This window comes from Gossypium hirsutum, chromosome A03, assembly GCF_007990345.1.
Source record: "Gossypium hirsutum isolate 1008001.06 chromosome A03, Gossypium_hirsutum_v2.1, whole genome shotgun sequence".
Classification (NCBI taxonomy): Eukaryota; Viridiplantae; Streptophyta; class Magnoliopsida; order Malvales; family Malvaceae; genus Gossypium; species Gossypium hirsutum.
In genome coordinates, this window is record NC_053426.1 from 68985935 (window position 1) to 69058023 (window position 72089).

Consider the following 72089-nt stretch of genomic DNA (forward strand, 5'->3'; position numbering starts at 1 on the left):
ATATCGTATATTTCTAATATTATTACGTTATTACTACTATTATATTATTATTATATTTTTACCCATTACTCTTTAAATACACTTATTTTACCTTTTACTCTTCACTCACTATATATATTGTTTACTTATCTATATATTCACATAAATATATATAATTTCACACATCATTCCAAAATTTTTACTTGTAATATTACTATTAATATTATTATTATCTTCACTATACTATCGTTCTTTAGTCTTACATAATGATTGTTTATTTATTACTAGTTTTTTTTTAATCTCAGATATTTCCTACCTTATTCGTTATTGTCTTTTTATTCATTTTATTCATTTATTTGTTACCTCGAAATAAGATTTTTTGCAAATAAGGCAATGCTTGGTGTTTGGAAATTTCGAGAAAGCAGTGCCCTAACTTATTGGGTTGCCACTTTTCTCGTTGAATTCGAATAATTAAGTACCCTTCTAAGTTTTTTTTAGAGGTTTTCTAAATGCAAGCCACTATCTTGGAATTTCAAAGCAATATGTCCTAACTTATTGGATATAGCGTTTTGCTATTTCGAGATAGGAATTTCAAAAAAGGGATAACTTAATGTCAATACTTTGACGCTAGTGAATCCCAATTTTTAAAGTTAAAATATTTTAAAGAGGACTACATCTTAAATTTTTTTCTTTCGACATTAAAGACATTTGATAATCAATTAGGTACCAATTTTTGGGCGTTACGAGGGTGCTAATCCTTCCTCGTACGTAATTGACTCCCGAACCCGTTCTTTTATTTTGTGGACCAAAACTAATGATTTTAAAACAAAATGTTTTAAAGGTGATCCAATCACACCTAAAAAGATTGGTGACGACTCCCGTTTTCATTTTTAAAATCGATTCTCATTTTCCAAAACTCGATTTGAAAATGGTTTCGACACATGTTTAGTTTTTCTAAGAAATTAAAAATTTCATGGCTTAACTTATACATTTTATTAAGATCAACGTTTAGTCATAATTTAGTTGACAAAAAATTATTGAGATAATATAATTTTATTCATACTAAAGCTAACATAATTAAACAAAAATTTAAAATTTTGAGAAAACTTTACTTAATTATAATTTGATAGGAAAAATAATTTTTGAAGAAAAAGAAAAATTCAATTTCTAGTCCCCCTTCTTAAAGTTAAAGAAGTTAAACAATGTCCTCATTGTTTGAAATCAAAGAAGTGAATGTGAATACACCAAGTAGGATCCCAAGAAATGGAGGTGAGTCAAATTTGACTGCTCAAGTACCAAGCCTTTCCTTGATAGATCCAATCCCAGACATGTATATTCCTATTACCACACTTCTTATTTTTCAAAACTTTAAGAATTAATGAAAAACTTCCTTAATTTTATTAATCCTTTCAATTTAATGTTTTATTATGCAAAAGATGAAAATAAAGTACTAAAAAGAAAAATCCTAAAATTTAAAGCATCTTAAAAAAAAGAAAAGAAAAGTAACCCCCCCTTTTTTTATTTGCAGACTCGTCAGTATTTGACCTATCTTTTGCTTCATCATTCTTGTTCTTGCCTGAGTCATCTTGTTCCTTCCTTGATATTGAAGTCCATGGCTAAAATATAAACTCTAGAAATTCAAACGGAAAACAAACGGGTTGTGAACTATTTTCTTAAATGCATTTCTGAATGAATCATCTTGCATTTTTGAGTATCTCCAAAAAGCCTGTTGTTGCCATTGCATGTTTTGCAAAATGTCCATTATATTTGATTGTTCACTCCGTGGAATGGTGCTAGCTGAAGGGACTCTAAGTGTCGGAGTTAGAAAATATGTTAAGCGTGATTTCGGTTTTGGTAGGTGGGTGAGTAGCCGACAATAAGGTTTGGAGATGGAGGGGCAGTGGTTTTAAGGATGGTTTAGGTGTGGTGGTTGGAATCTTCAAATGAAGGTGTTCGGGGCGGTGATTTAGGGAGTTAAGGGCTGCAACATTAAAGGGTTAAGGGAGATGTATTATGCGACTACTTGAAAGTGGCGGTGGAGCAAGGTAAGGGCTACAGGTTTGTGTGACGGTGATGGTGTGTGTGGCTACAAATGTGTGCGGAAACAAGGTTTGTAACACCTCTTACCCGTATTCGATGCTAGAACAGGGTACGAGGCATTACCAGACAGAAACACAAGCAAACATACATTCCAAGTTGTAAATTTGGCACCAAATTAAAACTTTTTAACAATCAATCACATCGTCCCAAAAACGAGCCTACGAGACCCAAAATGTAACACCCCTTATCCGTATCCAAGGCTGGAACAGAGTACGAGGCATTACCAGACTTAACAATACACATAGACGAAAACTGGGCCATAAAATTTCATTTAATTCAAAACTTTTCGAACACATGCATAACAAACAAAGCTAACTATATCATCACATCAAAACATAGGACATGGCACGATTAATTAAACTTATAAACCATAATGGATAAGGACCACATCTCATGATTTTATATGATAACTCAAAGCAGACTGATACGTATGGTCAAAATCATAATAAAAATACATATCAGAAACCAACTTCCTATACATGCCACTCACTTGATATTTCTAATATTTGAATTAATTTTCCCAAAAATGATAGTTTGATAGTGTGATTTTGCCTCTGACGATCTCCAACACCGAGCTAACCTGCCAATACTAAAGAAATGGAGAGGATGGGTAAGCTTTACGCTTAGTAAGTTCATACGAAAATAATAAGCAATTATTACCATGCTTTTCAAGATAAAACACTATAATTGTACAATTACACATATTCAGGACAGGCAGTTTTCTGGAGTCCCAGTGTTAAAAAAAATCATATCTCAAGTTAAAAAACTCTAAATCCAATTCCGTAAATTTTATATGAAACTAGACTCATATTTCTACTTACTAATTTTTTTCTAGAATTTTTGGTCTGGCCATTTAGTACAGTTTATTAGTTAAAGTCTCCCCTATTTCAGGGTATGACTACTCTGACCCCTGTGCACTACGAACCGAATTTCTCTATGTACAGAATTCCAACGACCATGCCGTTTCATTCTCTTAAAATTATATTCAATAAGGAATCCATGCATGTAAGGTATGACTCTCAATAATTTTTGTACAATTTATGGTGAATTTCTAAAGTCAGAACAGGGGATCTTGAATTCATTCAGACCCTATTTCACAAGAATTCAAATATCACACAATATAGAATTCTTTTGCTTCCTCTGTTTCTTTCATGTGAAAATAGACTCATTAAGATTTATTTTCATAATTTTTTTAAATTTAATTCAACTTACACAATTTTTGTGAATTTTCAAAGTCATGCACTGCTGTTGTCTAATACTGTTTTACTACTAAAGTTCACTTTTACACAATTTCACTTATAAATCCATTCCATTTTACTGAGGTTCGCTCAAATATTGAACATATTACTCATAAATTCAAATAAACATATACTTGCACTTGTTCATCACATAATCATGCATTTTCATTTAATCGATTTTCCATTGAACTCATCGGAATAATAACAGATACACAATTGCCTGCACATTTTCCCATTTCCACACTTGTAGCCGAAGCTATCTGGTACGCATAGTAGCCTGCACTTAGTACTACACATGCGACCAACAGTCTGGTACACGTAGTAGCCTGCACTTAGTACTACACACGTGATCACAGTTTTCGGGTACACATAGTAGCCTGCACTTAGTACTACACATGTGACCTCACAATAGATCATTCGTATCGTTTTTATTCCGAAGGTTCAATCGGGAAATTCCTCACTTTTCAACATTTTACTAAATTGTCCGTAATCAATTTAAATTCATAATTTACATAAAATAACCATTTGATAGGCAGCCACATTTCATATGATATCAAAATATAATAACATAAAAAGAATCGATAGATTATTTATGTACGGATTTACTCGAAGTGTCGATCTGACTATCCATGGTACCAATTGTCCATTCATAGTATAATGAGACACAACTCAAATATCAAATTAGCTTTTAAGAATTTACATAACATATATCACATATTTCATATATCACTTGTCATGTATCTTCATTTTCTTGCATTTCATGTAACATTCTTTCATGTCATATTTCCGCATCATAAACACCATTCCATCAACTTTTCCAATATATTAAATCATAAAATATATGCAATAATAGTAAGAAATATAATGCAAACATAACATTGCATTATTATTATCATACGAACTTACCTCGATCCAGAAACAACAATTTACCATTTTAGTCTATAACCTTGTATTTTCCCGATTTAAGCCCGAATCTCGATTTCCTTCATAATCGAGCTTGGAAGCTTGGAAGCCCTAGCCATGGACTCTCCCTTGGTATACACGTCCATGGTGAAGAAGATGAGCAAAATTGGCTTTTAATTTTGTATTTTAATTCATTTTACCCCTAAATGACCAAAATGCCCTTACTACTAAACTTTCCAAAAATTCCATTCATGTCCAATATTTGTCCATAAAATTTGAAATTGGTCAAATTGCTATTTAAGACCTTCTAATTAATATTTCAAAGCAATTTCATACTAGAAACTTCTAGAATGCAAGTTTTGCAACTTATTCAATTTAGTCCCTAACTTCAAATTAAGCACTTTATGCATAGAATTTCTTCACGAAATTTTCACACAATCATGCAATCATATCATAGACCTCAAAATAATCATAAAATAATTATTTCTATCTAGGATTTGTGGTCACGAAACCACTATTCCGATTAGGCCCTAATTCGGGATATTACACAAAACATGCTTTGGAAGCGATTCAGGACTAAACCGAGAACTTTAGAAAATTTTACGACACTTAGAGAATTTTTGCTAAAACAAGGGTCATACGCCTGTGTGGTTTGGGACACGCCCGTGTGGCCAGGCCATGTGGTCACATACGCCCGTGCCCCTAACCCGTGTAACTTTCTGTTTGTCACCCAAGAACAAATTGAAGTCACACAGCCAAGACACAAGCCAGTGTCTCGAGGCCGTGTCCTTCACGCGACTGAGACACACAACCGGATCACACGCCCATGGGGCTGACTGTGTGTCACACACGGCCTAGATACACGCCCGTGTGTCTACCTGTGTGGACAATAATAACGCTATTTACCAAGCCATTTGCCATCCTTATTCACACATACACTTACCCCAATTCAAAGGCACAAAACAATACATACTTAGGCAACCAGAACATCCACATTCATGGTTAAAAGATATCAACTTTATATCTTTATCTAACATATTCACTACATTTATTAAGCCCTAAATCAAACATACAAATCTCACATTCATTTGGCTTCATTCAATTACTATCTAGTTACCAAATTATACTCAAATTCCTCATCTCATCAATAGGTCACAATTCCAAACATTACACAATCATGCCATAAATCACATTTCCAAATATTTCACATTCACCAAGCATACCATGATCATATCACTATAGACATTGACACATATATGAATATACTTAGGCTTACAACCATGTTGCCACTATAAGCCAACTTACATGGCCAAATAGCAAAATAAGCCTTTGACGATTACAAGCCATTACATTGGCTAAAATCATATGACGCATATAACAAAATGACCAAGTCCTTATACATGCCATGACTCAAAATACTTAAATTCATCAATACCCAAAATGATAGCTTGATAGTGTGATAGGATCTCCGGCGATCTCCAACTCGAGCTAGCTTCAGGGCACTATAAAACATTGGAAAGAAAGGGGAAAAAGCTATATAGCTTAGAAAGTCCATATGAAAATAATAAGCAACTCTTACCAATCATTTACCAAGTCTAACAATATAAACACAAAAAAATAGTATAAATTGCTATAAACCTCATAGTTATAAATTATTCAGTCACATTGTTTGCTATATCAATTTGCAAGCATAATTTAACATGTCTTGACTTTAGCCTAACAACCGTAATCTCTCTATTATAATAGATTACCATAATCAACCCAACATTTCAAACCTCATAATAAGCATACACATTAATTATGAGTATTCACTTTTCAAGCATATATTTTAACATCTTTCAATTGTTAAAACTTATATCTTCCCATACTTCCATAGTTATTTTAATAGGCAATTATGCCGATCATTTCTTTTCTCATATCCGATAAATTACAATTTGTGTGAATAAAACATGCTATACCATAACTCAATTTTTCCCTAAAGCCAATCACATGATCTTCAACCAAATTTATCATGAATTTCATACGTCACAAGTATAGACCAAAAATCACAAGGTTTTCACAAAAATCATTCTTGTGGAAATCATGAACTCACAATTTCATGAAGTCAATGCATATAGACTTTACGTACATACCTGTGCCAATTCGTAATACTTACATACTTTTTCTCTTCTTTGACATACCTATTGAATTTCACGTTGAACCACTTAGAATACTAAAGGATACTCAGGAATCTCGTATACACAGTAGCATACCAATGCCATATCCCAAATATGGTCTTACATGAAATCTCATATCAATGCCAATAGCCCAGCTATGGTCTTACACGAAGTCTCGTATCGATGCCATATCCCATATATGGTCTTACACATAATCGTAGTACCCCTAATGTCATGACATTTGTATCCTATCTATTCCTAAGATTCAACCAGGGCTTTCTCTATATTGAATCTATGTCAGTCATTTCCGTAGTATCCTACTCAATAGCATTCACATTTCATTTCAATAATATAGCGTTTACCACAATTATATCAATTAAGCATTTATACATATATAATTTAATGCTTATTAAACATACAAACTTACCTCGGCATAAAAATGGCGAAAAGGGCCTAACTATCAAATACTTGTTTTTCCCCCGTTTTATTTTTGAACCTCATTTTTCTTGATCTATATTATCAAATTTAACTTATTTAATCATTATACTATTCAAATCAGCCCAAAATCACATTATAAAAAAATTTCATTTTTGCCCTTAAAGTTTCATATTTTTACATTTTAGTCCCTAGGCTCGTAAAATGAAATGTACTCAATTTCTTCAATACCGATGCCTAGCCAAACCTTATACATGCTTATAGAAGCCCATATTTTTCTTTTATTCACATTTTAACACCCATTTTTCAACTTTTTACAAATAAGTACTTTTTAGGCATTTTCATCGAAAATCACTTAGCAAAAGTCATTTATCAAACAACTAACATGCATTTTCTACCATTAAACATCAAAATACACAAATATCCATCATGGGTAAAATTTTAGACTTTGATTATGTCTTTAGTTAGTGGTAGAAATAGATAGATCATGTTACAAGGATTTCAAAAACATAAAAATCATTAAAAACGAGGTTAGAACGAACTTACAATTGAGCTTGGAAACCCTAGCCATGATTTCCCCTTGTGGCGACCATGGAAGGAAGATGGAAAAAAATTGGATTTTAATTTGGCTTTTTAATTCATTTTAATTACTAAATTACTAAAATGCCCTTAATGAAAAACTTTAGAAACATACCTAACCATGTCCATTTTTGTCCACCAACTTAACCAATGATCTAATTGCCATTTAAAGACCTCCAATTTAAAATTCCATAACAATTAGACACCTTTAGCTTATAGAACTCAAGGGGAAACCATGTGGCCTCTAACCACCGAAACTTGATTTTTCCTGGATCAAATATCCAAGATTGAGTCAATCCCCTTCATCCTTCATTTAATTCCAATTCATGTGGCTTTTCAACAGACCCTTTTGGTGCCTTGAATCATTGTGATGACAACTCTAATGAATTAAACCGATCTTTAAAAATAACTTTCCTTGAATCTGCCTCTAACAAAACTGAACATTCATCCTCTTCATCGTCATTTGTCGGATCACTTAATAACATGCATTCCAATTCTAGGGGGACTAGAGATTCCATCTTGGAAACAACATATCATTCTTTAATCTCATAAGGGGATTTAATAGCATTAAAGACATTGAAAGTTACCATGTCATCATAAACCTTCATGCTAAATTTACCGTTTTGCACATCAATCAATGTTCTTCTGGTTGCCAAGAATAGTCTCCTCAGAATGATAGGATCTTCTTTATTTGTATCAAAGTCCAACAAAATAAAGTTAATAGGAAAGATAAATTTATCGACATGTACTAGTATGTCATGAATTTTTTCTTTAAGATGTGCTAATGACTTATCCACTAGTTGAAGTGTGACCGTTGTTGGTTTGACTTCACCTGTCCTTAGTTGCTTAAGCACAAACATTGGCATCAACTTGATGCTTGATCCCAAATCACATAAATCCCTTCCATAATAAGAATTTCCTATGTTTCATGGTATGGTAAAACTCCTTGGATCATTCAAATTTAAGGGCAGCTTATCTTGTAGGAATGCATTACACTCTTTCGTTAATGCCACAGTTTCAAACTCTCTAAGTCTTATCCTTTTGGACAGGATGTCCTTCATGAATTTCACATAATTTTGCATTTGCTCAAGGGCTTCCACCAATGGAATATTGATATGAAGCTGTTTGAGTATGTCTAACAACTTCTTGAATTGAACTTCTTGCTTTTATTTATGAAGTTTTTGAGGTTAAGGTGGTGGAGGATTCTTAACTTGTACTGGGCAATTTTTCTACTACATTTTCCCTGCAATTGACAAAGATGTTAGTTTATCAGAATTCACCGGTTTTAGGGTTATCTTATCAGAATTCACAAAATCTGATTCCTATGAAGCTGGAGTTTCAAAAAATGCTTTGAACTTCCAGTTTATCTCGAGTTTCAGTGGTTCTTTTTTGACTCGATAGTATTGGTATCTAACTTCCTTTTTCTTCTTAGAGTCACTACTTTGCAATGCCCCTTGCTCGAGATTCTTGGATTTTCGGTGTCGTTTAGTAAAGTACCTTGAGGTCTACTTCGAAGTTCGTTGGCTAGCTGCCCTATTTGGTTACCTAAATTCCTTAAAATTGCATCATTTTTTGCCATGTATTCTTTCTATAGGTTCTCAAGATTATTAGAAGACTCGACTGGTGGAAGATTTTCTATGCCGCTTGGTACAACACCTTGGGCTTTGTTTCCAAGCTCATTAGCTAACTATCTTATTTAATTTTCCAGATTCTTCAATGTTGCTGCTTAGCCTTAGATTAGTTCTACTTGGAATTGAATCAAGACATTATTTCTTTTCATGTTACCTTTCAACAAATTCTCAAGATTATTCAAAGGTTCAGTTGGTGGCGGGTTTTGAACTTGCTGAGAGGACCCTGGTGGTTTAAGATTATTCAGTCTGGGATGTATGTAAGTGTTGCTAAGACTAGCTCCTTGGTTACTCCATGAGAAATTTGGGTAATTCTACCATGAGGGGTTATAGAAGTTGGACTATGGTCCTAGCCCACTTCTATTTTGATTCAGATTTCCCACATAATAGATGGACTTTGGGTTTGATGGACAATTTTCAAACGAGTGGCTATATCCATAATATACATAAGAAATGTTTTCAACTTGAATGATTTGCAACATTATTATTGAAATTGTTAGCAATAAAATTCTTAAGTATTGAGGACATAGAAGATACTTGAACTGCAAGCGAAGTAAGGGCATCAACTTCACGTACTCTTGTTACTCGTCTTCCTAGGGCTACCTAGTTGGTTGGCCACTGATAGGTATTGCTTGCAATTCTTTCAATAATTTCGTAAGGCTCATTATAAGACTTAGAAATGAGATCTCCATTTGCATAAGCATCCACCACCATTCTTGTGTGTGCATTAAGACCATTATAGAAAGTTTCCAATCGGATGCAATGTAGAATCTCGTGGTGTGACATTTTTAAAATAATTCTTTGAATCTCTTCCATGCCTCATATATGGATTCATCATCCAATTGTTGAAATGTGGTGATCTCTTTTTGCAGTTTAGCATTTTTGCTTGGTGAAATATACTTTATCAGGAAGCGTTCTTCTAACTCTTTCCATATAGAAATTAAACTAGGTGGCAATGAATTTATCCATGCTCATGCTCTATCCTTCAATGAGTATGGGAACAACTTCAACCTTAGTGCATCTTTGGCCACTCCAACCAATTTGAAAAAATCATTGACCTCCATGAATAATCCAAGGTGAATGTGTGAATCCTTAGTTGCCATCCCACTAAAATGACCTACATTTTGAAACATTTGGAACATCACAGGTTCCAACTCGAATTGCAGTGCCTCGATCTCAGGTTTAACGATATTGTCTTATGGAGAAGTGGCATAGCATATTGTCTTATGGCTCGATCCTTGTCATCAGCAACAAGGACTGGATTGCAAGTATAAGCGGCTCCATTTCCTTAATCTTGATTTTGATTTTTAAAAGTCATTTCTTCAGCTTGTATTTAGGCTTGTCTTTCATTTCTTCTTTGTTTGAATGTTCACTCGATCTCAAGGTCAACTGGGAGTAAGTCGACAATTTGATTAGCGCTCATAAACTCCTGAAAGGAAAATCACAAAATTAACTAAGTTAAAATTTAACAGAAAAATGAACCAAAATGAAAAAATAATAATTTCACAAATTATGTCTTTAATAGTTCCCGATAATGATGCCAAAAACTTAGAACGGCAAAAATGTGTAAGTGTACACAATCATTGATAAGTAATAAAGTGATAAGTATATCTCCACAGGGGCTGTTAAGCAATTCTTTGTGAAAAATTATAACTTAAACAAATTGGTGATGACAAAATAATATGGTTTAAAATATGGTGCAACTAAATACGAGTGGATTAGTAATTTAATTAACTACCAGTTACCTAAGTATATAAATTAAAATAAACATAGAAAAATTATGCAAGTCTTAAGAGTTATCACAATAGCATGCTTGTGTTAAAGTAATCATTCTTCCTAGCTTAGAATTATCCACACTATTAAAAGATGTTACGAAGATTTTGTGGCAAATTTGATCATTTACTAACCTTATCAATTTGAGCAAAAATATTAAACTTATTTAATTTCTAAACCTATCTCAGACGTTTCAATGTTTAATAAACTAGAAATTTCATAAGCAAAATATATTACAAGGTTATGTAAGGTAATAATAATTTTGGTATTATTACAAATTTTGTAACACCCTAAACCCGACCTAGACGTTATAGCCGATCTGTGATGTCACATAGGAGTGTGTTTTGAAAAGCGTAGTTTTAATAGAAAAGTCCGTCCTGTGTTAAAACCTCGTTTGTGATATTTATAAAAAGCTAACTTATTATTCGTTAGTTAAGTTATACGTTTGTCTAGCAAAACATGTTTCAAACTAAATCGTTATTACACCTTAAAAACCTTGTTTGTTGCAGTAGCTTTTAAAACAAGTTACGTGGTATGGTAGTTGAAAATCATTTACCTTTTGAAAACTCGCGTCCTATTGCTAACAAATTTAAGTCAATTTAAATAAATCCCCAAATAAAAATAAAAACTTGAAACGGCCTTATTACATAAAATTTACCCAATAAAACTGCTTTAACTAGAAATCAAATATGAAAATCATTAATAATGGTATGGCCATCTCCGATCCCTCGCGCACCGATCTGCCTAAGGATTACCTGTGCAGATAAGCAGAAGAGTGAGTTTATGGAAACTCAGTGTGTAATCCCTAGTTATGAAGCAGTAAATCATGCAGTGCAACCAGTCTGGGCCTAAACCCTTAACCGTAGCAATATCAGTGTGGGCCTTAGCCCAATTCAGTATAGTATCAGAAATGCATACAGAGATCCTACCCATCCATCCTCTACACTCCACTCTGTCCAGCCCTACACTCCATGTGGGGATAAAATCAACCCACCCATCCCTACACTCCAGAATATGGTACCGATCTCGGCACTAACAGTATTTGCAGCAGAGTTGCTAGTATAGGCTTATAGCTTTTTAGTACACTGCCTCCAATATCATATATCCCACGCCATGTAATGCAGCATAATATAAATGTTCATACAACAAAGATGGCATGCTCAACAGTCATACAACATACAGGGGTATATCCGTCATTTACCTCATAGGGGTATAATAGTCATGACATAAATTAGGGTCTAGGTGTAATTACTTACCCAACAGTAGGTCCACAGTCGTCTTGTGTGACTCATGCAACCTTAACAGTCAAACAGTAATATTGGGCCCAAAGCCCATAATACAGCCCATGTTGGCCCACTTGGTCATGTAGCCCATTAAGCTCAATAATGGCCTTGGCCGTGTGAACTACACAGCCTGGCCCATTATACTCCACTCTTCCGTGTGATCTACCCGTGTGGGGCCTACGAGCCTGTGGGGCCTACATGGCCTATTCTGGCCTAACGTGGCCCAAAACGACCTAAGTCCACGAAATCGCTCGTGGTGGTCTATACAGTCACATGCTTTCACTTATGCGTTTAGATGACCACACGGGCAAACTCATGCCAGCGTGGCATTAATGGTAACAGTTTTTCGGCTTTTGCCGTTTAACGATTTAGGTAGTGTGATTACACACCTTATTTACGAGAAGTACCAATAATCCACGAGCACCACAACCTACAATCATTTAAGGATTTCCATTAGTCAATAATGTTAATCCCCCTCTTTTAACTCTATACCCAAAATAATAGTTGCTACTTGCCTTGGTTGAAAGAGCGTGATTATTTAATCCGTTGACAAACGTTGACTACACCCTCCTTGCCGAGCAACTGCATTACCAACGAAATCCATTACTGATGATTACATACACACACGGTTTGAATCATAAACAGACTTATAGCAAATACAAAACCAGATATGGGAAAAATAAGACAATCGACCAACACCTTATAACATCAGTCACGCACCAAAACCACCACGTGATATCTAAGGGTTAGATTACCTTTAATGAGTGATAAGAGAAAGGTTATGAATGCTTCCGCAGCCCTTGTAGATTTTTTCACTCCCTGAGAAGTTCTAAATCCTGAAAGAGCACCACAAATGTGGAAAAGAAGAGAAAGCTGAAAGTAGATAAGCAAAATCGAAACTTACCAATCATAAAACCGAGAGAGATTGGAAAGAAAAGAGAGAAAAGAAAGAGAAGGGAAGAAGGGACAAGATATTCGGCCAAAGAACAAATAGGAGGGAGAAGGTGGTATAATCGGTTAAGAAGGTCACAAAAAGAGCCAAGAAGCCAAGAGAGTTCTTGCCAGAATCGAAAGTGTGGAGGGGAAAAAGGAGTTAAGGGAAATCGGCCAAGAGAGGAAGACCAAAAAGAAAGAAAAAAGAAGTCAATTGCAAGAAGGGAGATGGTCGAAAAGAGAGCACCAAAACAATCATAGAAAAAGATACCCAAATGAATAAGCAATATTCAGCCCCGAAACAGGAAATGCAAAGAAGCAAAAGGGAATTCTTTGGTAGAAACTGAAGAGAACGAGTGCATCCACCCCAAAGTCGAATAATTTTTCCTCAAAAATCAATTCCCATGAGTGATCAATGCCCCATTCATCCACAACTCTACCATACCTCAAACTCTACTTTTCTCTCTCCCAATCCCTCTCCTAAAATCTTTCCACCTTATTCTACTCAACCACCCATTCAAACTCCCACCAACACCACAGTTTCGGTCAACCTAGGATACCTCCCTAGCACATGTAGCAAAAATGAAACACTTCTTCCCCTTGCCAATGCTCGAACCTTAGACCCCAAGGAACACTCCACACACCTTCAACCACTAGATCAATAGGATTTTTTTGACAAGATTTACCCATAACAATTTAAAAGACTACTAACCAAAGGTAAGGGTTATTCTTAAAAAAAACAAAGTTTTAGCAATTATCCCGGCTTGAACTCAGGACCTCTCCCACACTCCTCAGGACACTCGACCACTGACACAAGCATACATTTATGCAACACAACATACAAAATAAACACTTTAATTTTTTTGGGGGCGTTACAAATTTAATCCCTACATGCCTTTGGCTTGACTAATTCTCCCATTACTTCTCACTTCCTTTCTTCCTATCTTTCTTTTCCTTATCCATATACATCCCTAGGGTGCAGTTCCCTCACTATCTCAATGTTAAAATCTCTAAAACAAATCCTCTATTTTTTAGCCTTCCTTGCTAGTCCACTGATTAAATCCCTAATAGAAGGTACATGCAAGACAATAGTTCCTGACTTATAGGGATACTGACCGCCTCCGGACGTACTAACATCTAGAGTGTGAATACTACAACTAAAGATGTGGAATTGAGGCGGTGTCTAGAGTATGAATACTGCAAGTGTAAATTACTAGTGAATTCATGTGGATGTTCGACTATATTAGTACTCCACTGGTCCGTTGAGACTTTGTTTCCGTGTTGGCTCAGCTCTATCATGAATAACTTTTTATTTTCCATGATTTCCCATTCTTCATATACTCCTGCCTCATATATTTTGTCATCAAAGATCATTTCATCGTTAAACCACATGTAACCAGTTTCATCCATAATCAAGAGATCTTTACTGCCTCAATCTCTATGAATCAATAATCGATTGAACAAGTGTTCCTCTCCTCTGAGGCATATACTAAAAAAAAGAAAGAAAGATGTAACAGCCCAGTTTTAGCTAAATCAGAATAGTGGTTTCGGAACCACAAATTCGAGGTCATAAAAGTATTTTTAATATTATTTTTAGTGTTTATAGCATGTGATTATATATGTGTGAAAATTTCGTGAGTTAATTTTATCGTTTAATAGCTCAATTTGAGAAAAAGGACTAAATCGCATAAAATGCAAAAGTTGCATTCTATATGATAAAGGTGTCTATTTACTATAGTTATTTAAATGAATGGCCCTTATGTTGTAATTAGACCATGGATAGTGGGAATGAACATAAATGGCCTTGAATCATTTGAATTATAATGTTTTTATTAAAGGTTAAAATGGTAAATTGATTAATAAGTTAATATTGGTCAAAACAAAATATATTGGTTGCCATTTATCATCTTTTTACACCGAATTTTGAAGAAAGAAGAAGCCATATTCATGTTTTTAGGGTTTGGCCATTGTTAAGCTTGATTAAGGTACGGTTTTGATCTGTTGTTGATGATTTCTACATTTTTATGATCTTTGCTTTGTGTTCTAGCTAGCCCATGCCTTAATTTTTAAAAGTGTTGATGATTTTGAAAGTTGAAATTGATGAATGTTTGAGTTCTTGTTCGATGATGGAAAATGATTATTTTTTAATAGATTATCATGTTTTGTAAAATGATTTTAGTGAAATTGCCATTTAAGGGCTAAATTGTGAAAAGTGTAAATTGAGGGGATGAAATGTGAAATAAATGAAAAATATGGGCTGCTAGGGGCACTATGGTAATTCGTCCAAGCTTGAGTTAAATTGAATTTTATGAATTTCGTGTATTTGTGAAATAGGGACTAAATTGAATAGATGTGAAAGTTTAGGGGCTAAAATGCAAAAATGCCCAAATGTGTATTATTGGGTTAAATTGAATGTGTAGTTGAATAAATAAGTTGAATTTGATATTATATAGATCAAGAAAAGTGGAACTCGAACTTAGATAGAGGCAAGAACAAAGTACTCGATTAATCGGCTAGTTTCGTTGTTTCTACGATCGAGGTAAGTTCGTAGGTATTAATTTCATTATAAATGAATTTTATTTGCTTTGATATTGCATAAAATGTGTTTATGAGATTGTGGATAATGATTGAATTGTGAACCGGACTATATGGAAGTATTCAACGATGAAATCGACAAGTGAAACTTTCCGGTTAAACCTTAAGTACAGTGATGATAATAATGTAAGGTTATTAAGTTAAAGCATTGGCTCTGGGCCATGATATCGACACTTCAGGTGTGAATAATACTTTGATTTGGCTACGGGCCATGGTATAGGTATTTAGAGAGCAGTTACCTTGATTTGGCTACAGGCCATGGTATAGGTACTTGTCGATTGTGATTCTTGAGTATCCGGTTTCTATCCCTAATGGTGCAATGGATAAATGAATGTCGTGATTAAGAAAGAGGTTAGTACGAGGTGATACGGGTATGTACGAAACCTATTCAAATACTACATTGAGAAAGTTTAATGAAATGGTATTTAATCATATCTAAGACATGAATAAGGTTTGTGTTAATGTAATGTTGATTTGGTAATGTGAAAATGGTTGAACTATATTATTTGATGAATTGAATTGTTTAACTATGAGCTTACTACGCTATGAAGCTTACTATGTGTTATTTGTTTATGTTTTATAGATAGTCAAAGCTAGCTCAGACTCGGGGATTGTCGGGAAACGTCGTCACACTATCAATCATTTTTGTTGGTACTTTTTAAGCTTTATATATATATAGTATATGACATGTATAGGCTAGTGTCATTGTGATATGTTTTTGGAGACTTGATTTTAGCCATGTGATTTGGCTTGTAAATGTTGGTATATAATTGGTCATTTAACTTGGCTTAAATGTTGTGTTTGATAAGTAAGTTATATGATGTATATAATGCTTATGTGATGGCTTGATTATGGGATGTTGAATGGGTAAGTTTTGTAGTATGAAATATGTGTTAAGATGATAATGAAATGCAATTAGAAGTTATGGCAATTTGATGATTTTAGCATATTGAAATGGCATGTTTTGGTTATGGAATTGAGTAGTGGAAATGGTTGTGTATAGATGACATGTTATGTGTACAAACTGACTGGTTTTTGGTTACTTATATAGGTGTTGAAATGGTACCATTTAGGTTGATTTGTGAGCTTTAGAAAGGGTGGCAAATTGGCTTTGCAAATGACCTATTTTTGTCCACACGGGCAGAGACACGGGCGTGTGTCTCAACTGTGTGTGACACACGGTTACGTTACACGCCTTGTGTTCCCTGGGGTACCCTTTCGAATTAAGGTAGTATACCCTATAGTTTTGACACGGCGTAGACACACGGGTGTGTCTGTTGGCCGTGTGTGGCATACGGGTTGCACATGGGCATGTGGTTAGCCGTGTGGCCCAAGTCAGTAACCTCCCTAATTTTCCCACGGCTATGGCACACAGGCATGTCTCCGGCCGTGTGGTACGAGTCAGTATGTATGCCTTGTTTTCACACAGCTTGCGATACAGGTGTGTCTTGTGGCTGTGGGAGGCACACGGCCTGTTCACACGGGCATGTGACCTATGATTTCATGAAATTTTTCTAAGTGTGCGGAAATTTTTATAAGTGATCGGTTTAGTCCCGAACCACTCTTTAGCATGTTCTAAGGTCTCATAAACCTATTTAAGGGACTTTATGAATGTGAATGAATGATATGCAATATTGAATGTTTGATAAATGTTATTGTCCGGTAGTACCTTATAACCCTATTCCGGTGACGGATACGGGTTAAGAGTGTTATAAAAGAAGTTAGTAAACTTAAACTAATAAAAATAGAATAAAATAAAATCGAATCTATAATTTAAAAATTTCCCAATTATTCTATAGAACGCAAAAATTAAAATCAATCTAGTATTGTTGCCTCTCCGACAACTTGACCGCCTCCAGACATACTAACGTCCATAGTGTGAATACTACAACTAAAGATGTGGAATTGAGGTGGTATTTGCAAGTATACAAGTCAGGTTGTAATATAGTTATAACAAAGTAGGTGAGTACTCCGAGGATCATACCCAAGGGAGGTGAGTACTATATAGTTATAGCTTAAACGCCAATATATCTAATTAGTATTTTAAATAAACTATATTACGAATAAACATAAATAAAGGGTTTTTGGTTTTTATAATTAAAGAACTAAAAATAATATAAATTAAAGGAGTCTTCAGTAAACTAGATTATAAACTGGATCAAATGTAAACATGGACAATTAGCTCGCTTAGGTAGTCATAATCAACTATCATCTCAGGTTTTATTGTTCAATCAACTAGTCAATAACCCAGTTGGATCTTTCGATATGTCCATTAAAATATTGAGTCAGCAAGAACTACTTATTTCGACCTCACAGTCTAGACCGGTTCAGGGTTAAAGTGTTTACGGATAGGTCATACCAAATTTGGGTTAATTCCCACCTTGGTGACTTCCTAGGGTTGTCAAGCCTAGGGTTTAGGTTCTTCCTTTTATGAACAACTGATCTGTTAAGAAATCCCTACAAAATAGCTAATTATTCATACCTTCATTCGCTAATCCCCCATAAGAGGATTAGTTCCTATTGGAATCAATAAACATCATAAACTTGATATTGAATATATGCATAAAGAATAAAACAAGAGTATAGTTTAGAGAATCCTATTTGTATTTGATATATGAAGTGATGAAATCCTCAAACATTTGATTGCATCTACAAATCAAGTTCTCTGAAGAACATGAATAAAAATAACTAAAAATAAGTCTAAACCTTACGAGAAAAAATTAAACTGAAAACTAAATTTTACAAAGAAAACTAATATATGAAAAATTTTTCCTTTAACAAGTGTGTAAGAGCCTATTTATAGAGTTAGGGTTGACATCATCCTCAACCCTAGGTCAATTGACGCTCTCGTATTTAACTTTTGATTGTGCAGACCAAAATACCCCTGGCTCTTAAGTGTTTCTTGTATAGGACCAATGTCGCGACACCTTAGTGCATGTGTTGCGACATCGAAGGCAGTATGCTTAGGTTCAGGGTAGCTTTAGGGGTGTGTCGTGACATCCAATGGCTGTGTCATGACATCAAAGGCAGTCTCGAGATTCTTACATTCTACTCCCTATGTTGCGAAATCGAACTTCCTGTGTTGCAACACAACGACTAGTATTGAGTTTGCACACCCTCTAATGGTCTCCTGCACACTCACTAAGTACATTATTTCACTTTTAGGCCTCATTCGGCCCCTAAGGTCAATAAAAAATTCCAAATACCCTTTTTATTGGATTTAAACTAAACTATAAAAACTTAACTTAAACATAATGAGAATGCTTATATTCAAGCTCCTCAAGTGCGGAAACTAGTTTAATCTGCTACACTGAATTACGATAGATCAAATACACCCGCCGACTACTACATGGTGGTTTACTTATTCCTTTGGGGAACTTATTTTCTCTTCCCTGTATTTGTTCTTGGGATGAACCAAGGAAAGGGTCGACTAGGCGACGTTAAAGGCAACTTGTTCTTCTCTTAGAGGTGATGTTTTATCATAGGGAGTTATGCACCCTCTCTGCTTCTGATCATCCTAGAAGAAGGCAAGTATCTGCCTTTAGGCCTAAGGAAGTTCTATTTCTCAACCTCCCAGATCCTCCCCTAGACTTGACTCATTACGACTCCTTCTGTAACATTGTGAGGAAACCACGTCAACATCGTTCACCTCCCCCTTTTGGAGGTTTAAATTCAAGCCTTTGACGGCTTGCGAAGAAGGTGGGGGTGGGAATTGCATCCTAACGAAAAGGTGCAGTTGCAAAATGGGGAGTTACCCGTCCCCGGTGGATGCCAAATCTGACACCCACATACACCTTCCTCTTCATCTCTCCCATTTAATCCCTATTCAAATTTGACAGAAGGACCTCGCTTGTGAGGCTTCGAATATGCGACTAAGTATATTCGCTGCTATGGATCATTCCAATACGAATCTTACCATTCCTCCAATTCCGAGGAGGAGGTTATCAAAGGGAATGAAAGGGATCTAATGACTTTCTTGTATCTAAGAATTCAGATGTAGTTATTCCTACATTCTTTCAATAACTACCCAAGAAGAAGTGAAGGCACCATCAAGGTGACAGCCTTCTTAGTGAATAAAATGCCTAATTTCCCTTTTGTATGTTTTCTTTAATGGAGTTTATTTTCTTAGTAATTATACTTCCAACCACTGTATTTACCTAATTGTACTCCCCTTGTATTCCTTTTCTGAATCGTCTATTTTTACTTTCATCACCATTTTCCAATTGCAACAAATATACCCAATCATATCACATACTAACTTACCTAAACAAAGACTTGAGGGATTTAGCTAGATCAGACATTATGCACATAATGGGTACTCCTTCCAATTCTTAGGTCTAAAAGACAGGCTAAACCATGCTCTAATACCACTTGATTTGTAACACCCTCACCCGACCTGAACGCCAGATCTGGGTGTGGGCATCACAACAGAACTGGGTTATTGTTCATACTAAGTTAAAAACATACTGAATTACCTATTTATAAAGACTTACAATAGAGTCAAAATTTTTAAACAAAGTTTATTGTGTAAACTCCAGACTCTGAAGAATCTAAATAAATACAATATTTTCTCCCATGAAGAAGTTCCTAAAGGTACCCTTTTCCTATGTACATGCCTCTTATGTAATGGAGTTTCTCAATCCCACATGATCTAGCTTGGTTCCCCCTAAAAGGTACCAATTTTCCCTTTCTAACTTTATCTAATCCCGATGAAGATCCTTTTTCATATTTTATATGCAATGCATGTATTTATGAATAAACATTATGGGAGCATGCATATTGAATTAGAATGACGGATACTCATAAACCCATGGAATTTTAACATATTCATCATTTTAGATGAAGAGTGTAAAAACTTACCTCACACACATTTTTCCTTACCAGCTTAGCTTCTTTGAAAGCCAGAGCTTCCATTCTCTTGGAAGCTAAGCATGCCAATGAGATCATGGGTTAGACTCAATATTTTAATTTAAACTTCAGTTTCCCAGAAACATGTAGAACCCTTAAAATGGTTCTGAAAATCCTTAACACCATTTTCTTAATCTTATGTACATAGAAGGACTTAAAACCTTACCAGCTTCTTAGATTTTCTACTTTTCTGACTAATTCCTCATGATCATCCCTTCATGCAAAGCTTGCCATGACCATCACTTCCTTAGAGCAACCAAAGGAGAAGATGAAAAAGAGGAATGGATGAAACAAAATTAAAAGGAAGCTTCATAGAAAGTCATTTATTTACTATTTATAGCCTTTCTTGCACGACCTCCAACCGTATAAAATCCATCCTTTGATAATCATTATGTTTCCCATTAAAGAATCAAAGAATCAGTTGGTTTGAATCCAACCAAACCAGTCTTAGATTTCATCCTAAAGCGATTACTATCTTCTCCTGATTTCTAGTAGGGATCGCAACTTTTGGCTTCATCCAATTTAACCCCTCAATTATTTCTTAATTTCTAGGTTAAAGAAATCTGGGTGTGACATTTTGACTCTTTCATTATTGATGCCTTGCCTCTCTTGTGTCCCGTTGATGTTTTAGTAGCTCACCTTCTCGAAGCCTAGATTAGACTATGATGGTGCGGGTCGCGAATCATGATGCCCTTCGTTGATGGGTGGTCTAGTCAAAATACTCACTCCTAATTCAATGGCATGATTGGGGTCTCCTCTTCCCCTTTATTAACCTCATCATTGGCGCCCTCTTTGCCTGGTAGTGGAAATCTTTCGAACATTTTTGAGACTGGTGCTAGTGTGGGCCACCCATTCTATTGCATAATGTGAACCAGAATATCTGCCATATCTTGCATCCATCGGGTCTGCCATCTCGAGATAGACATATCCGTGAGCCTAATTATCTTCTACGTGTGAGCTTTACTCTTCTTCTTCATTGGCCTTTGGGTATCACTCCTATGTTTTGTTCTTTGCTTATTCTCTTGATTTTGCTTCCATTAGAGCTCTTTAAATTGGTCTTATAAGTTGTCTCCAATCACGCTTCTCGTAGGTCTTATGAATGGCTTGATTGGGGACATGAGAGCATTAGTTTGGCGGCATAGAGTGGTAATCAAATGTGTAAAGTACATACTTTGCTTTTAGCTCTATACACATATGAGCATTTCCTCATAGATCTGGTGGTAGATGCAAATATTCTCTCTCTACAATATAAAATAAAGCATAACTATTCAATAGGCGGTAACGTTAGAAACATTGTGAGTTGGCGCCAAGTAGGTGCAAATGAATTGCATCCACATCTTGGCCATCGAGAACATGATGGCTGTGTTAAATTTTAGGGGCACCTTGGAGCTAGCTTAGCGAGTCCACTCGCTTCACCTCTCCATCAAACAATCACTTATACCTTTCATATCAAAATCCTGAAATGTAAATAAGTCTAAAGTCTCTAGGTGATCATGGGTATAATACGGGACATCATAATACTAGAAAATTTCATGAGGTGCAATTGACACCTCTTTGCCCCGGGCAATAACATGAGTGATCATCTCACCTCGTTGCTTACAGTTCTCCCTATCTTTCTAATCTACCATACTTCACTATACTAGATTAAACTAGTTTTCACACTTTAGGAGCTTGAGATTAAGCATTATCAGTAGGATTAAATAATGTTTTAGCAAGTTTTGTTAAATTCAATAAAATATGCAAACTAAGTCTTTTATTGACCTTAGGGGCCTAATGAGGCCTAAGGGTAAGCTAATAAACTTTATAAGTATACAGGAGACTATTAGAAGGCATATTAAACAAGATATTGGCCGCTATGTCGTAACACAGAATGATCAATGTCGCAACATAGGGAGCAAAATAGAGAAATCGCAAAATTTCCTTCGTTATCGCGCACAGACTAAGGGTGTTGTGACATACCTCTGAAGATATCCCAAAAGAAGTATATTGACTCCTATTTCGTGACATAGGTCCTGGTATGTAGCAACATTGACTCTAAATGGGAATTAAACATGAGCCAAGGGTGTTTTGGTCTGTACAATCAAACATAAAGATCAAGTATGTCAGCTAACCTAGGTAACCTAGGGTTAAGGACGTCGGCCACCTGAGATCTATAAATAGGCTCTTTTGTTACATGTAAAGGACACAAATTCCTTAGCTTAGAATTTCTCTCTTAAGTTTAGTTTAGTTTTTTTCTCTTTTTTTTAGGTTTTAGTTTACTTCTGTTTTGTCTTTATTTTATTTTGAGAGATCCGTTTTGTGAATACGATCTGACACCATTGATTCATTCTTACTTTTAATACAAGTCAAGCATTCTCCTAAATCTTATATTTTTGATTCATACGTTATGTTTATCTTTTATATTGATTTTATACTATTTACAAAAAACTATGAGGAACTAATCTCGCTATGAGGGATTAGCGAGTGGAGGTATGATGAATTGACTATTTTGTAGGTTAATCAACAGATCAGCTATTTGGGAAAGGAAAAACATGAAAAAAAAACCCTAGGCCTGAGGACCCTAGGAAGTCATCAAGGTGGGAATTAACCCAAAATTGGTATGACCCATTCGTGAACGCCTTAACCCCCAGCCAGTTTGGACTGTGAGGTTGGAAGATAAGTAGTCCTTACCGACTCATTATTTTTGTGGAAGATCAGAAGATCCTACTGGGATAGAAACTAGTTGACTAATGAGGAACCCGAAGCAACAGTTAATGAAGATTACCGAGGCGAGCTAATCTCCCATAATTAGATTTGATTAATTCTACTTTTTAATCTCTTGATTTTTTTACTTTATTTTATATATTTTATTATTACAAAAATCTTAAAAACTCCTCTTATTTTTACTTTTGTACTATAACTTATCTCAAGTATTAATTAGATCTTTCAGTGTTTAGGTTAAAATTGATATAGCACTAGCCTTCTTGGGTACAATTCTCGAAGTACTCACCTACTCCGTTGTAACTATATTACAACTGGACCCGTATACTTGCGGATACCATCTTATTTATATATCTTTTATTGTAGTATTCACACTCTAGACATTAGAATGTCTGGAGGTGGTCAAGTTGTTGGTGCCGTTGCCGAGGAGGCAATGTTACTAGTTTGATTTTAATTTTTCTAGTTCAAAAAGAATAATTATAAAATTTTTTAAAGTTATAGATACGATTTATTTATATGTACGTAAACTACTAACATTTTGCAGGTCTTAGGAACCGTATTTGATATAGACTGTCTACAATCTAGCATTTCCCACCCTATCATTTGTAACTCATATTTTGAACTAAATCCTTCGTTATAAACATGGATTTTTGAAAATGTCAAGTTTACCAATCATAAAATTGAGGACACTATTGTGTTTTTGTAGAGATATGATCATATATGTAGCGCTGTTACTTACGCAGGCATTCTACTAGATGTTATTAAATTGTTATTAATTCCATTTGCATTGGATGGAAAGGTAAAAATGTGGTTAGAAGCGCTTCCTCCAGACACCATTACTACTTGGACTAAGTTTGTGCAACTATTTCTTCGGCCGAGAAGTACCCATGACAAAGGTATTAAGTACTTATACACACTTATTTTATTTTATGCAATTTATTACTGAAACATTGGGACAAGCATGGAAAGGTTAAAAGTGATTCTCAGATCCATATTAGGTGGGGGTATACACTTTGTAGTTTAGATACAACATTTCTATTATGGGTTGGATAGTCAAAATAGACAAAAATTTGACATTATGACTAGTGGAAGTAGTTGGACAAAAAACCAGGAGAAAGTTATGGAAATATTGGAGAAATTTAGTATTAATGAATCCACCTAGAAGGAATACTATGAAATGGAAACCGAGGGGCTGGAATATAAAAAAATGGAAAAGAGCAAGAATGTAACCAGTTGGAGTTAATTATAATAAAGTCAAATGAGTACGAAACATAAAAAGAAGGGGGGACAACGCTGAGCAAGAAAATGATCACATGGTATCTCAACTGGATTGGTGGAGGCAGAGTAAGGAGCAACCAGAACAAATCATTCCGAGTTCAAGAAAATTGGTGCCATATATTATTAAACCTCCTAACTAGAATTGAAGTCATTACCCGCGCATTTAAAATATGACTATCTGGGAGAACAAAATACTCTGCTAGTGATTATTGCTGCAGACTTAGAAGAAAACCGTGAAGAGGCTCTACTAAGTGTTTTGAAGATGCATAAAAAAATGATAGGATGGATGATTGTTGATATTAAAGGAATTAATTCTGCGTTTTGTCAACATAAAATCAAATTAGAAGTGGGAAAAGACCTGTAGTTGATGCTTAATGTAGACTTAATCCAACTATGAAGGAAGTGGTAAAGAAGGAATTGCTTAAATGGTGGATGTAGGTATTGTTTACACCATTTCCAATAGTGAATGGGTTAGCCCTACTCAGTGTGTTCCAAAAAAGGGAGGTCTAACTGTAGTATAGAATGAAAAAAATGATAAAAATGCATTCTTTTGTGAAGGTTAGAGGGGTTAATGTTTCAGTAATTGAGATGAGTATTTGAGAATTTTATGATGCACCGTATTATTATTGTGATGATATCTATAAGTTAGCCTAAAAGTGCAAAAAAAAAAGATTTAAAAAATCATTATGAGTAGAAAGTCTTGAAACAAAAAAAATATTTGTGAGTGAGATTAGCCGAAAACGAATATGACAAAGTCACAAAAGAAAGAAAAACTCATTCATTAGTGCACAAAATCTCGTAGGCTAGCCTTAGTTACTATATCATGCTATGATTTCATAAGTGGAGAAAAAAGAGAGGTGAGAGAAGGAGAAATAAGACGGTGAGTGGGTAAGGGTCACTAAGGGGGATGTATAGGGATCGATATGATGTGCCAAACTACTTTTGTGTTTGTAAACCTTTTGATGCTTACTATCTTCAAATTCCATACCTATCTTAAGTCTTAGATCGTTACACGCTGAAAAGTCTTATGTGCCATAAATATTCGTATGCATGAATAAACATTATATTAAACAATCGTATAAACAACTGTTTGTATTATGCTAGGATAATCAAATTACTTGTATGATTTATTGATGGATCCCTACAATTGAGACCCTTAGTGTTTGTATACTTTGTAATATATAGAACTTAGAAGTTTGTAATCAAGAGTGGTGAGGCAATTATGCATCATGTTAAAGTTACTTGTGAATATGAAATACTTAGTCATATGCTCCAAAGTCAGTACTTGTATGATATTTACTCAAGGGATGTCTATTATTTATTGTATTTATTCATGTTGCTTGAGGACAAGCAATGACTTAAGTGTGGGGGAGTTTGATCTATCGCAATTCAATGTAGCAGATTAAACTAGTTTTCGCATTTAGAAACTCGAAATTAAGCATTATCAGTAGGATTTAATTATGTTTTAGTGAGTTTTATTAAATTTAATAAAATGTGCAAACTGATTCTTTTATTGACCTTAAGGGCTGAATGAGGCCTATGGTTGAGCTAATAAACTTTATTAGTGTACAAGAGACTGTTTAGAAGGCATATTAAAGAAGATACTGGCCGTTATGTTGCAACACAGAATGATCAATGTCGCAACATAGGAAGCAGAATGGAGAAATCACGAAACTGCCTTTGTTGTCGCGACACAAACTAAGGTTGCCGTGACATACCTCTAAAGATATCTCAAAAGGATTATATTGACTCCTATGTTGTGACACAGATCTTGGTGTGTCGTAACATCAACTCTGGATGGGAATTAAACATGAGCTAGGGGTGTTTTTGTCTGCACAATTAAACTTAAAGCTTGGGAACGTCAGCTAACCTAGGGTTAAGGACGAGGACCACCTAAGATCTATAAATAGGCTCCTTTGTTACATGTAAAGGACACAAATTCCTTAGCTTAGAATTTCTCTCTTAAGTTTAGTTCAAATGTTTTTCTCTTTTTTCTTAGATTTTAGTTTACTTCTGTTTTGTCTTTATTTTGTTTTAGGAGATCCATTTTTTGAATGTGACCAGAAGCTGTGGATTCGTTCTTGCTCTTAATACAAGTCAGGCTTTTTCCTAAATCTTATATTTTTGATTTGAGTGTTATGTTTGTCATTTATATCGATTTTATACTATTTACGAAAACTATGATGAACTAATCCCATTATGGGGGATTAGCGAGTGAAGGTATGATGAATTAACTATTTTGTAGGGTTACTCAATAGATCTATTGTTTGAAAAAGGATGAACATGAAACAAACGCTAGGCTTGACAACCCTAGGAAGTTATCAAGGTGAAAATTAACCCAAAATTGCTATGGCCCATCCATGGATACCTTAACCCCGAGCTAGTCTAGACTGTAAGGTCAGAAGATAAGTAGTCCTTGCTGACTCGTTATTTTTGTATAAGATCGGAAGGTCCTGCTAGGATAGTGACTAGTTGATTGACGAGGAACCCGAAGCAACAGTTAATGAAGATTATTGAAGCCAACTAATCTCCCATAACTAGATTTGAAGACTTCCACTTTTCAATCTCTTGATTTTTTTCCTTTATTTTATATATATTTTATTATTATTATAAAAATCTTAAAAACTCCTCTTATTTTTTACTTTCGTACTATAACTTATCTCAAGTACTAATTAGATCTTTTGATGTTTAGGTTAAAGTTGATCTAGCACTAGTCTCATTTGGGTACGATCCCTAGAGTACTCACCTACTCTATTGTAACTATATTATAACTGGACCCGTATACTTACAGATACCACCTCATTTATATATCTTTTACTACAGTATTCACACTCCAGATATTAGTATGTCCGGAGTCCTCTTTTTGGTTCTCCAAATGTGGCTTTGTCTCTTGTTGGCTAGACGAGTGTCTCTAAACGGTTAAGATTTTCTAGGATTTGTTGGATCAGGCATCTTCGTTGTCTTCGTTTATTGCCTTTACCGTTGGGGGTTCGGATTTGTACATGAATGTCTCATTGGGCCATATGTACAAATTCATGGTCATATTATCAATGATTTTGTAGGTTCGTTTGTACGTATGAAACATGGGAGATCTACTAGATGCTCTGCTTAGGTTTGATTTGATGTGTCTGTCAACACCGTCATAGAAAATTTGTATTTGTAGCGACACTTGAAATTCGTAATGTGGACACTTCCTTATAATTATCTTGAAATGTTCTATGCCTCGTACATGGATTCACCTTCATATTGTTTAAAATTGGTGATTTCTCACCTAAGCTAAATGGTTCGTCTAATCATGAAAATTTATAGGGAAACTTTTTCACTAGATCATTCCATATTGTAATGGAACCTGATTCTAATGATTCTAATGAATTAGCCACATTGTTGCACAACAAGAACTGGAATAACCTAAGATATACATTATCGTCGGATACCCCATTGTACTTGAAGGTGTCGTAGAGTTATAAGCACTGATTCAAGTGCTTGTTCGGGTCTTCCACCATGTTCCTCTTGAACTGCAATGTATTTTGGATTGCGATTGTTTTTATTTCAAAATTATTGGCATTGATTTTTAGCCTTGCTATGCTTCCTCACACCTCGTCTAGTGTCGGTAAGGAGTACTCACACAACATCCATTGATCCATTAGGACTTCCCGATTATTTCTTTGTCGCTCTCGTGGATCTTCAAATAAACAATTTTCTTAGGTAAATTAATTACCATGGTGTATTGGTGTTCATGAGTTGACGATTGTGCCTAATGATTTGTTCCGGATTTGGATGCGGATTGATTAGGGTGCTGCAACTTTGAGTCATAAACAACCTGAAAATAAATTAAACAAGTAAAAAAACAAAACTTAAATATTGTATCTATAGGTTTTAATGTTTCTACTTATCTTATTATTTGTAAAAATATTTTCAAGATCTATTGCCGAAACCTCCCTGGCAACGGCGCCAACAACTTGACCTCCTATAAATGAGTTCTCGTTTATAGTAAAAATAACACACCACAAATATATAAGATCAGAACGGCGGTGTCCACAAGTGGATGGGTTAAATTGTAATATAGTATAGTTTGCAACAAAACACTTGGAAGTATTCTAAGGATTGTACCCAATGGAGGATGGATTAATTTTGGATTAACTCGTTTTAGGGTTTGTGATTAACTTTGGATTAAGGTTTAGGGTGGATTAGCTATAGATTAACCAATTTTTACCTCCCAGACTCTAAGTAATTAATCAATTGGTTGATACTTGATTATCTCTTGACCTTGGAATGATGAAAATGTGCAAGTGTACACAATCGTTAACAAGTAATAAAGTGACAAGCATTGTCGAGTTACCGTACCTATAAGGATTGTGAATGAGAATATTTATGAAATGCAAATTTAAACAATTTGGTGATGGAAAGTATGTTGATTTAAAGTGTGATATAAAAACTAAGAAAATTAATTAAGTGCTAACTAAGAAAATAAAAATAAAAATGTTCCAATGCACGAATTTTAAAAGATGAGTTTAAATCAATATGACATAAATAGGTTAGATCAATTTCATTCTTTAACTTAGAGTTACTAAAACTATTTTCCTATTGTTACGAATAATTTCATGGCAACTTGGTATTTTGTTAACTAATGCACATACATTCTTACTAAATTAATTAATCTCTTGAACATATTCCTATGTCAATTCAAACAATTAATCAATTTTCGTAACCAAGTATAAAATTAAGTGAGGTAACAACATATTCCTACATTGAAACAATTTAATCACAATAATCTTACAAGTTATGAAAGGCTAAAGTATCGTTTAATACTGTCACTAACTTAACCCTCAGCTACCTTAGAAGATTAAACATGCACCAATTAAATATTGTGTCAATTAATTATAATTTCAATCCAATTAATAATTAATTCATTCTTTACCTTACAATTATAATGCAAGTTTAACATAAGCATGATTTTATTTAATTGAATAATGTACCAATGTCGATAAGAACACAAACATGATTTTAATAATTAAACGAACAGAACGCAATCAATCTAATACAAATTAAATCTAAGTCATTTTAATAAAATCAATAATGACAACATAACAAATATTCATAATCATGATCACAACATAAACGAGAAAAATAAAGGGAAGGAAACTAGGAAACAAATCCCGAGTTTCTTCGAAGCCAGAATAGTGCGCTCCTCTTCTTTTTGCTCATCCTGTTGATCCAAGGCCTTCACGAAAACTTGAATGCTACTACTCCAAGGGTCGTTCTAGCTCTTTTTCAAGAGGATAAATTGACAAGGGAAGGAGGAAAAAGGAAATGGGAAAACAAGAAATGGAATGAAAGACAATGAAGAGAGAAAGATGTGTGAATTGAGGATGTGAGGGATGAGAAATGAGAAAGGAAGAGGGGTATATATAGGTAGATATGGATGCTAAAAATAGAAAATAAATATTAGCCACTCCCTCTTCCTTGGCCATCTATGCTTTGAGCAAGTTTGATTGATTCAAACTTGCTATTTTTAGTTTAAGGATAAAAATAGAAGGCATGAAAAGATGAGGGCTTTGAACGGAATTAAAGGAAACTTCAAGCATTGTTTTAAAATGATGAAAATAAGATAAATAAGCTGATTGGGTAAGCTATATGGGACGGTTCTGGCCTCCAAATCCTTGGTGGATCAGTCCTATTCTCTTAACACAATTGGGCCCCTTTTTCTTCTTCAGGCTTATAATTAATTTTTAACCCAATTTATGTTGGACAAAAATTTATTATAAAATATATTCAATACTTATTTTTGGACTATCAATGGCTGAAAAATTAATTATCCATAATCTTGATTCACTCGATGCTAAAATTGCCCTAACGGTTCAAGCCTCTCGAGGTGACTGTCGAGCTAATTTTCACCCTTTGTGTAAAACTATAAAAAATAAATCAAATTTGTATAAATTTATTATAAAATAATTAAAATTAAATATTTTAATAATTTGAGTTCAAATTAAATATTTTATAATTAAAGTATGAAATTTCGACAAAAAATATACGAATCTGCATGAATTAGAGCTCAAAAGGTGCTAAAAAAATCTATATATTTTTGTGTTTTCACACCCCAAACTTAGTTCATTGCTTGTATCGAGTAATGCACAAATTATAAAAGGATTTTCTTGAAATCTCCTATGAAGAATTTCTTCAGAAAACATTCCTCCCATAATTATGAGTTTAGTGTAATTATGCTCAAGAACAAGAATTTTGAAATTACGCACCTCAAGTATACATATTGTTCGAATTATTCTCAATTATTATCATGATAGCAAGAATAGACTAAATTCTTTCTCAATAAATATATGCTAAATTCTTACCAATTAATTTTTATTCCCTCATTTAAGACTAAACTGTAGTCACTAAGTTTAATTTATGCCTTCTTACGTTGAACTTAGCAATTTCTCTCCACTAATATAGGCAGCATAGAAATATGAATCAATAGGCCTTTTAAAGAGGTTGTAATGTGGCTAGGCTAGGGGTACGTAAAAAGATAGATAATTTTAAGCTAAAAACCCTAGACTTAGCTTGCATCGGACCTTCGGAATGAATACCTTCAAATTCACCAACTCATTTTGCATTTGAGTACACATGCTCTTTGTACATCTATTTCTTTTGAGTACATATGCTCTTTCTCTTTTTTTTTCAAGCATATTATTGTATGTACTACAATTTTGAGCATTTGATACTTCTTTTTAACTCCCCCAAACTTATTTTCAAAGAATATTATGGATAGACTGAGTCTAGTGTTTAGGACAATTTAAAGATAATTATGAGAAGAGGGATGCCTTATTATTGCAATGGTTCAAATAAAATCAGGCCATATAATCTCAAAGTTGAATTTCAAGGGATAATATTCGTTGAGGTTAGTTTAAAAGGCTTAAATGTTCCAAACAAAAGTTTAAGTCATTTTCAAAATTCCATGCTTCTTAGGATTTTGCATCAAGAAATTACTAAGTCAATTCTAGAGACTTAAACTTTTTACATGCTTAGCTCTCAATAAGAAAAAAAATATTATAGTACGACTTACAAACTTTAGTAAGAGTAACATTTATGTCATAGTTCAACTAACATAGCAATTATTGAGATAATAGAACTTTATTTATACTAAAGTTTAGCATAATTAAAAAATATTCAAATTTTTGAACAGAATATAACTTAATCATAATTATAAGAAAAATGTATTTTGAAAAAGAAAAATAATTTTAATTTTTGGTACCAATAAATTCTTTGATAGTATGGTTGTTTTCTTTTAATTAAGGTACCAATAAATTCTTTGATAGTATAGTTGCTTTCTTTCAATGTAAAACCTTTTTCTGGGAGCATTTGTTGATTTTTGAAAATGATGTCATATCTTACTTTGGCTTCTTCACAGTAGAATTTGTTTTGTTATTTTTCAACTTGAACAGAGGCACGAGTTCTTTTGCGAGGCATGATTTAACCACCTTTTTAAAAATCAATAAGAACTTAAAAAATAAAGAGAGTGTAAAGCTAATAGTTTCTATTTAGGGTTGGTTGGAGAGTGATTGTTTGGTGACTTGATGGTTGCAACAAGTTGCGAAGGTTGCGTGGTGCAAAGGAAACAAGGGAGTGTATGGTTAGTGTGTGCGATGCAAGGGTGTGCAAGGTTTAGGGGAAAGGAGAGTAGTGGCATGTGAGGGAGCAGCAACAGCAATAGAGCGTAAGGGGATGGATAAGTGAAAAAGGCAGTGTGAGGTGAGGAGCGTGCGATCTGAGGAGAGTTGGGCCGGTGTGTGCGTGCAGCTAGGTGCTAGACGTGCTTGCTGCGCCGATTGTTGCTGGTGGCAAATAAAGTTTGCAGCAATAGGGAGTTTGGACGATGGGAGGTGCTAGGGTCGACGTTGGAGAAGCTGTGTAGGAAGGTGGAGTTGATGGTTTGATAAGTGATGTGAGTGAGGGAGGAGGGTGGTGGTATTTATAATGATAGAAGAAAAGAGTTTAACTCAAACTCTAAAGAAAAAAAAACTACTATAACTCCTAATTTTATATAAAGACAATAACAATTAATATATAATATAAAGTATATTAATATATTACTTGGTATTATCTTGTTTATTAGAAATAAAAGTTCTTAAATAAAATAATGATAAAATATTAAACAATTCTAATCCTATACAAGGTTAATAAAAATTAATATATATTATATAAAATATAATTATATATTAGTTGTTATCATTCTATTTTTTAACAATTAAAAACCTTTATTTTGGCTGCTTTAAAACTTTACAGAAAAAGACAACTAATTTAAATCTTTAAAAAAAGGGTAGCCAATTATTGTAAATAATTCAATTAAGTACCTAGACTTAAAGATACTTTGAAAGTTGAGCTGCAAACTAAAACTTAGGTAAAAATCGATACTTTTATTTGAAAAATTAAAAATTTATTTTTTCACTTAGGAAATACTTTCTTGGAAGATTATGTCAAAAAGAATTCCCAAGAAAGATTGGAGGGGTCACAAGTGGTCCCACTTAAGTTTCAACCTCCTAGACGAAATTTATTTTAACATACTAATCCAAGAAACATAGCCTATGTCATTTATTTAAAGAGAAAATTGAAAAGATTAGGCATCCGATAAAATGAGCGAGGTTTTATCCCCCTCAATTTTATCCCCTCAATAATGTTTCAAGCGCTGAGCATTAACTCTGAAATTATCTCTCTTACTGTGAAGCTCAACAACCCCATATGGGAAAACTTGATTACTAGTGAAAGAACCAGGCCAACATGATTTTAACTTACCTGGAAAGAACCTTAATCTAGAATTGAACAACAAGACTTACTGATCTGCTTCAAATTCTCGGACTCGAATGTGCTTGTCATGCCTAACGACTTCCTAAGACACACCCCAACCTTATAACACCTCAATCTTATCCATTTATTAGTAATTTAATAATGCAGAAGCAATTTGTGAACTAATTTTAAACTTTTTATAAGTAATTTAACCTACGAGCATTATTATCATTTTACCACCTACGGTTAAACTAACCCGAATTTAGATCCATACATTTACCAACCCTCATTTAGTCAATTTATGTAATCCCTAAACATTTCAGCTTTATCCGAGTTTATTTTCTATGCTAATTCAATTTTTATCATTAAGGAATAAATTGTAACAATTTCAAACTATCAGTACTATACCCGAATATTAAATTGAGTATGTTTCTAACAAAAATTATCAATTTCAAGTATAATCCTAAAATTTTATCAAGTTTCCTTATCATTTAATGCTCTAATTAGACTTATCAAGTTACAGGACTAATTTGTAATTTAAATGGACTAGAGAACCAATTTAAAAAGACCAGAATTCAAACCACCAACAATCCACTGCAGTTTCTTTTGTGCGAAAAATTCGATTTTAAACCAGATTTTGAGTATTTTAATGGCCAATTAAACCCCGTTTAGCTACAATTAAATATCATACATATTCATACACTTTCGATTGAATATATTAACACCAATTAAACCTCAATTAAATAGAATTAAACATTCAATTTCATGCATATCACCCATCGGTTAATTTAAACAAGTGGCGTACCTTAGTCGCTAGTTAACCATTCCATGGAAGCTTCAATTAAACAATGGTTAGTGTAAACATCATGCCTAACACACTGTGTTATCAAGCAATAATACACCGTAAATTATCTAATAATCAAACTCAAACATGCATATATGATGTTATAAAACCAGCCAAAATTAAAAATTTCCAATGTCCAAGTCCAATTACAACCAAAATTAAACTAAGTCCTGAAAGTTCCACAATGCTCGATTAACATCTCTAAAATGTATAACTAAATCTCTATTGAGCCTTAATCTCTTGGAACTCTCTTGCTCAGCTCCTGAGCTCCTTAATCCTATAGGTTAACTGCACAAATGTGAGGGTGTGAGCTTAAAAAGCTTAGTGAATGTTAATAAAACGATGAGTAAATTAGCACCCAAATCATGCTTAAATAAAAAACAATCAAATACAAATTATCACTCACAATATCAATCCATAATAGTTTAATGCCATATGTTCAACCATGTATCAAAAATCATAATTAATCATGGCATATAATCATCAATTTAGCATATAAAATTTCATACATTTATATTGGCATATACAATCATGGCTTAATTGGGTGATCATACATCGGATAAACAGATCTCCTTACTCCTAATCAAAATCAGAATCAGAACCAGTCTCAGATTGAGTGGGTTGAGGCCACACACTCCCCTATATTGCCTCAGATCATTCCCGTTGAATGGAGACACAAGCTTAACACTCCCTTATCTACTCCAAATCAGTCCACCTAGAGCCTCTTTGCTAAAAAATAACATGTCAATTTGGTGAGTACTCACAAATCCTATGGCATGCCAACTATATCCAATGGATCCACCATGCTATAATGGCAATATAATCAATCAATCATAACATAATTTCATTCAATAATGTGCTCAATTGAAAGTGCCAAAATGCATATGTGAATCATGTAACATAGCTATTTTAACATCAAAGTAAATCTAGCATACCAACTACCTATTATCAATTGAAATATCAACATACCATGAACCAAAAGCTCCAGCATGCTTGCTTAGTTCACCATTATAATCAATCAAATCGGCACATAAAATCACTAGATGCTCACTTACCAACACTTAACAAAAATTTACAAAAATTTCATCACTTAAACATATATCAATAATTTTGCAAAATTAACCAACCAAAATTAAATTAAATATTAGCAATAAGTAATTAATCATCCAATTAAGCATAAATGAGGGTCAATATACCAAATCGCCCTTTAATAACACTCACCACACAACTAACTCAACCACAACCAAATGATCAACCAAGTAAATCCAAGCTTCAATTTCGATTAGCTCAATCCTCTTCAAGATTCAGAGCTTCAATAGAGATAAAATAGATATTACCACCTTTCAAAAGATATAATAAACACATATTTCATCAACTAGGCTACACAAAATTCTCACTCAAAGCTACCTTACCGGATTTGTATCATCAAGTTAAAAACTCGATTCCTCACAAAATCGATCACTCCAGTCTCCTAATCACTTCCAAACATCAATACTAGTCCACATAAACATATACTAAGCATCAATTTTACATTTAAATCTATTTCACAAAAATCTAGAAAATCGGTTGTGAAAATGATGAAATTCAAATTTCTTTAAATTACCTTTCAAAACATGTTTAATGTTGATAAATAAGATAAAAAACCTTCTAATAGATCCATTTTGAGTTGGAACATCCATTGATTTGTGGATTTCCTCTCAAAATTCATGATCCACCATTAAATCACCTTAAGCTTTTGAAGAAGATGACATTGAAAAAAAATGTAATTATCTCTCAAATCATGTAAATATGCTTCTAATCATCATAAAAATAAGTTTAGAAATAATAATTACCTTTTATTCGTTCTAAATCCTTTGATTGGAAATCTTGATTGAAGAATCTTGAGAAATTTCAGAATATTTTTGGCTAGTTTTGTGAATAAATTTGGGTGAAAAGAGATAGTATTTTGAGAAGGAAATTTGTTGAATCTATTTTTTGATGATAGATCTTTAAAACCATGCAACGGAAATGAATTTTATAGCTCTCTAATATGATGTAAATGGAGTGAAAAGTAGGCTAGATGCATTATGTTTAAAACTGAAACAACCTACTAGAAATTTAAAAATTGGGAAATTTGCCCAATGGCCACTCCCACATTTCCCTTACTTTACCAATTGATCCTTTCCTTCCCAAATTTTGAATTTAAAGGTTTATTTGCAAAATAAATACTCCAAAATTTCCCTTATTTTACAATTAAATCCAATTTAAGTAGTATTTAAATTTAACTCAAATTAAACCCCAATAAAAATTATTTTAAAATTCTTTTTCGACCCAAATTAATTATTTTCACTAATAATTACTTAATTAGTTTAAAATTAATTTTCCAAAAATATTTTTATTTTATAGATTATTGTTTAATCAATTTTAAATGAAATTGACCTCCTAAATTAAATTAAAAATTACTATTAACTGATAAATCCATAAATTCATGCTCGGAACTCGAAAAATATACTCGAAACTACTATATTCGGTTTAGGGATATTACAACTCTCCCTCTTTAAAAAAGAATTTTGTCCTTGAAATTTTACCTGAATCAATCAGGTACAGATATTGACGTTTCATCACATCTTCTAGTTCCTAGGTGGCTTTCTCTGTTTTATGGTAGCGCTAAAAAACTTTCACCAACGAAAGTGTCTTATTGCGTAGCACCTTGACCTCACGATCTAGGATCACAACTGGTTCCTCCTCGTATGAAAGATGAGACCTAATCTCAATCTCCTCAACCGACATAATGTGAGAAGGATCAAATCGGTACTTCTGTGGCATGGAAACATGGAATATGTTGTGAATACAATCCAGTTCAGGCGACAGCAACAGACGATAAGCATCTGGTCCAATCCTCTCAGCAACCTCATAAGGGCCAATGAATCTCAGACTGAGCTTACCTTTTCACCTAAACCTTAGAACTTTCTTCCACGACGAAACCTTCAACAAGACCTTATCCCTAACCTAATACTTGATGTCTCGACATCTCAGGTCAACGTAAGACTTCTGCTTATCAGAAACAGCTTTTAACTGATCGCAAATAAGTCTTGCCTTATCCTCAATTTCCTGAACCAACTCTGGACCCAAGCTCCTCTTCTCTTCCATATCGGACCAACACATAGGAGTCCTACACCTCTGACCATACAAAGCCTCAAATGGCGCCATCTAAATACTCTTTTGAAAGCTATTATTATAAAAGACCGGTTTAGACCCTAGTCGAAATAGTGGTTTCAGGACCACATATCCGAGTCAGAAAAATAGTTAAATATTAGTTTTTGTGCTTATGATGTGTGAATTAGCATGTGTGAAAGTTTCGTATTAAAATTTAATCGTATGTGTACTCAATTTGCTAAGAAGGCCTAATCCCGTAAAATGTAAAAGTTACCTGCTGCTTGTTAAAAGTGCTTATTTGACTTGGCTTTATAATTGTGAGGTCCTTATGTGGTTATTTGACCATGGTTTTGATTAAATGACATTGGCGGACATTAGTTGGTGGAATATTAATGTTATAATTCATGGATAAAATGGTAAAATGTTTATTAAAGTAATTAAAATAAAACAATAGCATGAAAATATGTCATTTGGTGTTCTTCATTGCCCAAAATCAAAATAAAAGAAAAGGGAAAAGCTTTGCTAGGGTTCGGCACTTGCAAGCTTTGATTTAGGTATGTTTTTGCTTTGGTTTTTGATAATTTCTACGTTTTTGTAATCGTTGCTTCGTATATTATCAAGCCCATGCCTCAATTTCTGATTTTGATGATGAATTTGAAATGTGCCATGGATAAATTCATGAGTTTTATGTTGTTATATGATGAAATATGAAAGTTTGATGCTAGTTTTATATGTTTTGTCTTTGGATTTTTGATGATTTTGAGTAAAATGGGCTAAATTGTAAAATCTATAAATTGAGGGACTAAAATGTGAAATAAATGAAATGTGCGGACTTGTATGAGAGCTATGAAAATTTGGCTAAGCTTGTGTACAAGCAAACTTTGTGTATTTTGTGATTTTGTGAATTAGGGACTAAAGTGTCGAAATGTGAAATGTGAGGGCTAGTTTGCAATATGCCTTAATTGTGTGTATATGGATTGGTTTGAATTATTTGGTGAATAAAGGGTTAATTTTTAATACATATAGATCAAGAAAAGAGGAATTCAGATTTATACCGAGGGAAGTCGAAGGTTATAGATTAGACAATTCGAGTCGACAATTTCGAGTACAAGGTAAGTTCGTACGAAAAACATGATGTTACAAATATATTTTTGATGCTTGAATTGTACATAGATTGTATATATAATTGATTATGGTTGAATACGATAATAAATCAAGTGTATTAGGCACTAAGTGTGCGATTCAAAATAGCTTCGGCTATATGAGGCACTAAGTGTACGATACTGAGATAGTTTCGGTTAATTGAGATGGCACTAAGTGTGTGGAGTCGTTCTAGCTTTGGCTAACCCTTAAAGCACTAAGTGTGCGGATGTTAAAGCATGATTAATCTTCGAAATGTCTTAAAATATCCTAACAATAGGTGAGAATGAAAATGAATAAATACGGGAAGGTTCAGGTATGTATGATACCTATGTGATAGATGATGTTATGCATATGAAGTTCATTAAATTGGTATAAATATATGAATTGTGTTGGCATACAATTGATAGATGAATTGAGAATTAATAAGTACTCATGTGTTGATGTTTTATATTTTATAAACAGTTGATGATTTTTGGTACGAGCTTACTAAGCTTTTGAAAACTTACTCTGTGTATGTTTGCATTGTTTTATAGATATCGAAGCTACTGTGAGCTCGGGGATCGTCGAGGATCGTCACCACACTATCGAATCTCATTTTGGTACTTTGAAAATGTATATATTAAAGTATGGTATGTATAGGCTAGAAATGTTTAGATTATGTTTTGTGATTGTATATATTTGGCCATGTAATATGTAACACCCCTTACCCGTATCCAAGGCCGGAACAGAGTATGAGGCATTACCAGACTTAAAAATACACATAGACGAAAACCGGGCCATAAAATTTCATTTAATTCAAAACTTTTCGAACACATGCATAACAAACAAAGCTAACTATATCATCATATCAAAACATAGGACATGGCACGATTAATTAAACTTATAAACCATAATGGATAAGGACCACATCTCATGATTTTATACGATAACTCAAAGCAGACTGATACGTATGGTCAAAATCATAATAAAAATACATATCACAAACCAACTTCCTATACATGCCACTCACTTGATATTTCTAATATTTGAATTAATTTTCCCAAAAATGATAGTTTGATAGTGTGATTTTGCCTCCGACAATCTCCAACGTCGAGCCGACCTGCCAATACTAAAGAAATGGAGAGGATGGGTAAGCTTTACGCTTAGTAAGTTCATATGAAAATAATAAGCAATTACTACCATGCTTTTCAAGATAAAACACTATAATTGTACAATTACACATATTTAGGATAGGCTGTTTTCTGGAGTCCCGGTGTTAACAAAAAATCATATCTCAAGTTAAAAAACTCGAAATACAATTCCGTAAATTTTCTATGAAACTAGACTCATATTTCTACTTACTAATTTTTTTCTAGAATTTTTGGTCAGGCCATTTAGTACAGTTTATTAGTTAAAGTCTCCCCTGTTTCAGGGTATGACTACTCTGACCCCTGTGTACTACGAACCGAATTTCTCCATGTACAGAATTCCAACGACCATGCCATTTGTTTCCATTAAAATTAGATTCAATAAGGAATCCATGCATGTAAGGTATGACTCTCAATAATTTTTGTACAATTTATGGTGAATTTCTAAAGTTAGAACAGGGGATCTCAAATTCATTCAGACCTTGTTTTACAAGAATTCAAATATCACACAATATAGAATTGTTTTGATTCCCATGTTTCTTTCATGTGAAAATAGACTCATTAATCTTTATTTTTCATATATCATTTGCATTTTTATTCAACTTTCACAATATTTAGTGAATTTTCAAAGTCATGCAACTACTGCTATCCAATACTATTTTACCACTAAAATTCATTCTTACATAATTCCACTTAATCGATTTTGTCTTATCGAAATTCACCCAATTATCGAGCACATTGCTCATAATTTTTCATAAACATATACCTACACTTATTCATCATATAATCATGTTCAATTGTATTTTTACTTAATCGATTTTCCCGTTGAATTCTTCAGAATAATAACTGATACTCAATTGCCTGCACATATTTTCACACTTGTAGCCAAAGCTATCTGGTACGCATAGTAGCCTGCACATAGTACTACACATGCGACCAATTATTCGGTACACGTAGTATGCACTTAGTACTACACACGTGACCAATTATCCGGTACACGTAGTAGCCTGCACTTAGTACTACACACGTGACCTAACCATCTGATACACGTAGTAGCCTGCACCTAGTACTACACACGTGATCACAGTTTTAGGGTACGCATAGTAGCCTGCACTAAGCACTACACATGCGATCTCACAATAGATCATTCGTATCGTTTTTATTTCGAAGGTTCAATCGGGAAATTCATCACTTTTCAACATTTTACTAAATTGTCCGTAATCAATTTAAAATTCATAATTTACATCAAATAACCATTTGATAGGCAGCCACATTTCATATGATATCAAAATATAATAACATAAAAAGAATCGATAGATTATTTATGTACGAATTTACTCGAAGTGTCGATCTCACTATCCATAGTACCAATTGTCCATTCATAGTATAATAAGACACAACTCAAATATCAAATCAGCTTTTAAGAATTTATGTGACACCCCTAAAGTGACCCTAGTCGGAAAGTGGTTTCGGGACCGCTAAGCCGAGTCACCGAAGTATTTGGATGTGATAATTATTGTCTAGAATATGTGAATATGAATGTGTGAAAGTTTTAAACTTCGATTTAGTCGATTGCATGTGAACCTAGTTAATAGGACTTATGTGTGACATTTTTGAAATGCGATAGGTTAATTTATAAGGACCTATTTAAGCATGTAGTGAAAATATTGGCTTTGCATGTCAAATACTCCTTTTGTGTGCATAGTGGCCGGCCATGATGGAGCATATATTAGACTATGTGGTAAATTTCCATGAAGTGGTCATTATTTTAAGTAAAAGAAAAGAAATAATAAAAGAAATACTAAGGATACTAAAAGAAAAAAAAAGAAAGAGGGAGGTTATCACCTTGTTCTTCTTGGCCGATTGTAGAGAGGAAGATAGGAGGGTAGCATTCGGTCACTTGAAGCTTGAGAAGGTTAGTAAAATTTTGTTAGTTTTGAAATTTTAAGCTTAGTTCAAGTCATTTAGCTAGCTCCATATTAGCCCATTTGAAAACTTGGAATTTTTGATGGATGGATGGAGCATTCGGCTATGGTTATTAAAGAAGGAATTTGATTATTTCCTTTAAGTTTTGATGAAGAATGTGTTGAGTAAATTAGGGGTTTGAACACTTAAGGATTCGGCATTGTTCATGATTTTTTTTTAGAAGGTGAGTTTGAATGATATGAGTAATGTCATGTATGGGTTTCGGCTTTGATAAGTAAAAATGTAAGGGTAATTGAAATGAATAATTGGAGGCTTAACCATCAAGAGGTTCGGCTATGGACTATAAGTGTTAGCTTATTCGGCACAAGAGTATAAATGTTAATTACTTTAAAATTGAAGCCTTGAAGAATAGGTTGTGGATCATTAAAGTGTTGAAGGTTAAATCTTTAAGCTTGGTTAATTTGGACATTCGGCTATTCTCATGACACTAGATACAAGGGTATGAAAGGTTATCTATATATATAAGTTTAATTTATTCATGGTAACTTGGCATGTGGATTGGATATATGTTAGTTAATACATGCATTTGGAGGTGATGTGTTAAATAATTAGGTATACGGGTTGGTTTCATTATTGAGTATAAGGGCTAAGTGTTTTAAATTGCCTTTGATGTATACATGCTTATATTGAAATATTAAGGCTATGTTAGCCAATTGAGGGTTTCGGCCAAGATATTCAAATAGATTGGTGTGAATGTTTGAGTGATGAATTTGACTCTTGTGTCGAGTTGGGATGATATGTGTATTTATATAAAACTAAATGATGCTAAATAAATTCGATTATGCATGGTATTGAGCTAGTATCATGTTCGTTGGTACATGAGTAGAGCATATGTTTGATGTTTAATATCTAGTTAATAACATCTTTTGTACTTAGTTGTATGGTATACATGTATTAAATCGAATCGCTAAATTGATAAGTTATTTAATAAAATCTACTTGTTGAATCAAGCTCAAGAGCCAAGAGGGTCAAAATCTGATAAAGGAAAGGAAAAAGTGATCGAGTAGTCTATCCACAACTATTCAAAGTATTCGAGGTAAGTTTTAAGTATTAAAGCCTATAATGTGATTGAGTATGATATGTCAAGCACATATTAAAAGAATCATAACTCTATTGTAAATTTTTATGCATATAGCCTAATGGCTATTATGAAGTATGGGTAAGTTATTGATATGATATGTTGCCAAATGGATATGATATTATGAAGCGCTAAAAGGATATGTCAGAAGAGTAAAATTGTGATAAACCTGCTCAGGACAGCAGCAGTAACGTGACTTTAGAAAATCACCATAAATTTATGGATTTGAATTAGAGGCTGAATGAGACATGAAATTAAAGCTTAATGAGTCTAGTTTCAAATGAAATCAAATACAACACATTTTGAATTCAGTAAAATGAGAAATTTGATTCGTAGCGAAGAGTGGTCAGATTAGTCAAACAGTGAAACAGGGGAAACTTTAAGAAAAATCTGGTATTGATTGGCCAAACATAAAATTCTGGAAATTTTATGGATGGAAGATATACGAGTCTATATTCAGGAAAAATTAACGGAAAGTGATTTGGAGTTTTGTAGCTCCAGTTATAAATAATTTAGTGACTATTGCTCAGGAAAAACAGCTTGTGCTGAATTTGAGATTATGTTGTGAACATTGATAAACTTGTTTTAGTTGCTCATAAGCTATTGATTAAACCCATACTTGAATTCTAAATCGTGATATTGTAAGTTTATGAGTATTCGAATATGAAATGATAGTAAGGCCTAATGGCCGATGTGATGAATGTGAAAGTGTATATATGAGATAAGGCCTAATGGCCGATGTGATGAATGTGAAAGTGTATATACGTGATAGGGCCGAATGGCCGATGTGATGAATGTGAAAGTGTATATACGTGATAGGGCCTAATGGCCGATGTGATGAATGTGAAAGTGTATATATGTGATAGGGCCGAATGGCCGATGTGATGAATGTGAAAGTGTATATACGTGATAGGGCCGAATGGCCGATGTGATGAATGTGAAAGTGTATATACGTGATAGGGCCTAATGGCCGATGTGATGAATGTGAAAGTGTATATATATGTGATAAGGCCTAATGGCCGATGTGATGAATGTGAAAGTGTATATATATGTGATAAGGCCTAATGGCCGATGTGATGAATGTGAAAGTGTATATATGTGATAAGGCCTAATGGCCGATGTGATGAATGTGGAAGTGTATATATATGTGACAGGGCCGAGTGGCCAACGTGATGGATGTGAAAGTGTATAAATGTGATAAGTCCCGAAGGGCAATTGTGTCAGTACTATATCCGGGTTAAAACCCCGCAGGCTTTATGCGAGAATATTATCACTGATTTATGTCCGTAAGCTTCGTGCTCGTACTATATCTGAGCTCTAAAGACCCGATGACTACGTGTGGGAATTTTTGTCCGGGTAAGACCCGATAACTTCGTGTGGAGATTATGTCCGGGTAAGATTTCGTAATAAGAATTGCTTATAAATATATTCAATGCGAAAGGTTAAACAGGTATGTACTCCAAGTTTATATGTGAGCTTGATTTGCACTAAATCATAAGGTAGTTATGTGATGCATACGAGAGCAATCTATGAGACTATTCTTGTGATTATGTGACATCGGATCAGTGTGAGGGGTGATGTGAAATCATACGATATATCTATGTCACATGAGCTCACTTTTATGTGAAAGTTTATCTACCTATTGTATATGATGAGATGTGCGTATTCGGAAAAGGGATGGTATGCCCGAAGGAAGAGTGAAATAAAAATACGAACAACTATGTTATAATTTGATTGTTATCTATTGCCACTGCTTAAAACTTACTAAGCATTGTAATGCTTACTCCGTTTACTCTGTTTCCTCTGTTTTATAGATCTCATTGCGAAGCTACAGGCTCGGGGATCGTCAGCAACTAGTCACACTATCACTATCCACTGTTTGGTACTGCTATGTTTCGGATTGTCTTATGGCATGTATAAAATAGACTAGTGGCGGAAGAATATTTTGGTTAATGTATATAGCCATGCGAAAATGGCTTATATATGTTCGAGCATAATGTTAAAATCATTTGGTATGGAATGGTTAATCGCTATCATGATTTGTGCTATTTATGCAAAAAGGGCTAGTTGAATCATGGAAACTATGAAATAGGTAAAGTCTACCTTAAAGGCAGATGCTGACAGCAGCAGTGATGTAGATTTGGAAAATCACTAAAAATAGTAGGATTGGAATTAAATAGTGAATAAATTATGTAAACGAAACTTGATGAATCTATTTTCATAGGAAAGTAACGAAATGATCATATGGACAGTATGTTAAGAGATATTCAGGTTCTCGTGAGACGGGGCCAGAACGGTTTCTGGACTCCCTGTTCCGACTTTGAAAATTCATTATAAATTAACCAGAGATAATTAGGAGTCATACCATATATGTATAGATTCCTCTCTGAGTCTAGTTTCCATAGAAACAAACGGCATCAGTATTGAAGCTCTGTGCAGGGAGATATCCAAGTCGTAATGCGCTAAGGTCAGTGTAGTCGATCCCTGTAACATGGGGGACTTTGACTAATAAACTGTACTAATTGGCCTGACCAAAAATTCTATAAAAAAATATGTAGATGGGCATATGAGTCTAGTTTCAGGGAAAAATCACGAAACTGATTTTCGAGTTGTGAAACTCAAGATATGATTTTTAAAGCGACTAGTATGCAGATTGGGCAGCGTCTGGGAAATATTTTTATAAGGGGTTTAAAGTCTGTTAACACCTCGTGTTCGACTCCGGTGTCGGTCTCGGGTTCGGGGTGTTACAATTTACATAACATATATCACATATTTATATATCACTTGTCATGTATCATCATTTTATTGCATTTCATGTAACATTCTTTCATGTCATATTTTCACATCATAAACACCATTCCATCAACTTCTCCAATATATTAAATCATAAAATATATGCAATAATAGTAAGAAATATAATTCAAACATAACATTGCATTATTATTATCATATGAACTTACCTCGATCCAGAAACAACAATTTACCATTTTAGTCCATAACCTTGTATTTTCCCCGATTTAAGCCTGAATCTCGATTTCCTTCATCTATAATATCACATTTAGCCTAATAATTAGTCACACTATTCATACGGGTCCAAAAATCATATTTTTAAAAATTTTCATTTTGACCCCTAAACTTTTGCATATTTGCACTTTTTCCCCAAGGTTCAGAAATTAGACTTCATCATATTTTCTTATGTTTTATGACATACTGATTATTTTTCCCTTCTATGGCAACATAAAATTCTCACTCTAACATGTACTTATGACTATTAGGTATTTTTACCAATTAAGCCCTTTTGCTTGTTTTCACTTAAAACCGAGTAGCACAAGTTGTCTAACATAATTTAAAACCTCATATTCTATCATAAAACAACAAAATACACAAATTTCACCTATGGGTATTTTTCCAAATATGAACCCTAGGTTGAATTATTGCTAGCATAAGCTAAATCAAGTTACTGGGACTCCAAAAACGTAAAAATCATTAAAAACGAGGCTAGAACAGACTTACAATCGAGCTTGAAAGCTTGGAAACCCTAGCCATGGAGTATCCCTTGGTATAAACGTCCGTGGTGAAGAAGATGAGCAAAATTGGCTTTTAATTTTGTATTTTAATTCATTTTACCCCTAAATGACCAAAATGCCCTTACTACTAAACTTTCCAAAAATTCCATTCATGTCCAATATTTGTCCATAAACTTTGAAATTGGTCAAATTGCTATTTAAGACCTCCTAATTAATATTTCAAAGCAATTTCATACTAGAAACTTCTAGAATGCAAGTTTTACAACTTATTCAATTTAGTCCCTAACTTCAAATTAAGCACTTTATGCATAGAATTTCTTCATGAAATTTTCACACAATCATGAAATCATATCATAGACCTCAAAATAATCATAAAATAATTATTTCTATCTCGAATTTGTGGTTACGAAACTGCTATTCCGATTAGGCCCTAATTTGGGATATTACATAATATGGTTTGGTATGGATGTGATTATGATAAGGTTTGGTCATGAAGTTGAAACTTATGTTTGGTATGATTTTATTTTAGATATGTTACGATTTGGTTGATGTATTGAGATGGAAGTTTGTTTGGCAACGATATGTCATGAATGGCTTATGTTTTGGTTGTGAATTGGTCATATAATGTTGTGCAAATATGCTTGGTTTGGAGCTTGTAGGTTTGACCCAATTGGGGTGGCAAGTCGGCTATTCAAATGGCCTATTTTTGTCCACATGGGAAGGGACACGGGCATGTGTCTCAGTCGTGTGTGACACACGACTATGTTCCACGGCCGTGTGTCCCATGGGGTACCCTACAATTGTAGGTTAGGCTCGAGCACGGCCAAGGCACATGGACGTGTGGCTAACCGTGTTTCCCAAGTCAGATTCGACCAGGGCCAAAGCACACGGGCATGTCTTATGGCCGTGTGAGCAAGTCAGTATGTATGTCCTGTTTTGTCACGACCTAGACACACGGGTGTGTCTAACGTCGTGTAAGGCACACGGCCTGTTCACATAGGTGTGCGACCTTTACTTGTTTGAAAAATGTTTAAATTTTGGAGAAATTTAGTATGCGTTCGGTGTAGTCCTGACCCCTTTCTAATCTTTGTTTAAGGTCTCGATGACTTATATAAGGGACTCTATATTGATGATTGATCTTTAATGCTTCGATGATTATGAAATGAATGTCAATGTTCTGATTTGTCTGGTAATGCCTTTAACCCTAGTCTACAGATACGGGTTAGGGGTGTTACAATTATTATAAGAAAACTCGACTAACAACAAGTGATGATCCTAGCTACCTCCAAATTTGATAGCAGAACTACGGAGCATGACCTCAAGAACTTGAATCACCCTCTCGGATTATTCATCAGGCTGCAGATGATAAGCTGAACTGAAATAAAGCTTTGAACCCAAAGCTTCGTGCAACACCTTCCAAAATCTTAAAGTAAACAGCAGATCTCGATTTGATATAATCAAAATAGGAACTCTATGAAGACAAACAATCTCTCAGATATAGAGCTCAGCTAACTGATTTAAACTGAATGTTGTACGGACCAGCAGAAAATGAGTAGACTTCATAAATCTTTCCACAATCACCTAGATTGAATCCTTACGAGTCAGAGTCAAAGGCAAACCCGAAACAAAGTCCATTGTAATCCGCTCTCATTTCCTCTCAGGAGTTTGAATAGGCTGAAGCAAACTAGATGGACGCTGATGCTCAACTTTCACTCTTTGACAAACCAAACATCTCGCAACAAAGTCAGCAACATCCTTCTTCAACCAAGGCCATCAATCCAGAACCCAAAGGTCTTGATACATCTTGTTCCCACGAGATTCATAGCATAAGGACTGCTATGTGCCTCGGTAAGAATCAAGGGCCTCAGATCCTCGTCTTCCAAAATGCACAAACAACCTCAAAAACACAGAACACCATCAGAGTTGAGATCAAAATCTCCCTAAAATTTTAGCTCAACCTGACAAATCTGAAGAGCCAAATTCTCATCAAAAGGTTGAGGCTCACGAATTTGCTGCGAAAGAACCGGTCTCACCTGAAATTAAGCCAACAACCCACCATCCTCTGAAACAGATAGCCTCACAAACATAGCCCTCAAATCAACCAAAGACTTTTGACTCAGAGCATCTGCGATGACATTCACTTTACCCAAATTGTACTCGATCACACAATCATAGTCCTTCAGTAACTCGATCAAACGCCTCTATCTCATGTTCAACTCCTTTTGGGTTAAGAGATACTTAAGACTCTTGTGATCGATGTAAATCACACACCTCTCACCATATAGATAGTGACACCAAATCTTGAGCACAAAGAATATGTCAGCTGGCTCTAAATCATGAGTTAGATGTTATACTCATGTGACCTTAACTACCTCGACGCATAAGCAACTACCCTACCCTCTTGCATCAGCGCACAACCCAGTCCCGTACAAGAAGCATCTCTATAGACCACATACTCCTTATCGGATTCTGACTATGTCAACACATGCACTTCATTTAAAGCTGACTTCAGCTTCTTGAAACACTTCTACCTCTCAACAGTCCATTCCAATGCAGTGTCTTCTGAAGCAACTTTGTCAAAGAAGTAATAATGCTTGAAATCCTGTCGAAAAGGTGATAGCAATAACCAGCTAACCCCAGAAAACTTCTAACCTTAGAAATAGATCTTGGCGGATTCCAATCCAAAATTGCTTAAAATTTCTTCGGATTAACCCGAATACCCTCAGCTGAAATGACATGACCCAGAAACACTACCTCTCGAAGCCAACACTCACACTTATTTAACTTCGCATACAACTGCTTCTCCCACAAAACTTGCAAAAATACTCTTAAATGCTCATCCTTAGATCGAGAATACACCGATATATTGTCTATGAAGATCACCGAATCGATCCAAGTAGGAGTGGAAAACTCAGTTCATCATGTCCATAAACACAGCAAGTGCATTTTTCAATCTAAATGGTATGATAAGATACTCGTAATGACCATACCAAGTCTTGAAAGCAGTATTCATCATATCCGAATCCTTAACCTTCAACTGGTAGTACCCAAAGCTCATATCAATCTTTGAGAAAATCGAAGCTCCCTCAAACTGATCAAAAAGATCATCAATCATCAGCAATGGATGCTTATTCTTGATGGTTAACTTATTCAGCTGGCGATAGTCGATGTACAACCTCAAAGTCCCATCCTTATTCTTAACGAACAACACTAGTGCTCCCCACAGACTCACACTCAGACTTATGAACCAATGATCCAAAACATGTTTAATGTTGATAAATAAGATAAAAAACCTTCTAATAGATCCATTTTGAGTTGGAACATCCATTGATTTATGGATTTCCTCTCAAAATTCACGATTCGCCATTAAAGCACCTTAAGCTTTTGAAGAAGATGACATTGATAAAAAATCATGTAATTATCACTCAAATCATGTAAATATGCTTCTAATCATCATAAAAATAAGTTTAGAAATAATAATTACCTTTGATTTGTTCTAAATCATTTGATTGAAAATCTTAATTGAAGAATCTTGAGAAATTTTAGAATATTTTTGGCTAGTTTTGTGAATAAAATTGGGTGAAAAAAAGAGAGTACTTTGAGAAGGAAATTTGTTGAATCTATTTTTTGATGATAGATCTTTAAAACCATGCAAAGAAAATGAATTTTATAGCTTTCTAATTTGATGTAAATAGAGTGAAAAGTAGGCTAGATGCATTGTGTTTAAAACTGAAACAACCCACCAAAAATTAAAAAATTGGGAAATTTGCCCAATGGTCTCTCCCACATTTCCCTTGCTTTACCAATCGATCATTTCCCTCCAAAATTTTGAATTTAAAGGTTTATTTGCAAAATAAATAATCCAAAATTTCCCCTATTTTACAATAAAATCCAATTTAAGTAATATTTAAATTTAACTCAAATTAACCCCCAATAAAAATTATTTTAAAATTCTTTTTCGACCCAAATTAAATATTTTCACTAATAATTACTTAATTAGTTTAAAATTAATTTTCCAAAAATATTTTTATTTTTTTGGATCATTGTTTAATCGATTTTAGATGAAATTAACCTCCTAAATTAAATTAAAATTACTATTAACCTGATAAATTCATAAATTCAAGCTTAGAACTCGAAAAATATAACAGAAGCTACTAGACCTAGTTTTGGGATATTACACCACAAATATCAGCTATGGTCCATCTGACAGTCTTCTTGAATTATTTTAGTACTAAAATAAGTTTCTCTTCCTGCTCTTCAGTTAACTCTGTTGAAACAATCATAGGCAAAGTCGAAACGTTACCTAAATAAACATATTTTAAGTGCGAGGGAAGTACCTTTAATTCCAATTTAGGTTGCTCCTCATTGACGCTTTTGGTTGGATATAATCTTACTCTCTAATTCCAAAGATTCAAAGCAGGATTGCGGATTAAATCCCTTTTGGTTAGCCTCTAGCAAAGCTACATATTCCTCCCCCTCTTCCTCATTTTGAGGGTTTGACATTAATTTTTTTTCCAATGGGTCCTCAATAGAATTGAGTTCCATTTAACGACTAATTCCTCTAACTCAGTTATTGTTGAAAAATCATCAATTGTGTCAAAAATCTCATAGACTTAAAAACATTGAATGTTATCTGGTCATCCTGAACACGCATAGTAAGCTCACCCTTTTATACATCAATTAAGGTCCTTCCTGTTGCTAGGAAAGGCCTTCCTAAGATGATTGGCACCTCCTTATCTGCTTTAAAGCTTAAAATAACAAAGTCAACAGGAAAAATAAATTTGTCTACATGTACCAATACATCCTTGATTTTTCCTTTTGGATGTGATAAGGATCGATCTACTAACTGAAGTGTAACCGTAGTGGGTCTAACTTCACCTTTTCCCAACTTTCTAAATATGGACATGGGCATCAAGTTGATGCTCGCACCCAAATCACATAGTGCCTTACCACAATAAGTTGCTTCAATGTTGCAGGTTATGGTAAAACATCTAGTGTCTTTCATCTTTGGGGGTGGTTTATCTTGTAGATATGCACTACATTCTTTCGTTAGAGCTATCGTCTCAAATTCTCCAAGTCTTCGTTTCTTGGACAAGATATCCTTTATAAATTTGATGTAGTTTGACATCTGCTCAAGTGCTTCTACCAATCAAATGTTGATATGAAGTTGCTTGAGTACATTTAAGAACTTCTTAAACTGGACTTCTTGCTTCTGCTTCTGAAGTCTTTGAAGGTAGGGTGGTGGAGGATTCTTGTAACAACTTGTTTTTAGTCAAATCAGAATAGTGGTTTTGGTACCATAAATTTGAGGTCAAATATTTATTTTATTAGTATTTTGAGGTCTACAACATGATAGTATGATTGTGTGAAAATTTCATTAAGAAATTTTATCGTTTGAGTTCTTAATTTGATAAAAAGGACTAAATTGCGTAAAGTGTAAAGGTTGAGTTCTATTAGCTAAAGGTGTCTAATAGCTATAGAACCTTTAAGTGAAGTTCCTTAAATGGTAAATAAACCATTTTTTATTTGAGTGGACATATATGGACATATTATTAAGTGTTTTAAAGGTTATTTATTAAGGTTAAATTAGTAAATTAGTAAATAACTTAGTAAAATAATAGAAACATGATATCATTCTTAGTTTTCTATCATTTTCCACTGAAAAATTGAACTAGGGAACTCCATTGAAGGAGCTTAAGCATTTGGCTATTCAAGTTCTTTGCATGGTATAAATTTTTACTTAGTTTTTAATGATTTTTATGTTTTCGAAGTCGTTGTAGCTTAATCTAGCTAGCGTAGGGACTAATTTGCAAAATTGTTAAAGGTTTAGGGTTTTAACATTGATGATAGAAAATGAATGGTTGTTGTTAGATAAACAACATTTGTTAAGTGATTTTTGATAAAATTGTCAATTAGGGATTAAATTGAGAAATGTGATAAATTATGTGGTAAATGTGTGAAATAATGAAAAATATGGGCTACTATGAGTATAAGGGAAATTTGGCTAGCATGGGTGTGGACTCAATTGAATGAATTTGCATTTTTATGAGCTAGGGACTAAATTGTAAATATGTTGAAATTTTAGGGGCAAAAGTGTAATTTTGCCATAATATGAAATTTGGATTTAATTGAATAGAATGATAATTAAATAAGTTAAATTTGATTATATATAGATCAAGAAAAGTGAAGTTCGGATTTAAATCAGGGGAAAATAAAGTATTGGACTAGATCCTTTTCTGACGTTTTTTGTGATCGAGGTAAGTTCGTATGTTAATAAGAATTAATATAATTGTGTTTTAAATGCTTTATTATTGAATTAATTGTGAATACAATTTTACGGAAATGTTCGATAAAGATTTGGCAATGTTAATCCTGGTTGAACCTTAGGAATAGATAGGATACAAATGACATGTCATTAGGGGTTATTGTGTTTAGGTGCTGGTCTGTACGTTCTATCGGTGGCTGAGTTATCCAACATGTGTTGTGACTGCTCGTCAGCTTGTGTGTACAGCACCGTGTAGCTACGTTTTGACTGTCAGCTTGTGTGAGAAGACCCGGTGATAGCTCGAGATGAGCATTTACATATGAGATATGAGATTGAGATGGTTTCAACCATGTATCGGCACTTAGGTGCGAGATTCCTGAGTATCTAATATTATTCGAAATGGTTCAATGGGTATATTGAAGATATGAAGGGTAAGAGATTGATACTTATCAGTGTAGGTATGTACGTAAACCGTATAGATATTGAATCAATGAAATTGGTGAGTTGCATGATCTACTATGTGGTTGAACATATATTAGCCTTGTGATTAAGTTAAATTTTAGTGTTTTATGATAGATGACTTACTTTGAGAATGAATGGTAAGTTTTATTTATTAACTATACGAGCTTACTAAGCTTTATAGCTTACTTTGTTCACTGTTCTGTGTTTTATAGTGATTTCAAAGCTTGCTCGGATTGGGAGTTGTTACAGATCTCATTATACTATCTAGCTATCATTTTGGTACTTCTAAACTTATGTATTTGGTTATATGGCATGTATAGGAGTGTGGCTAATATGTTTTATATGTTTATAATGGATTTATCCAAGTGATTTGGCTTGTAAATAAATTATGTTTTGGTTATGTGTATAGTCATGTGATTTGGCTTATTTTGATATATTTGGTTATGTATATATATATGTGCAAATGGCCTTTTGTGATGTGGTTTAAAATTGATATATGAATGTATTTTGTGGATTGGTATTTTGAATACCAAATGGTGGAATTTTGAGATATGGTATACTTGTGGTTTTAAGCAAAATAATGCATAGTTGAAAGTGACCATTTAGGTTATTTTTAGATGTGAAATTAGTATGAAGTTGAATGGCTAATTGTGATACTTGTATGCAATATAGTTGTTGGTATGAAAATAGCATGGTTTAGGCTTTAGATGAGATTGTTTGGAATGCCTATTGATGCTATGTTATATGCTATTTGGTTTTTGTAGGTGAATGCAAATTTGGGTGAGAAAGATGGCTTGGTAAATAGCATATTTTAGTCCACATGGACAGAGACACGGGCGTGGGTCTCAACCGTGTGTGACACATGGTCTGCTAACACTGCTGCGTGTCCGTTGATGTTTATTTAGAAACCAAGTCAGTATGCTCCACAAAGCCCAGCACACGGGCGCATGACTTAGCCATGTGGTATAAGTTAGTATACCCTACAGTTTTGGCACGGCCTAGCACACGACCTGGCACATGAGCGTGTGTGGCCATTTCGAGGGGTACACGGGCTAGTTACACAGGCATGTGGTTGGCCATGTGACCCAAGTCAGAGAGTTACACGGGGTAAGACACAGGCTGGGGTATGGCCATCTAATTCCATTTTGAATGTCCATATGGTTGGGCTACACGGGTGTGTATCTCCTTTATTTTGAAAAACTTTCTAAGTTTTTCCAAAAATTTCTTGAATTATCGGTTTAGTCCGTAAACACTTCTAATGTATGATTTGGGCCTCGTAGGCTCGTATTAAGGACTGTATGATTGATTGTGAATATCTTTTATTTGGAAATGAAAAATGTATGTGAAATGTATGTTTCTTTAAGTGATAAGTCCGATAATGCTCCATAACCCTATTCCGAGGATGAATACGGGTTAGGGGTGTTACAATTCTTAACTTGAACTGGGCACTTCGTCTGTTGTGACACTTCTACATCTAACAAAGGTGTTAGTTTATCGGAATTAACTGGGTCAGAATTTACCTTATCAGATTTTGCAGATTTTTGTTCTAGTGAGGCTGGATTTTCAACTCTTGGTTGAACTTCCACTTTATCTTGAGCATCAATTGGCTCTTCTTCAACTTTGATAGTGTTGGTCCCTATCATTTTTCGCTCCTTAGTGTCAATGCTTTACAATGTTTTTTCCTCAGATTTCTTGGATTCACCGTATCATAAGGCATAACACCTTGTGGTCAGTTCCTAAGTTCAATTGCTCGTCCGGGCTAAATCCTTTATATAACAAGGTCAATGGGATTACTCGTTCAAGCTAAATCCCGTCTGCAACAAATGCATGACCTCATTCATTTTGAGAAAGCACATCTACTCATCAGAACTAAAAATTCAATCGGGAGTTACCCCATTTTCAACATTTCAAGCATGTATTCAATTTTTCATCCAAGCATAAAAGTAAAGCACATTAACATAAATCACATTACATACAAACACAACATTCATTTAACATAATTTCATGCTCGATTAGGTTACACGAACTTACCTCGACACTTGTTCGCGTAATAATCTACTAATCCGAAATCTTTTCTTTTCCCTGATCTAGCCTTGAGTTTGTGTTTTTTGAATCTATGTAAATGGATTTAGCCATCAATTTCATGCATTTTATATTTAAATGGACTCAATTTACGTCCTAGGTAAAATTAGTATTTTGCCCCTAACTTTTCCATAAATTCTAATTTTTTCCTTAAGCCCGGAAAATGAAACTTGTGCAAATTACTCCCTATTCCAAGCCTAACCAAAGCCCTATTATAAAATTTGCAGCACATGTATACATGAAATTGTATAATTTTTCCTTCAATTTCACAAGTTTACATTTTAGTCCCTAAATCAAGTTTTCATCAAAAATCACTTTGTAAAAGTTGTTTATTTGTCAATAATCTTTCATTTTCTACCATAAATTTGTAATTTCTAGCATAATACATGCATTACCCATTTTCATACCTTGATAAATTTTCAAATTAATCCCTCAAATAGAGAGATTAAGCTATCCCAGTTTCAAAAATACCAAAATTACTAAAAATGGGATAAGAGAACTTACCCAATAGGCCTTGAAAGTTTCTTTTCTCTCTCCTAGGGTTTCCATAAAATTTTAGGTTGAAGATGACAATAATAAGATGATATTTTCTTTTATTATCTTTTAATTAATTTAATTATTTCAAATTCCAATTTAGTCCTTGACCTTTTTCTATATTTCCATAGATGAGTCACCATGAAAAATCTACATACTTTTTTTAATGGTTTAATTACCATTTAAGGACCTCTAGTTTTGAATTCCATAGCTATTTGATCCTTATAGCTGCTAGAATTCCAACTTTTGCATTTTATGCGATTTAGTCCTTCTCGTAATTAAACACTTAATCGATAAAATTTTCGTTTCAAAATTTTCACATGACATGCCTATTATAATACAGACTATATTATGAAATAAAAATAAATTATATTTTTGGGTCGGATTCGTGGTCCCGAAACCACTGTTCTGATTTCACTGAAAATGGGCTGTTACATTATACCCATCCCATTCGCCGAGCCCGAATATCAGGATGCCACACCATCATCTCATGTCATTCACAACAATTAAAAGCTCATTCTAAAAGAAGCGTCATCCATTTAAGTATTTATTCGAGTTTTAAGTGAAACATACTCCTAATTACCATTTAGTCTTGCTATAATAACATTTGTACATACATAAGGGCCACTTAACAAATTTTTCCAATATAGTACATAGGTATTGATATTGGCACATAGGTATCAATATTTCCTTCATTCGGTATTGGTATCGAATGGAAAATTGATTCCAAAACAACATTCTATTTCTCACCCAAAAATAAAACACACTAAATTACCGATACCTTACAAAAAGTATCGGTAATTTTACCCTGGGTATTGATACTCGTGATATGGTGTCGATACCAATTTACGATTCTAACTTCTTGCACATTTCAAAACCATAGAGGTATCGTTTTTAACACACGAATATTGATACCTTTGTTTTAAACCTAAAAAATAAAACACATAAGCCTATTGACCATTCCAAACCAAATCTATTCATCATGCATCCATTACTATTCTGAATAAGTATCAAATCATCAATATCAACAATTTCAAATATCAAAATTAGGTCCAAGTAATAATCAACATTTTACGAAACAAATCTCATATTCCTAAGAACGATTAGACTATGGAAGCATCCAAAACATCATGACAAATACCAGTAAAAGTCTACCATATTGCCTTATTCCCAAAACATAAACAATTAACAATAACACCTACAGAAAACTAGAAACGGAATTTCTTAAATTACCCCTCGAAAACAACACCGCTCACACTAGCACACGACTAATCTGTAATGGTTTAAGAATGGAATGGGTGAGCTTAACAAGTTCAGTGAATGCCTAGAACAACTACCATGCAAATAGTTCATCAAGCATTCGTGAAACATATATGTACCATAATTTATAGCAGCCTTAACTTAGTTGACAAATTTTACTTTACATGCATATTCGATAGTTTATTTATAGAGTCAATACATACATATTCATGCTTACATCATAATTCATACGACCATATATGTTGACAATTTGGCACTTGAGCTATGAAGCATAAAAGTGGGCACTATCACCACTCATCGAATACACGGACCTACAATACACCACATAGACTCATAGAGTCAAACATGTCCCAAAGGAAAGCATAAAACTAACACTCTCCAACACACCAAACATGTCCCACTGAATGGAGCTTAGCTCTCATTCCCTTATCTCTCCAAACATGTCCTAGGGCCTCAATGCCCAAATCATATAATATATAAGTAAGTACTCACAATCCCATGTCATGCTAACTATATCCAACGATATCAAGAATCACAAGGCCAAAATATTAGTTGTTAAACACACATATTACTTACCGATTTTCAGCTCGCTATCATTGCATATACACATCATTAGCACATTATAATCACTATCACTTAGCATGTATGATATGCCCACATTTACACTTCAACAACGATAGTCATGAACACATAACACATGTAATGGCATATCATCTCAATTCACATTTTCACTATAACACAAGCATATAATACATAAGTTATTCATGAGCATGAGAAAGCTTACACTAGGAATTTAGAGTAAGGGTTTAGGCTACAATTAAATTCCCAAATAATGCATTGAATCATGTCCACAAGCAATTATTCCAAACACTCACCAAATTTGCTTTCGCCGAAATGCCAAAAGCTCAAACTAGTTTTTCCTAACACTAGATGGTCTTAGCGAATCTGAAACTTCAACACAACAATTCACACAATAATACATTCAAGAATCAACTAAGGACTCACCATAAGCAACCAAAAGCATAAGCCTAAATTATGTTATCATGGAATTGAAACCTTTAACATAGCAAACTCTAAATTCAAATATCTCGGTCTATACTCAATTTTTTTGCCTAAAACCAATTCCATTCATTCTATAATTCACCTACGACTAATTCCCAACCTTTAAACTACACAAAACCACTCGATTTATGGTATCGACTTTTTCGACATATTTTTGGCTATTTTTCAAAAATTTATTAAAACTCAAGAATATTTAACGAAGCTCTAAGTTAAGTTTAGAAACATCTTAATCATGTCAAAACCTATTGAATAACACTTTGAAACCACATTTTAATTTGAAAATCCAAAATTCACCATTAATAACTCTATTTTTGGCTTTTATTTAAAAAATGCAATTCAATAATTAAAAACTCAGTTTTCAAGACTAGCTAATATTCAAAACTAATGGAAAGACAAACGATTACCTTCAATGGAAGAAAAACAAATATTTTGTTGAAAACCTGAAAAGCCTACAACCTTGGCAATGGAGAAAAATATGGTGGTTTTTAGTGTCTTTCTTGAAATCTATAGAGGTTTAAGGCTTGGGTGTTGATGGAAATCAAAGCAATATAGTTTGGAAATTAAAATTGAGTTCTTTAAATTTGAGAGAGAAAGGGACGGCAACACTAATGAGAATGGAGAAAACAATATAGATTGAAAATTAAAATAAGCTGTAGATAGGGATTTTTAGGTTCAATTTTAAAACTTGGTAAAACTGCAGCATAAATGCTCTCAATTTTAACCTTGTTACAAATCAATCATTTTTCTAAAATTAAAGGTTTCTAAAACACTTTTTCAAAATTGATTTGATTTTCTAAAAACCATAATCGAAAACATTACCAATATACCATGTCACAAAATCCAAAACACTCTAAGGGTAAAATTCCTAAAATATCCCTAAAACTCTTAAGCCCTATTTTGGGGTGTTACAGCTTCCACTTCAAGTATTCCTGTGACTCATTTTCCTGACACTGCTCGATTGGTTGGCCATTGGTAATTGTTGTTGGCAATTCTCTCAATGATTTCACAAGCTTCATTATAAGACTTAGAAAGGAGAACACCATTAGCAGAAGCATTTACTACCATCCTCGTGTAAGCATTGAGACTGTTATAGAAAGTCTCTAATTTGATGTAATGAGGGATTCCGTGATGAGTGCATCTTTGTAATAGTTTTTAAATTTTTCCACGCCTGATACAAGGACTCGCCGTCCATCTGTTGGAAGGTAGTGATCTCATTCTGTAACTTAGCATTATTGCTAGGTCAGAAGTACTTTATAAGGAATCGTTCTATTAACTCTTGCCATGTCGTGATTGAATCTAGTGGCAATGAGTTCAACTAGGCTCGAGCTCTGTCCCTTAGTGAATATAGGAACAGCTTTAATCTTAGTCACTCATCTCCATAAACAATCTAAGGTGAAGGTGAGGATCCTTAGTTGGCATTCTACTGAATTGACCCACTAAATGAAGCTTCAAGAGCAAGTTGCCCCATAATCAATCTGAGGTGAAGGTGAGGATCCTTAGTTGGCATTCTACTAAATTAGCCCACTGTATGAAGCATCAGGAACATGACTGGCTTTAGCTCGAATTGTTGTGCCTCAATTTCGGGTCTCCTAATATACATATTAAGCTCATGAAACACTAGTACGACATACTTCTTATAGATCTATCCCTATCATCAGTAATAAGGATAAGATTTTGAGCGTAATTTGTTCCATTCCCTTGATTTTGGTTCTCAAGGTTCATCTCTTTGGTCCTTCTCTGAGTTGCATGTCTTTTTCTTTGTTGAAAAGTCCTTTCAATTTCAAGATCTACGGGGAGTAAGTCGATAATTCAATCAGTACTCATAAATCCTTGATACAATCATAGAAAAAAAGATTAAACTAAAATGCAAAATTAACAATTTCACAAATAATGTCTTTTTAAACAGTCCCTGGTAACAATGCAAAAAACTTGTTACGACAAAAATGTGCAAGTATACACAATCATTAACAAGTAATAAAGTGACAAGTATTGTCAAGTTATCGTACCTAATGGAATTGTGAAAGAGAATATTTATGAAATGCAAATTTAAACAATTTGGTGATGAAAAATATGTTTATTTGAAGTGGTGATATAAAAATTAAGAAAATTAATTAAGTGCTAACTAAGAAAATAAAAATAAAAATGTTCCAATGCATAATTTCTAAAAGATGAGTTTAAATCAATATGACATAAATGTCTTAGATCAATTTCATTCTTTAACTTAGAATTACTAAAATTATGTTCCTGTTGTTACGAATAATTTCACGAAAACTTGGTATTTTGTTAACTAATGCATACACATTCTTACTAAATTAATTAATCTCTAGAACATATTCCTATGTCAATTCAAACAATTAATAAATTTTCATAAGCAAGTATAAGATTAAGTCAGGTAACAACATATTTCTGTATTGAAATAATTTAATCATGATAATCTTAAAAGTTATGTAAGGCTAAAGTATTGTTTAATACTGTCGCTAATTTAACCCTCAACTACCTTAGAAGATTAAACATGCTCCAATTAAATACTATGCCAATTAATTATAATTTCAATCTGATTAATAATTCATGACCTTACAATTATAAAGCAAGTATAACATAAGCATGATATTATTTAATTGAACAATGTACCAATGCCTATAACAACACAAATATGGTTTTAATAATTTAAGTGAATAAAACGCAATCAATATAACACGAATTAAATCTAAGTAATTTTAATTAAATTGATAAATACAACACAAAAATATTCATAATCATGATCACAACATAAACGAGAAAAATAAAGAGAAGAGAACTAGGAAAAAAGTCTTGGTGTTTCTCCAAAGCCAGACTAGTGTGCTCCTTTTCTTTTCTACTCGTCCCAATCCAAGGCCTTCATGAAAACTTGAATGCTACTACTCCAAGCGGCATTCTATCTCTTTTTCAAGAGGGGAAATCAGCAATGGAAGGAGGACAAAGGAAATGGGAAAATAAGAAAAGGAATGGAAGAGAATGAAGAGAGAAAGTTATGTGAATTGAGGATGTGAGGGATGTGAAATGAGGAAGGGAAGAGGGTATTTATAGGTGGAAATGGCTAATAAAAATAGCAAAGAAGTATCAGCCACTCCCACTTCCTTGGCCCGCGATGCTTTGAGCAAGTTTGATTGATTCAAACTTGCTATTTTTAGCTTGAGGCTAAAAATAAAAGACATGAAAAGATGAGGGGTTTGAATGGAATTAAAGGTAACTTCAAGGTCTGTTTAGTAATTATAAAAACCAGCTAAATAAGCTGATTGGTCAGTTATATAGGACAGTTTCGGCCTCCAAATCCTTGGTGGATCAATCCTCTTCTCTTAACATAATTGGGCTCATTTTTTCTTCTTTAGGCTTATATTTAATTTTTAACCCAATTTATGTCAGACCAAAATTAATTATAAAATATATTCAATACATAGTTTTGGACTTTCCATGTCTCAAAAATTAATTATCCATACTCTTGATTCACTCGATACAAAACTGCCCCAACGGTTCAAGTCTCTCGAGGTGATTGCCGAGTCGATTTTCACCTTTTGTGCAAAACTATTGAAAATAAATCAAATTTGTGTAAATTTATTATAAAAATAATTAAAATTCAATATGTTAATAATTTGAGTGCAAATTAATTATCTTATAATTAAAGTACGAATTTCAACAAAAATTACTACGAAACTGCATGAATTAGAATTCAAAAGGTGCTGAAAAAGTCTATATTTTTATATTTCCAGACCTCACTTTCTCAACCAGGATAAACTACGATTTACTTGGTTTGAGTTACTTCCTAATCTCATCAAACCTATGATAACTTCCTAGGGTTGTCAAGCCTAGGATTTAGGAACATGTAATCTATATCAACTAATCCTCTCGAGAAACCCGAAATCCTCCATTAATCACGTCCCTAGCCACTCGTTAATCTCCCCTAAGGGATTTAGCCACTCAAGTTATTCAGAATCTCAATCCTAATTGAATAATAATTTAAAGAACACAATTGAATTAAAAGAGAAGCGATATTAGAATAATCTTGGATTGATATCAAATGGAGAACAAAGTAGTAAATCGATTTATCAGAATAATGAAATATGTCGAATGCAAAGAAGAAATGAATTGAATTCTTTAATAATATAAAATAACTCTTTGATCGAAATCAATTCTAAGTGGAAATACAAATAGTTCGAAAAAGCTGAAAGAAAACTAATCTACTCCTACTCCTAAACTACTAGGGTTTTTTATTGCGTCTAAGACGACTTAGTTACATCAAACCCTTAATATCTTATTTATAAGAGTGCTCGCAACCCAAATTAGGTATTCGACACGTCCTAGGTCTTTGTATAAATTTGATTGTGCAGACGAAAATAACCTTGATATTCTTTGGCATTGTAACATCCCTTAACCCTATACCATCACCGGAACAGGGTTACGAGACATTACCAGTCAGTACAGTCCAATTTTGATCATTAATTAAAATAAATATTCACACACATTCTAGTATTAAGATGTCGTCCCTTTAATGGGCCCTCGCGGTCCAATATGAACAGTAAATTCAATTCGGGACTAATTTAGAATCACTACGAATTTTTAGTAAATTTCAAAATTCATACTACATACCGTTGCCAACCATAATTTACTCATTTCATCAATACTTTTACAACCTAAATGACTCTCATTAAACATCCTGGGTACATGCTACTATCAATACTCAACATACTTTACCTTAATGAATTCGGGATCGTCCTGAGATGCTGATTCAACGTACTATCTTTACTTAACCTACGCACGGAAACAAACCGTACGCTGAGTATGGTATACTCAGTGGTATTTCTATAATCTGAACAATTTATAATATAACAAATACTTAAGATCATAATAACAATTATAATTATTCAATTATTTATTCATAGATAAATTTCAACTACTTACCATATAAATTTTATACAAATCATATAATAAACAGAATAACATAATTGTTCAATTCTTAACTAAATCCATTATTATTTACTCCATTCTTTCACTTACTACTCGGTATAGCTTTCCTTAATTTATTCACAATTCAATATCATTAAACTATATTCAACTATACACTTATCAATCATATTCCATTTTAATTCATTTCAATAACAGTCAATTTCATTTATATCATATCAACTTACTATCCCTGATAGCTTTCAGTATATACATACGATTCATATATCTCAAATCACATTTCAATTCATCAAGTGGCATCATATATCATCAATTCAAACTCCAATCATTTCATGAACCTTTGGTTCATATTTTCAATTTCATATCTAAATTTTCAATTCTCAATTCAATTTCTCGTTTCATTTCAATAGCTTGATCAATCAAATTTATTCGATTTATCTTTCACTTATTTACCCCTATTAACAAACCCGGACTTTGACGGATACACGGATTCCAACCCAAACACACCAGTACGACACATTGTGCCTAAAACGGTACATAGTACCTGATCAGTATACGACACATAAAGTGCATAAAACGACACACGAGGTGCCTGCTACGACACACGAGGTGCCTGATATACGACACACGAGGTGCCTAAAATACGACACATAAAGTGCCTGATCGATAAAGCTGGCAAATCCCGTACACTTCCAGATCCTATGGCATGCCAATTATATTTGACTCAGCCCGACTAGTTAATAGGGTATTTCATTCACTTTCTCAATTTAATAATTCTTTCATCAATATACCATTCTGATAATCACATATATTCACCCATTTTCACAATTCATACAATTTCATTCAATTCAACAATATATTTCAATTATTCACATTAATTCATAATTCAATACAATTCAATTCACTTTCAATATCAAATATTCAAATATCACAATCTCATATATTCTTATTAATTTCCTCATATTTCCTATCAATATATTTTTTCAATATAATATTCATTCGATATTCAAATTTCTACATAAATCATATATATTATATAATTCAATCAATATAAATTCAATCAAAATAATTTCAATCAATATAAATTCAATAAATTCATCGCATACCAAAATCAATCTATTCTAATTGTAAAACATCATAATTCTAACACTAACAATTGCCATATGTATATAAATATAACAAATAATAACTAAGTTCAGATTATAGAAATACAAACCGTAATTTTTGAGCTAACTCCCGTTGACTTTGTCTTGTCCTTTCTTAGCCGAGATTTTCAGTACCACATTGACTACGAAATTAATACAATTCATAATCATTAATACATTGCTAATTCATATCTTGAGTTACAGAATTCTAAATTAAGATCTGCTAATTTTTCCTGAAACTAGACTCACAAATCTTCTTACAATAAAATTTTCAGAATTTTTGGTTTAGCCATTAAGTACAGTTTATTCTTTAAATTCACCCCTATTCTGCTGTCTGACAGTTTAGTTCCTCCTTCACTAAAAATTAATTATCTCATAGTAAAGAACTTCGATAATATTCCTGTTGATTTCTCCTGAAAATAGACTCATTAGGAATTCTAAACATATAACCTTAAGCCTCTAATTATTTTTCTTCAAATTTTGGTGATTTTAAAAAAATCAGAACAGGGGAACCCGAATTCATTTTGACCTTGTCTCACAAAATTCATTATATCTCATAATTAACAATTCAATTGCTTATATCGTTTCTTCTATAAGAAACTAGACTCAATAAGATTTAATTTCATATTTTATTCATCTTCTAATTCGATTTCTATAATTTTTTATGATTTTTCAAAGTTAGACTACTGCTGCTGTCTAAAACAGTTTTAGTGCAAAATGTTGATTTACTTTAATTTCAATTTAATCCTAACTAAATTCTCTTACTTTTCTATCTTAATTCATACTTTATTTCTATTCAAATTTTGTCCAAACTCATACTTAACTATTAAATTTCCAACATATTTTCATAATTTCGAATTTATTTCCATTTAATCCCTAAAACTCAAAACTTATAGCTTAGTTTACGATTCAATCCTTTATTCAATTCCAATCAAAATTTCTATCAAATAAACCCCCAATTCCATCATTTTATTCAACATGAACCAAACTTAGAAATCTAATGACTTTCAAAATTTCTACTTAAAACAAGTACTATTTATCTCTAGGATTCCAAAAAACTCAAAAATCATAAGAAAATGGGCTAAATTGACTTACCAAATTAACTTGGAACCTTTAAAACCTTATTTTCCCTTTTTCTTTTCTTTCTTTCTTTCTCCCCTGTTTCTTCTCTGTTTCGTTTCCTGCTATTTTGTTTCCTTCCTTCTTTTTATTCTTTTGTTTCTTTCCTTTATTTCCTTTTTATTTACTTTACTTTTAATAATAATAATTTAATATATATTTTAACACATAAAAATCTCAGATTTTTATGTTTATGCCGCCTCACTTAGGACAAATGGCGTAATTGCCATTTTGGTCCTCTTCATTTTCTTTTAATCTACAATTTAACTTTCATCCTTTATTCAATTTAGTCTTTTTTCTTAATTACTCTTAATTAAATTAAATTCACTTAATTAAACTTTAATTAACCACTCATTTTACTTCGTAAATATTTTTAATAAATATTTACGAATCCGTTTTTCAGAAATGGAGACCTGAAAATACACTTTTTCGGTAACGGTAAAATTCGGGTCATTACAATTCTCTCCCCCTTAAGAAATTTTGTCCTTGAAATTTGCCTAAAAGAGAGGTGGGGGTTCAGTGATCTCACTGTTTCTTTCGGTTCCCGTATTGTTTCCTCAATATTATGACATTACCGCTCAGGCTAGTATCTCAACCGGCTCTTTCTCATACAATAGATTGCGTCAAATCTCAATATCCTTTGTTGATATAACATGTAAAAGATTTGATCTCTATAATCTTCTGAGCTTCAAATCATGAAAAATTATCATAAACTTTCTGTAACTTCAGAAGCAAAACCAAACAATATTTTACCAGTCTGAATTTTCTACAACTTCACATAGCCCAACAGAACAAGAACTTAATTTCTCTTTCAACCCGATCTTCAAAATGTTCTTCCAAGGTGAATCTCTAAGAAAGACCATATCACTAACAAAATACTCAATATCCCAACGTTTCAAGTCTATATATAATTTCTGTTTGTCAAAACTGCTTTCAGTCTATCTCGAATTACTTCCACTTTTCTTCAATTTCACGAATCAAACAGCTCTGCATATTCTTTTTCAAAAATAGAGATAATTCCAACTTAGTTTCCATAAAAATTCTATCCCATTTCCATTCTGATGTCACCACTGGTTGTAACAGTTCTGAAGATATCTGTACCTAATATAAACATTTATATGCAAATTCAAAGTATTGGTTTTCTTTTCCCAGTCTTCAATACATCTGTCTCAAATCACTGTACATCTTATTCTTCCAGAATGCATAGACATAGTACTACTATAATTTCATGCAAATTCTCCTGTATAAGTTCTGAATCCCACTGTTCAGCTTTTATTTCTAAATAGAAAACAACCATCATATCCAATCCGAAATGTTTAATCAGAAATCATCTGTATACTATATCCATTTAACCGATAACTCATTACTACATTTTCGAGCTTCGCAGATTTGCTGTAAAGAACTCGGTTTAATTTTTTTTATCTCTACCAAAATTGATCCATCTTCAAATGATAACAGTCAGATGTTCATAGCTCATAACACAAAACAAAGCTTTCAATTTGAAAATACATACATTCATTTGTCTTTTTCGGATGATAATTAATTATCATATCTTGATCTTTTAATGCAAGAACAATAACAACCACTTCCGAATCAGGTATCAAATAATTCTTCCCATGTGATTCTAACATTTCGTAACATAAACCATTACTTCACTTTTTTTTTTGCATCAAAACACTGCTATCCTGTAAATCACAAGTTTCTTTATCGGATTTCAGACTAAACCAGAACTAGTGTTTCAGTTAACTGAGCTTTCAACTAATCGGAACCTTGCTAACGTCTATCAGATCATTCCAATTCCATATCTTTCTGTAATAACCGACTAGTTTTAGAAAACCTCTGATTTCAAATATATTTTTCACTATCATTTCAGTTACAAAATCTATAGCACATTCAACTTCTTCAATCAACAGTAGTTCGGGTAACTCTTCTGGAAACACATTAGAATTCTCTTGCACTATTGCCATTGATTTAAACCTTAACTTAAATATTTTAATATTCAATACATAAACAAGGTAAATATCATGACCCCTTTCCGGCATATATCTATGTTGGCATGTTCAATATCACAATAGACAATTAGCTCAATCTTCTCTAATTCAACAAAACATTTCATCATCTTCATCTTGCAACATATTATACTTCTGCTTATAATTTACCACCATATCATGCAGAATTAACCATTCCATTATTGAGATTATATCAAATAGTAAGAACATCAAATCGATCAGAAAACAGTAGTATCATTATCAAACAGTTCCTGCAGATCTTATCAGCCCATAAATACTAATCTGAAAAATTTAATGCTTCAATCCAAAAATTTCAGCAAACTCAACAGACAAATCTTTAATAGATACTGAACTTATGTAATCATAGGAATAGTCAAACCAAGGTCAATTTAAAATAATCATATTAGTGTCAATAAAAAAGAAAGTACCTGTAATGACATCCGGTACAGAAAAATCTTCTCATATACAATTAACATATACCCTGGCTGATGTTCATTCTCCAGATTTTACAGTGAAGTCATTTGTCACACTTCGGCTTTCACTCGTATTTCTGAGATTACAGGGGAACCTACCTCTGTTAACTACATTACTCAGTCTTGAACTCTGAATAATGTTTTTTTCAATTTTCTTTAAGCAATCACTAAGATAATAATCAGGAGAATCATGTCTAACACATATTCCATTCTTTATTCTATATTCTTCAGCTTATGTCTTCATTTAAACCATCTTCAAACCATTTGTATCATACAGTTTCTATCGGAATATACCCTCTGATATATTTGTCAAATCAAACAAATTCCCTTCACACACAGTTGCAGTTATATGATCCTGTTTAAGCTTCAAGAAATCTCTGACTGATATATATATTTCTTTCAGAACTCATCTCAGAAAATTTCCAAATAACCCTTTCTTAATCACAACATAATCAATTTTTCTACCACTGATAACCTAAATCTTTAACAGAAATATCATATCTAACATTAATCGTAACAAAACAATTCATTTACAATATAATATTCTCAATTTCATTATCATCAACTATATCAATATACATATCAATCTATAATCAACAATTTATAATATAACAAATACTTAAGATCATAATAACAATTATAATTATTCAATTATTTATTCATAGATAAATTTCAACTACTTACCATATAAATTTTATACAAATCATATAATAAACAGAATAACATAATTGTTCAATTCTTAACTAAATCCATTATTATTTACTCCATTCTTTCACTTACTACTCGGTATAGCTTTCCTTAATTTATTCACAATTCAATATCATTAAACTATATTCAACTATACACTTATCAATCATATTCCATTTTAATTCATTTCAATAACAGTCAATTTCATTTATATCATATCAACTTACTATCCCTGATAGCTTTCAGTATATACATACGATTCATATATCTCAAATCACATTTCAATTCATCAAGTGGCATCATATATCATCAATTCGAACTCCAATCATTTCATGAACCTTTGGTTCATATTTTCAATTTCATATCTAAATTTTCAATTCTCAATTCAATTTCTCGTTTCATTTCAATAGCTTGATCAATCAAATTTATTCGATTTATCTTTCACTTATTTACCCCTATTAACAAACCCAGACTTTGACGGATACACGGATTCCAACCCAAACACACCAGTACGACACATTGTGCCTAAAAAGGGACATAGTACCTGATCAGTATACGACACATAAAGTGCCTAAAACGACACACGAGGTGCCTGCTACGACACACGAGGTGCCTGCTACGACACACGAGGTGCCTGATATACGACACACGAGGTGCCTAAAATACGACACATAAAGTGCCTGATTGATAAAGCTGGCAAATCCCGTACACTTCCAGATCCTATGGCATGCCAATTATATTCGACTCAGCCCGACTAGTTAATAGGGTACTTCATTCACTTTCTCAATTTAATAATTCTTTCATCAATATACCATTCTGATAGTCACATATATTCACCCATTTTCACAATTCATACAATTTCATTCAATTCAACAATATATTTCAATTATTCACATTAATTCATAATTCAATACAATTCGATTCACTTTTCAATATCAAATATTCAAATTTCACAATCTCATATATTCATATTAATTTCCTCATATTTCCTATCAATATATTTTTTCAATATAATATTCATTCAATATTCAAATTTCTACATAAATCATATACATTATATAATTCAATCAATATAAATTCAATAAATTCACCGCATACCAAAATCAATCCATTCTAATTGTAAAACATCATAATTCTAACACTAACAATTGCCATATGTATATAAATATAACAAATAATAAGTAAGTTCAGATTATAGAAATACAAAACGTAATTTTTGAGCTAACTCCCGTTGACTTTGTCCTGTCCTTTCTTAGCCGAGATTTTCAGTACCACATTGACTACGAAATTAATACAATTCATAATCATTAATACATTACTAATTCATATCTTGAGTTACAGAATTCTAAATTAAGATCCGCTAATTTTTCCTGAAACTAGACTCACAAATCTTCTTACAATAAAATTTTCAGAATTTTTGGTTTAGCCATTAAGTACAGTTTATTCTTTAAATTCACCCCTATTCTGCTGTCTGACAGTTTCATCCCTTCTTCACTAAAAATTAATTATCTCACAGTACAAAACTTGGATAATATTCCTGTTGATTTCTCCTGAAAATAGACTCATTAGGAATTCTAAACATATAACCTTAAGGCTCTAATTATTTTTCTTCAAATTTTGGTGATTTTCCAAAATCAGAACAGGGTAACCCGAATTCATTCTGACCTTGTCTCACAAAATTCATTATATCTCATAATTAACAATTCAATTGCTTATATCGTTTCTTCTATAAGAAACTAGACTCAATAAGATTTAATTTCATATTTTATTCATCTTCTAATTTGATTTCTATAATTTTTTATGATTTTTAAAAGTTAGACTACTGTTGCTGTCTAAAACAGTTTTAGTGCAAAATGTTGATTTACTTTAATTTCAATTTAATCCTAACTAAATTCTCTTACTTTTCTATCTTAATTCATACTTTATTTCTATTCAAATTTTGTCCAAACTCATACTTAACTATTAAATTTCCAGCATATTTTCATAATTTCGAATTTATTTCCATTTAATCCCTAAAACTCAAAACTTATAGCTTAGTTTAAGATTCAATCCTTTATTCAATTCCAATCAAAATTTCTATCAAATAAACCCCCAATTCCATCATTTTATTCAACATGAACCAAACTTAGAAATCTAATGACTTTCAAAATTTCTACTTAAAACAAGTACTATTTATCTCTAGGATTCCAAAAAACTCAAAAATCATAAGAAAATGGGCTAAATTGACTTACCAAATTAACTTGGAACCTTTAAAACCTTATTTTCCCTTTTTCTTTTCTTTCTTTCTTTCTTTCTCCCCTGTTTCTTCTCTGTTTCGTTTCCTGCTATTTTGTTTCCTTCTTTTTATTCTTTTGTTTCTTTCCTTTATTTCCTTTTTATTTACTTTACTTTTAATAATAATAATTTAATATATATTTTAACACATAAAAATCTCAGATTTTTATGTTTATGCCGCCTCACTTAGGACAAATGGCATAATTGCCATTTTGGTCCTCTTCATTTTATTTTAATCTACAATTTAACTTTCATCTTTTATTCAATTTAGTCCTTTTTCTTAATTACTCTTAATTAAATTAAATTCACTTAATTAAACTCTAATTAATCACTCATTTTACTTCGTAAATATTTTTAATAAATATTTACGAATCCGTTTTTCAGAAATGGAGACCCGAAAATACACTTTTTCGGTAACGGTAAAATTCGGGTCATTACAGGCATCACATCGACCTATGTCGCACCATAGTCCTTGTATGGCACGACAGGATGGAAATTTATGCCTTCTTGGTTTAGTTTTGTACTTTGACGGCACGAGAAACTTGTGCGTCACTTGTCCCTTGCTTCCTCACCAATTGGGCCTATAATCCTTCATCCTACACACTCAATTACACATATTAGCAATATTAAAGCCCGTATTGGCCTAATATTTAATTCTAAGTTCTAAATGTGTTAAAAAACACTTATTTTACTAATATTTAATTCTATGTTCTAAATAACAAAAACTTAATATTAAATACTAAATTTTCTAGAAAAAAAACACTTTAAGTGTGGAAATAATCCTAATTAACTACGACATTTGATGACAAGTCAATATCCTACGCTTGCTACTCATCAATATGATAGATGAAGGATTGGTAAAGGTGATTGGTAAAGGATTGGTACCCATGATTGAAGAATATTTAACTCTACTATATTATGAATTCAAGGAGCTTTTTAAAGTATATTGGAAAAAAAATATTAAGACTATTAGGGACTATTGGTCAATCTATTAGGAATACCTGGGAACGAAGTTGACCAAATTGTAAATCAAAAAATGAGGATTTATTCACTTGTGGTGTTCAAAGTGTGGCATACATTAATCCCGAGTGGATGATGGACTATGTTTGCATGACTCATATACTTAAATGTAAGTAAAAGCCTGAGTTCAAATAAATAAGGAACCGAACTGGTTTATTGGGGATACGACTTCTGTAATATGTAGTATCATTCATAATAGTGGAATTCATTGTAACACCCCAAGCCCGGCCCAGACGTTACGACCGAATTCTGCGTGTCACATTGCAGCGTTACTAGAAAAGTCATGTTTTATCTAAAGTCTTTCTTAGTGTGTAAAGAATATCCTCGTTATAGATTAAAGTGAATGGAAGCTGTGCACCAGGTAGGATGCCAGTAAAGAGGAGGTGAGTCAATTAGACTACTTAAGTACCCAACTCTCCACGGATCCAATCCTAGACATGCACACAACCATTGCCACACTTTAACTGAGTGATTGTTCAGGGAAAACCAATTTGTTTAAAACCATTTGGAAAGGTTATTAATTTTGGAAACGTTTTCGTTGCAGAAGCCTTGCTTTGTTATCGGGATATTTTGAAATCAAGTAACCTTTTTAAAACGCGCCCTAGAGCTATTCAACTTCAAACAATTAAAACAATATCATATCTAAGCTAACAAAA

The 72089-nt window shown here is 33.3% G+C and overlaps 2 non-coding genes across 2 annotated transcripts; both read left to right on the top strand.

The window, feature by feature from the left end:
* Positions 1-9787: 9787 nt before the first annotated feature.
* Positions 9788-9892, top strand: LOC121225577 (small nucleolar RNA R71). Its single transcript, XR_005923434.1, has one exon. It is a non-coding gene; the product is annotated as a small nucleolar RNA R71 (small nucleolar RNA).
* A 17769-nt stretch (positions 9893-27661) lies between these two features.
* Positions 27662-27766, top strand: LOC121225241 (small nucleolar RNA R71). The gene has a single exon (XR_005923143.1). It is a non-coding gene; the product is annotated as a small nucleolar RNA R71 (small nucleolar RNA).
* The last annotated feature ends 44323 nt before the right edge of the window (positions 27767-72089 follow it).